Genomic DNA, 53,135 nt, shown 5'->3' on the forward strand with positions numbered 1-53,135 from the left:
TAAAAATGGTAGGCTGAGCAAGGGGAGATTCTAACATAAGTGTATGAAATTATAACAATCCAAATGAGAAAAATTCAATGTTTCATTATTTTTATTAAAATCAATCCAACCTCGAATAATGACACACAACAGACAGTGTGTTTATTTTGTAGGTTGAAATTGCAGGGAAATTGTTTTACATTATGAAGATTTTCAGGCTGATTTCAGCAGCGTATTCAGCTTTTGATGTCGGGGGGGGGGGGGCCATGGCAAATAGACATGTTTTTTTTACTCTGGACACTTGCCCTCCGTAAAATCAAAAAGGGGGGGGGGGGCTGGTACTCATCTTCCAAATGTGAGTGCTTTAAAACTGATCATTATTATGCATATACAATTAGTTATCTTGCGAGCGCGAGTGGAACACAGAATAATGTAGTGCCTCTGTGTCCCACAGGCCAAGTGGTATGTGGGACACAGGCGCACTACATTTTCCGTGATCCACGAGTACGAGCGTGGTAACGGATTTATCTTCACGCAAACTTGACGCACAGTAAAGTACATGCATGCTGTGTAACCTACGCGCAACTTTTGAATTCACAGTGAATTGTGCAGCACTAATCGCGTCACGTAGGCTTAGAATAGCGCAATACGCGGAGTGCGGTATGGACCGTGGCCGTGCGGTATGGTTATATGTAGCACGGCTTGTTGCCATGAATCGACCAATCAGGATCGAGGATTCAAGTTTGCTTGAAGATAATATATATTATAGCGCCATTTCAGCTAGATACGCCACTGGCTGATCTACAAGGCCCTTTGAGAAGAATAATTACAGAAATTTAAAAACAATCAACAGAAGTCAACTAGAAAGCTGTAGCCAAAGACTTTTGTTTTCGGAATGCCAAAACTGATACTGAAAAAAGTAAAAATTATGGGTCATGAACCTCTGATTCTCAAAGAAAAAGGTGAACATTTTAGTGGAAACTACTTGTGTTTCTGGACAAAAATGTGACTACATCACCAAAGATGTCTCAAAGACATTTTTCACATGTTCAGTAGTCAAATACTTTCGAAAGGGCAATAAAGTTTTTATATGCTACATAACAAAGTTTCACATTCTGCGATATATGGACATTTTACTGGTAAAAGAAGTTGACAGTTCCTGCTGATTTTATTCCAGAATACTTGTTTAACGGAAATGTAAAATGTACCCAGAAAGGTTCCGGTCACAACAAAAGCTCTTCATTACAACAGGTCAAATTGTCCTAATGGCATGGTCTGCATTGTCCAGAGTACAAGATTACATCGTCAACGGTCAGTCATGATGAACTCTAACGCCAGAAGCACATGAGAAGCATTTGAAGATATGTAGATATGCTGACGTTGCAGAGGTACAGGCATTTTTGTCGTACATTTACCTTGAGCTCTGTCAAGAAAACAGGGAAAGAACTTAATAAGGACACTGTTGTAAACATCGATAATCTGTAGGGGTTGGGGGACCCCCCTAAGGGGAGAGTGAGAGGTGGGAGGGGCATAAACTATGAACAGGAGAGAGATGAAGAAAAGGAAAGAGCACATGATGATTATTCAGTTAACGTGAAAAAGTAAAGTCTGTCCCGAGCCAATATGGCCCATCAGGCCGGCATTTATCTCCAGTTCCCTTGGCATGAAACGACTGAGAATATTTCTATTCCCCCTGGATGGGATGCCAGTCCATCGCAGGTTACTCCCAAGCTAATGCCGGTGTCATATGAAAATTGGACTCGTATGAAAATCGGACTCTTTTTCCCTTTTATTGGTTAAACCCTCTCACGTGACCGGTCCCTCTCCTAATTATCTATGCATGAGATTGCGCAATACCACCAATGAGTTCGTATTTCATAAAACCTAAATTCATGCTACACCGGTATCCATTTACACTTCTGGGTGGAGAGAGGCAAGTGGGGATGATGTGGCTTTCCCAAGGACACAACGTATGGCCAGCAGTTGGATTCGAACCCCTGACCCTCTGATCATGAGTCACGAACCCTAACCGATAGACCATACTTCCCCTTACATGAAAGCAAGTACATGTATTATTGGTTTTCACTTGCTATGTTGCAAAAGTTTCATAAGTGATTCTTAATTTTTCCCCACACAGCAGCATGTAGGAGAAATGCCAACAAAGTGAAGAACTGAAAGCATCAACCTTTAATTTTCTTGTTTGGCCATGTGCTAGCTGCCACAGCCTATACATCCCATACACAAATTTATACAATAGCACAAGCATCTGAGCGTTTAAGAAAAGCACAAGCATAAGAGCATTTAGGACTCGCATTTGCTATTGATAGGAATAAACCAAGTACATGAATGTTCAAAGATGACATTTCTAATGAATAATAATTTGCAGTTTTGCACACTCACTGAACAGTCTGGGCAGACCATTTCCTTGTCTTCGAGCAGGGCTGGGGTCACGACCTCTGGGGGAAGGCAGTTGACGTGGTACCAGGATTGACACCGGCCATCACACCCAATCCAATCCTCTCCACCATCATCTCCGAACCTTTCATCACAGACCGGGCAAAAGACGTCATCCTTGCCATGCTTGCTGGTCCTTTTGCCTCTAGGGGATTGCCTCTTGCTGGACCCTGTGGACCTCTTTGCTTTCCTTGTCCTTGGAGATGACTGAGAGTTACTGTGAAAGGCTTCCAAATAGAGTCTCTTCCACACAGAAAAGAGAGGCGTCTCCTCAAGGTCTAACCCACTCTTGATGCATGTTCTGTATGTCTCTCTGGTGGTTTTATCAAGCTTCCTGTCGAGCTTATGGAAGACAACTTCTGCAACATTGGGATCAGCATCAGCTGTGGGATAATCATTTGCATTGGTGTCAGAAGTGGGATGCACATTTTGAGAGGCATGCAGAGGTAGAGATTCCTCAAACTGTGGGGCATCCTTGTTTAAGAAATCCAGGTCTCCTTCAGGTAGGTGGTCGTCGTCGATCATCTCTCGGTCCAGGGGGTGAATTCCTGACTGGATGAAGCATGTGCGGATAGCTTCTGAGTTTTCGGCTTCATGCCATGCAGAGTTGATGACCTGGGCCACGTTATGAAAGTTGACAGGAACACTCCGGTTTTCCGTCACCCATTTCATGATCCAGGCAGACCTAAAGGGTCCCTCTCCTGCCTCTCCTCCAACATCTATGGGCTGCAGAAGAGAAGCAGCCTTCAGTGGGATCCTAAACAGATAGACATGATTTTGGCGAGCGGTAACATAAGTCTTATAGGATATCTCACTCTGGTGGCTACTCAGCAAAAGAACAACAGGGCGCTTCCTCCCAATATTCTTCAAGAAGTGATGCTCCATCCAGTGGCTGAATGCTTCTTGCTTCTCCCCGTCCTTCTCAAGGAAGAATGTTCCGGATCCTTTAGGAGCACCATCAAGAGGATCCCAATGCTGTGGCATCTTCTGGCCCCTGTATATGATGAACGGAGGAAGAATTCGCCCATCAGCACTGGCACACATACCAACAATCACACCCCTCTTAAGGCAGGTGGGCTTTGATTTTCCTCGGGCTGCTTGTGAGAACACAACAATGCGATCAGTGTTCTTGTTCATTTCAAATCCCGTTTCGGCATAGTTGTAAATTTGGCCAGGTTTCTCTGCAATGCCCAATTTCAAGAGAAAGGACGTTAGTTCTTGAAACCATTCACTTATGACTGCCTTAGTAGGATTTGAATCACATAACAAAGTTAGGTTTGAAGGTTTCAAGTGTTTGAGCTTGTCATTGCGCTGAAGGAAGCTGTAATACCAGCGATAGGACGGTCTGCCGTTGATGAAAGGGCTGTTGTCCCTCTTGAAGAAGCTCTGTACGGCATCCCTCACCAGAGCAGCAGATACTTGGAAACCTCTTTGGGACATGGTAAGGATCCAAGTAGCCAAGTCCTCCTCCTCTGCTCCAGTCAAGACTGGGGCTGGTCCATGCCTGGAATCACAAGGAATATCCCCTCTGTAGCGTCGGTACAGCTTCCCGGCATGGACCCTCCAGTAAGCAGCTGCTGCAGATACAGTCTTGTACTTGCCAGATGTTAAATCCTCAAGACCACGCTTGAGCCTTTCTAGTTCAGGGATGTCGGCTACTTCAGGTGCGGATGTAGGATTGTCCAGGCCTTTTCTTAGGTACTGGTTTGCCATCTTGATTTTCTCCTTCTTAAGCTGAGCTTGCCGAGATTGTCTTGTCCTTCTACCAACGTGTTTCTTGGCCTTTGGGGACGCAGTCCTTGTCTTTTCTCTCCTTGTTCTCTTTGTGATCCGGCCAGCTTTGATGTGCTTTTTCTTAGTCTTAGATTCCTTGTCCTTTTTTAGCCGATCTGATCTCAAGTTCTTGGTTGGCTGCTCTGGCTCGTGGTCTGTCTCTGCTGAACTGGAATGTGGACTTGAGTCAGATGTTGTTTCAATGTCTGGAAAAAATAATTCAATGTCATTCATAAAAATTATTCATAAATGTCACTTTGTGCAAAGTTTGAGCTCTCATACTGCACAGTGCTTCACAATTGGTTTTACTTTTTCACTGTTCAATGAGTTTTTGTTAAGTGAAGAAATATAATACTATATAATATTTAAATATTACTCCGACTCTTGCTGCAGAAAATAAAATGATGCCAGTTGTATTTTTAGCCCTGTATCTTCATAACTTTGTGGTTTGAATTTCTGTAGTTACCAAGTACGTGTATTCCATTTCTCATAATTTTTCTTAATTTATAATGAAATGTTTGTCAGATATAATAGACATGATAGATAGAATCACAGTCTCATTTTTATTTCTATTTTAATAATAAAAAACTAACATAAGATATTAAATGCTCATGATTTTGTTTGTTGAGTTTAATTTGCTTTAATCTCAAGAAAATTAAGTTTTATATAATGTACATGTACGTGTCGTGTGCCTTAGTTATCAGTACATTTTACCCCAAAAATATGACTGCAGTAAAAAGTGCAGTGGTCCTTACCCACAGTGTTGATGATATATCTTTCTGGTTCCCTGTCATGTTGCCCGTGCTTGGATGTAATGTCAACTCTGTCGCCATCTTCCTCAACATATTCGCTTGCTGAACTGACACCTTCCAGTTCCATGTTTTCATCTTCTTGTTCATTGCCATGCTCTTCCACCATGTCCACATGCTCAACTTGAACTTGTTCATGATGTTCAACGAATTCGAATTCAAGCACTTCGGAAATGACTTCTTCTTGCCCCTCGACTTGGAAAACAACCTCAGGCTCAGTAGATTCTGTCTCTTCAGACATGACTGCGGTGAGCGATTGTATAAATAACCTGACTGTGTGATGTTTGAAGTTAAAAACTCCGACGTAAACATGTAGACAGCCGATTTGGATTGCGTTTGTATTGCCTAGTATACGCGTAGCGTAGCTCCGTAGCTCCACACACCGGCGATTGATACCTTGTCTCAGCCGTTGTTTATTATTGTTGTGCAAGGCCTGAATACTGTATGTGTTGGTCAGGGAACCAGACCAAATACATCGTCTCCGTTTCTCACGAAGTGCGCCACCATTAGACGGAAAGTGTGTAATTTCCACAAGTTATAAAGAAGAGTGCCCTCTTAAGATGTTTATATATTAATGTCAGGCAAAACACAAACAATAAAGAGATTGTCTTCTTTGATTCGTAATTTCTAAAGCAATGTGATAAGAATACACATTAAGAAATCTTCTTTGCGGTAGCCTTTGTTCATCAGTTTAAAGTCACCTTTTTTTAACTGCACCGAGAGGTTTCGTTTATGCATTTACAGGCATGTTTTTCTGGCGTTATATGGGGAACAGGCTATGAATTTAGTTTGTGAGATCTATTCCAACACCACCCCCAATTAAACTTAATGCCTGTTAATCAAAGAGTTTTCAGAGAAGGCCAAAGATCATGCTAAAAGGAATGAATATACACTGTATTGATACTGAAATGGAAAGTACATGTATTGTTAATTTTTTTACTCCCTCATTCTTTCTCTTTTTATAGATATTTTTTAAAGCATTCATCAGCAGGGATAAAAAAAAAACCCAGGGAATCATACAAAAATCTAATGGAATTGACATCAGCAGTTCATTAAACCAACCAAATATTGTTTTTTTTACTAATAAAAAAAATGGTGTTTTATTTTCATAAACCCTCTTTACATTCCAAGTATTCACACAGGTAGTAGTTATTGGAAAGATTTCCATATAAGAAGTTCACTAATTTTCCTCTGTATTGACTAACAAGCCCCCAGATAGCAATTTCATGTCATCAAAGTCAATTTCAAGCAGAGAAAAAATACAAGCATTTTCTTAGAAAACACTTAGAATTTTTCAGTCCACTCTCATAGGGTTTGTACACAGGGTGTTGAGTGAACTTCTTATATGGAAATCTTTCCGTAGTTATTTCTTGAGGCAATGTACATACATGTATATGTTGAAAAAGTCAACTGAAGTCAAACGTCATCAATTGTGAGGCCATATCACAGGCCATATCTGAACACATTTTCATCTAATAATTTGAACAGTAAAAAACAGTTGTCTTCAGCTGATTCGAAACTCGTCCAATCATCTCATCTAATCATCTCATCGTTTTTTTAATTTGAAATTATATAATATAGTGTTGACTTTTTTTTTTTACTTCAACATTCACAACAGAAAGGTTTGTAAGTTCCAAGAAAACGCCCCATTTAGAAAAAATTATTCAAGCATGAATCAAGGGATGAGATCGTCAATTTAATTTTAAAAAGTCTGAAAATTGAAAGGTCTGAAGATGCATTTCTTTCTATACGAATGTCTTTCTCTCAGATTCAAAAGTCTGGTTTCAGACAAAAGTCTGAAAAATTTCATGCCTGATCAAGTTAATTTCTTACCCGCTCAAGCCCAGTGATACATCAAAGTTAATGAAATTGCTTTTAAAAACACATCTAGATTTTTACAATCAAATACAGAATACACTGAGCTTTTTAGGGGATTCTTGTATTATTTGCTCTCAATTTTATGAATGACTTAAAAGGGGCCATGAGATGAGTTTTTCTTAGACACACATTTTGTGCAACTTTTTACTTGTCTTAAATGTATGAAAAGTACTCGACATCCCTTTTTGGTTAATTTCATTAAAAAATGCATGTCTTTGAACATTTGAAATTTGCCATGTGGCAGTGGCAGTGATGTCATTTCAGGAAGACATTATTCAGTTAAGGGGTTTTCTGTTCAAATTGTGAACTTAAAATTTGCTCATTGAAAACATTTGTGAGAAAGAGTTGCTCATTGGCTTACTGCCACATACTGACAAAACAATCAATCACCATAGAAAAAAAAATTTTACGACGGCAAAATAACCAAAATTCTAGCAACTGTTTGTGCTGAAATAGCTGGAACATTGAGGTTTCTACCCGGAATGACATTCACAGTTTTGCTCATGAATATGGAAATTCATATTAGTTGTCTGAAGGGTTTTAAAGCTTTACGGTGTAAACTGCAACTTTTTCGAGCGTCATCTGCTGCGCGTGAAAATGCACATAAATGTGATACCTGATTTGGTTTCCCATGCACATGCACCCTGGTTTTCATTTTGAAAATTCTGCACAAATGGCATTCAAAACCTTTCTTTTTCATTGTTGAAAAAGTTACTCAGTAATTGTAAAGTTGGGTACGGGTACCCGATCCCATAATCTGGAACCAGTTCCTGACAAAGGCAGTCGGGTACTCGGGTACCAGTTCCGATTCACACCATCATTTTTTAAAGTACTGCAAATTTTAACAGTACGTGGAAATATTTTAACATTTTGGAACTAATGAAATTCTTGTAGGCCATCAGCCTGGGGGTTTGGTCAGTATCAAATCAGGGCATAAATGATTATAGTGCGCATGCGCAAGGTATACCGCCCCTAGAGTGGTAACAAGCATTTTGATGGACAATTTGAAAAAAAAGGGTGATAACACCCAAAAAGCTGCCACCGCTGCAATGCTATCACATATTTTCCAACCCTGGGGGTGTATACCTTGCCAAAAATTGCTATGACGATTATTCCCCTCATTTGATACCGGTGGCCAAAATTTTGGACCGAGGCTGATGGCCTATTGTCTAATATCATTCACTTTAAGAAAACTCTCTTCCCCAACTCCTCCAAACATGGGGTACATAAATCAAGACGAAGCTCTGAGTCTGCTTGGATGTGTAATAAAGGCGTAGAAATGTCACATTTTGATGTAAATAGAAGCACCTGTAGCCTTGACAACCATGAGAGACAGGCCTGCTGTGTGTAGCTGGAAATGGTCCACAGATGAAAGGAATGTAGGTGGCACTCACTGCTGAACCAATTCCTCTTGAGCCTTTCTTGATTTCTGTAGAAGAGTTTTTAAAAAAGTAACCAAATTTTAGGAGTACAATTTTCCCCAAATTTAAAAATGTAAATTGCTTTTGGAATGTGTTGGCCACAAAAGTCTCCACTTCTTTTGGAGATGGTCTCACTAAATGTATAACTTCAAAGTAAGAAACTCATGGATTTTCTTCTTGGACGTGTGAAAGTAGTTTTACTTGAACTTAAAAACGAAGAGAATAATGGTTCTCTGTTGAATGTGCACAGCGAAGTTTTGTTCAAACAACTGGATCAATGTGAGTAACCAAAACCTTCAATGACACTAAATTTGTGTACAACAAATCTTACGAGAAAATCCAATAAATCGTCCAATCACAACATGGATTGTTCAACTAAGCGTCTGACACGGCTGAATTTTAAAATGAAATGGCAAGGGGTTGGAGCACGCAGAGTGGCATTGGGATGACATGTTTGTTTCCCATTTCCGAAGTGGGCGGGGTTAACGACCCAATCTGGAACAGTCCACAAACTGCTCTATGGAAAATACTTAAAGGGAATGTACATCATTGGCTTTTGCTGTAATTTTCAGAAATGAACTATTTTGAGAGGTTAGTATAATAGATCAAATATTGTTACACTGACATTTTTTTAAGTTTTGTGTTCGAAAATGCTGGAAAAACCAAGAAAAACAAAACGTTTCAATAAGTCTGGTTCCCTGACTCCACAAAAGATAAAATGGATCAATTTATAGATGATGGAAAATTGTAAGGCAAGGGAACCAGTCTAGCTGGCCTGCACCCGTTCATGAACATGTAACCAATAGCAAACAAAATTTGAACTGAACAAATAGTAAACTTGGAGCAGTAGTTGAAAAATAGTTAGGTTTTTCCAACGCTGGTCGGCCGACCACCGTTGGAAATATTTACAAAAATACCATTTTCTTGAAAATGACTTCACACCAGGTGCCATAATTTTACAAGATGCTTGAGACTGTCATTTACCAACATCCTAGTAAGGTATTTCGTAAAAATTTGGTAGTTTTATTTTTCGATGTTTGCAAATGTTGTATATTCCCTTTAAGGACTTACACTACATTGAGGGCAGAACATCTCCTTATCTTCAAGCATGGCTGGTGTGACAAGCTCAGGGGGTAGACAGTGAACGTGATACCACATCTGGCAATCTCCATCACAGCCAATCCATTCCTCCTCATCGTCTCCATACTGCTCCTTGCAGACAGGGCAGACGGTGTGCTGACTGTCTTCTTGACCCAGACCTCTGACGAAGACAAAATCCTTAGATTCCTGCTTCTCGGTCGTGATCACGACGACTTCCTCCACTGATGTAAGAGGAACGTTAGGGTCATTCCTGAAGGCTTCTGTGTACAGCTTCTTCCAGATGGCAAAGAGAGGATCCTCTTGGAGATCCAGGCCGCTCTCGACACAAGTACGGTACGTCTCTTGCGTGGATTTTTCCAAGGTGTCATCCAGCTTTTGGAACAGCAGCAACGCAGCGATGGGTTGTTTGCTTTCGGGGATGCGTTCCTCGAAGAGTTCTTGGGTTAGCGAGTCAGTATGGTCAGCATCCTCATCCGTACCATCATCTCCATCGCTACCATCTACAGCTACCTCATCATCTGGCTGATTGACCGCATCAAGGATGCGGTAATCTCCTCTGGGAAGATGCTCATCATCGACCATCTCACGATCGAGCGGATACACACCTGACTGTATGAAGCATGTCCGGATGGCCTCAGGATTCTCTGCATAGAGCCATGCCTCGCTGATCACACCGCCCACATTCTTGAAGTTCACAGGGACATGCCTGTTGCTCTTCACCCACTTCATCAGCCAGCTAGACTTGAAAGCCCCCTCATCACCGATATTGAGCGGCAGGAGGAGCGCTGAGGCTTGAGGTGGGACACGGAACAAGTGTATGCCGTGCCTTGAGGCTGCAGTATAGGCACCATAACTGATCTCGCTCTCATTCAATTCAACTAACAAAACCACTGGCCGCTCTTCCCCCAAGTTAGGGACCAAATGGTTCTTGATCCAGTACCCGAAGCTGTCCTCAGCCCCCGAGTATCCCTCAAGTAGAAGCATCCCAGATCCTCTTGGAGCATCCTCAAGGAAACTGCTGTCTTTAGGTGCATGCTTTAGACCCTTACAAATGATGAATGGAGGTAGCAGGTTGCCCGCTGCATTGGCGCAGACACAAATATCGACCTCCCGCCTCTGGTCATAATCATCCAAGTCAATGGGAGATGTTGCCGCTCTCTCTCTCGGCCGGAAAAATGTCAAGACCATTCTCTGGGTCCTCTTGTTCATCTCAAACCCTGTCTGGCCAAAGCACCAGATCTGTGCAGGCTTGTCCGCAACTCCCAAGTCTGTAAGATACTGGTTGAGTTCTCTAAACCACTCATCTATCATAATTTTGGTATCTTCTGCCCTGCAAATGGCCGTCATTCGAGACATCTTGAGACCTTCTTGCAGCTTGGGATGTCGCCGTACAAACTTGTGATACCATGTATGGGATGGCCTATCGTTGATGAAAGGATTGCCCTCTTTCTTGAAAAACACCTTTACTGCATCACAGACCATGCTAGGTGCCACAGGGAAACCTTTCTTTCCCATCGTCACGACCCAGTCAACTAGAGCTTCTTCATCCTGCTCAGTCAAGGCACTCTTGGGCCCCCGTCTCGCAACCAGCGGCACTTCCCCACTGTGGCGACGGTAAAGCTTAGCAGCATGCACCTGCCAGTAGGCAGCAGCCTTGGAGACAAATCGGAACCTCCCAGAAGTTAAGTCATTCATTGCACCCTTTATCCTGTCATTTTCTGACATCTTGGCAATGGCTGGGGACGAGGTTGGATGGTCAAGACCAACCCGTTTGTAGTCCACGCTGCGGACCGCTTTACACTTCTTCTTCTTCTTTTTCTTCTGCTTAGCATCATCAAGAAAACTGTCTTTAGTTATCTTGATCTTTATATGTTGACTGGCCTCTCGTTTCATCCTCTTTATTTGCTCTGGAGCAAGCCTGGTAGATATCTTCTTTGTTGTGGTTTGTCGCTTCTTCACAACTCTCCCCCGTTGAGGTTGAGGCTTCTGATGTGTCCTAGTTCTTGATGCACTGCTGTGTGTACCATTTTGTGGTTTACACGCCTTCCTTGCCATCGTTGTCTGAAAAAAAACCCACAAAACGACAACTGTTGTGAATTAGAAAGAAAGGTGTTGCCTGGTGGCAGCGGGATCGACCGATGGTGCACATCGACTGAATGCGCCCAACATAAAACAAGAAGAAGTCAAGTACATCATTCACAGGCTAGGCCTATCCTCGAAACTCCATAAATCTGCATCTGCGCAAGGTAACGCTTGCTTTGCAACGGGCGTGTTGCCAATTGGCAATACAAATTAAAGGCGAGTGCGTAGAAATAGGATCGCGTAATTATGGGGTTTGACGATACACTACTTTATGTCATGTGATAATTTATGCAAGTCTTCACGTTCGTGTTCATCTAGCTGGAGTTACCCAGCCCTGAGTTTTATCATTGGGTTGTCATCTAGGGCTGGAGCGAGTTTTTCTCGTAACTTGTAGTATAGGCAAAAATGTTTGGAAAATGTTCAATTTTGTCCCCGTTACACACTAATTGCAACTGCAACTCACCCCAATCTTGCCTGGAATAACCATTACACAGGTCCTTGAAGTAAAAAACGATCCACGATGAAGATTCAGCCTACAATTGCAGTGAAAACAGGAGGAATAACCGCTAACCTGACAACCTTGCTGGCATGGCCAGGACCGCAATTGGTTTGTGCACAAAAAAAATTGTGTACAATGAATGGCGGTCGATTAACAGGCACAGAGAGCGATCGCTGTCAACTACTCGTTTTTGCCGGCTGCGCTGGCTGTTGGCGCATGACGTCACGCGGAAGCGTAACACCCGATGACTGTTTCATGCATAACTATAAGGTTTACCACTCGCATCACAGCTTTGGTACTGGAACCGCAACCAATTAGTGTGTAACGGGGACAAAATTGAACATTTTCCAAAAATTTTTGCCTATACTACAAGTTACGAGAAAAACTCGCTCCAGCCCTAGATGACAACCCAATGATAAAACCATGGAGCCATGATAAAACTCGGGGCTGGGTAACTCCAGCTAGTGTTCATCCACATTTAACTGGTGTCGTGAAAACGAATCACACACTGCTGAGTGCTGGCAACTGTGATGAAAATTACATTCTTAGTTAAACTAAGTAAACAATGTAATGACACGAAAGGGGACAACAAACCTCTCTTTAAGAGCACATACAATTTTCCAATTAAGCAGAAATGTTGCCGAAATTGTTAGACACGCAGCGAAAAACGATTGTTTTCCAACGATTGTAGCGATGAGGGGCGCCCTCTACCAGTAAGTTGTCAGCAGGGTGACCGTAAGGTCAGAGCCAAATTCTGCTAAATGCACATCAAAAATCTGTCAGAACATGGAGCTATAAAACACTCCATGGTCAGATTTATCCAAAATCTGCCAAAATTCCCAAGAACTACTCGAACTACACTATAAACACGTAAAATCACATGCAGATTGGTAGTATTGCCTTAATTAACATTCAAAATTACATAATAAACAATCTAGTCACATAAAGATGTTGTGAAAGTATTGGAAAATTTTGGGCAAAACGTGGATCCGGCCACGACGAAGTCCGTTTCCCAGTGAACCTCAGAACCTAGACCAGCCAACCTGTCCCATTATGCAAGGCTTTGTTTGAAAGGATTGAATTTTTTTAGATAAAGGTACACTTCTTTGTTCAAATTTGCTGTTTTTCTGTCAAATAACCATTTTTGCAGAATTCTGCCAGAAATCTGCCAAAAAAAATCCATTCTGTCAAATTTTCTGTCAAACTCGTTTTTTAACAAAAATTCTGTCAAAGTTAGCCGAAAATCGGCTAAAACGGTCACCGTGGTTGTCAGTCGATGATAGAGGGCGCCTCAGCGTACTAGACTGTGAATGTCGACATGATTAGATTTTCTGAAAAGTGAAATATCATTTTGTGAACATTTCGATTTTCGATCCATTTTTACTCAGTTTTGAAGACAAACTCCATAGAAATGCAAAAGATATGTTTGGGCGAAGAGGCTCTGTTTCTGTTTCTCATTTTCAGGCGGCTAACTTCGTTTTGTTGGGGGGGGGGGTATTTGGTCAAATACTAAAAAAAAATTAAAATGGACAATTGCGTTTCTCGAAAATTATGCGATCGATCTAAAGAAAAATTGTGAGCAAATGAAATGGAAAAGCAAAGCCATAAGGTCAAAAATTGAAAAGGTAGGAGAGCTAGTAGGCCTATGATGTAAAAACGAATTATAATTGTACTATCCAGTGAAACTAATTGTTTTAGACCCTAAAAAAATTATCATTGATCTACATTACGCCCCCCATGAAATGTTCCAGCCCCCCCCCCCCACACTGAAAAATTCCTGGCTACATCACTGCAGTGTATCCAGCTTTCAGGGGGTAACCGCACATCCGCGCCGATATCCGGGATATCGTTATGACCGAGCTCGTTATAACGGGAGTCGACTGTACACGTTTTTTTCTCCGGACACTTGCCCTCCGTAAAATAAAAAAAAACTGCGGGGGGGGGGGGGGGGGGGGGGTTGTTGTTACAACCCCCAAAGTTAATCAAATAACAGCGCCACCTATTGTGAGACAGTGTTGGAAATCGTCCCGTGAACAGCTCCCCCAATACTCGGATGGTATCCCTCCCCCGCCTTTTTTAATTAGCGGCCGCCCTTCCACTTGTGCAGAAAAATTACAGGAAAAAATGTTGCAACCCAGGCGCCACTTCAGCGGTTGTGTACAAAGTCTGTATGGAGAATCAAGAACATTTTCTAAGTATTTCCTAACAATATTGAAAATGTTTCGCAGTCCCAGATTTATGTCTTATCGTCTTTTTTTGCAATGAATGACCTTCATTGAGATGATATATGAAGAAAAAAATGGCGTAAGGTTGCAACATTTTTTTTCCAAATTACCCAGTTTGCTTTGCCCCCCCCCCCCCCCCCGGATAAAAAAACCCTGGATACGATGCTGGTAGGTCGGGTCTTTATGCACAAATCTCGGCATTGAGTTCCTGGGCGCCGAGAAATACAATCAATAAAATCATCATTATTATGGTTATCATTTTACAGAATTTGGAAAGGCAAATCTCACATACAGTTAGATTTTATTCCAGAATACGTGTTAAACAAATGTATTCCTTTATTTACAAGAATCATCTAAATTGAGATATTATTAATCAAAAGAGAGGTAGTTAAATATTAACAAGTGCAATGTAACAAGAAAGCTATTGCAAAGGTGTGAAAAGCCCCGACAATTATGCGATCGATCTTAAGAAAAATTGTGAGCAAATGAAATGGAAAAGCAAAACCAAAGGTCAAAAATTGAAAAGGTAGGTGAGCTAGTAAATTAATTCCTTTATTTACAAGAATCGTCTACAGTTGTATATTGAGAAATTATTAATCACAATTATTAATCATTAATTACAAAGGTGTGAAAGCCCCGACAACACGAGATTTATTTACAAATGAATTATGGCATGAATTTTAAATCAAAGTTACACGTGAAGTATTTACAGGAATCTTCCCCCAAAAGGCAAGTTATAAACATGATCACAGGTTTGTCTTCTAAACTTAAAGATATTATTTATGAAATGGCATGTATATAACCTCGTGTCTTCACGATCTGAATACTTAATCAAGAACATCACAGTCCAGTCCTAGCAACACGGCAATCAAGCTCAATCGAAACCCGTCACTCTTTAATCTTATTTTCCCAGATAGTAAATGAGTGTATTTTTTTTATGTAAACGATAGTTTTCTTGATCTGTACATTTCCTAGTCTTACCATAGTCTTCTAAAAATATAAAAAAGTATATTCTTTTCTTTTGGTACAACTGTAACTGTTTTTCAGAGACCTAATGTTATCACTTTGTCTGTTGAATTTCAGAACAATACATGTACAAGAGACAATAGCCTACATTAGTATAGAAAAATAACTAGTAAAAATAACCTTTAGAAAGAGCTGCAAATTTCTCTAGAAAAATAGCCGCATTTAATACATGTGTTCCTTTTTGCATGCATTTGTCAATATATCGGTTAGAATAAATTACTTTTTTTCAGTCCCATCATTCTGATACTGCCTTGGACCAAGTCTGAGTATGTGATCAGATAATAAAAAGGTTATACATGTACACAACAAGATGAACTTAGACACATATTTCTTCAACGGTTGTACTTTCAGTCATCCTAGCAGCTAGACTCTTAAACGATAAAGGCACAGACGGCAACGAAGATCATCACAGCAGCCAGACCTACCCGCAGCAAGGTGGTGTCAGCTGTGACCACGCCCCCTTGCTTTGGCTGCTTCATTGGTACCCGCGTCTTGGTGGCGTGGACGACGCTATCCCATGATTCCTCGATGACCTTTTTGGCGCCCTTCCAAGAGTGGGGACCGCGCAGGCGGTAGCTGGCCGGGTAGCATGGTCCAAAGAGTACCTAAGATATGAAGTAAAATAGGCAGGGGATGGTTGAATATATGAAAAGTCATAAATTTATCAGATGAGTGATAAGGCCCTTGTCTCACGCATACAACTGGGAAGTAACAAAAAAAAGCAAATTCCCAGCTTTACTAGACTTTTTTACGTTTTTTTTTTTACTTTTACTGGTATAAGTGTGAAGTGAAACACGAAGAAATCAGCTGATCCAAGGAAAAAAGGTTGCATACTGGTAATTTCATTCTATTCCTGAAATTACATCGTTTTAAAGAAATTGTCTGACCATAGATAAGGTACAAAAGATCCATTTCAATGTAGGATACCTGAATTCTAGTCCTTGTTTAATTCAGTCGGCAAAATAGCACCAAAAATGTTAGGCAAAAGCAGCTTCATGCACTACAATGTCATGGAAACGGTGACGTACCTGGAATGCAAGCCTGGGATTGGTCAGTAGAAGCTCAGTGAATCGTGGCTTTACGCCAATCATCTCTGCAACTTCTTCCTGATAGGGAACAGGTGGGAACTGAATGGGAGAAAAAAAAATATAATTATTTAAATAACTGCCCCCTAATTCACCAAATTAAGTTAGTTTTGTTTTCAATTCTGTTTGCAATCGGTTACACATCTGTGAACGGGTGCAAGCCAGCTAGTCTGGTTCCATGACCTGACATCTCCCCGACATCTGTAACTTGCTCCGTTTTGTTTAATAATAATAATAACGGCAATTTACAACGCGCCGGTATCCGCCATAAATGACGCTCATGGCGCAATACAAAAATTAGATCAAATCAGAAATATGAAGAAGGGTCATGGAACCAGACTACTGCGAACAACACTTTTTCCTTGGTTTTTCCAGCATCTATGAACACAAAATTTTACAGGGTCAGTGTAACAACATTTGCTATAAAATATTAACCCCAAATCCATCAACTTCTGAAAATTACAGCAAAAACAAATGTTGTATACTACCTTTAACAATTGTGAATGTTTTTTTCCCTTCAATTAACTGCTGTAAGTCCACTTGTAAGTTCGTTTTAAAAGCCTAGACTACAGGGTCTAATCTGAAAGCACTAAATGTTGTCATTTTACTTTCTCATTATATTTTCTCATTTTATGCTGTACTTACAAAGATTCTGTGTTTTCCAAAGGTTTGATAGAAGATATCGCGCCTGCGCTTGATGTCGGCCATCATGGTGTCCACATCGGGCAGGGGCACTAGCCCCTTGAAGACCCGGGCAGCCCATCGGGTCTGCAGCTCAAACACGGGGGGCTGCCCCCCTAGCGTCGTCACGCAGCCAATGACGGCCAAGGTATGATGCTTGAGTTTGGGTGGGAAAACGTGCATGTACAGGTCCAAGTCTGCGAAGCTGTCTGGAAAAGGATAGAACAAAAAGGTAAACTTTGTGTAAAAGGTTTTATAAATGTGAAGCAATCAAGATCGTAAAAATAATGTATATCCAAATAAGTGAACGATGTGCTCTGTTGATCAATCATTAAGTTCAAAAGCTAATCTCTTGCAAACTTTTAATTAGATTCATTTTTGTCAGGGTTTGAAGCATGATAACTGAGATGTTATCAAGTTATCACAAGCAATGGCATAGCAGTTGGGATGCAGTTGGAAGGCTTGAGATTGAAAAGCAAAATCGGGACGGAAAAATTGATTAACAGGACGAACGTTCTATTTTGCAACGGGCAAATGTTCACAACTTTCAAAGTCACAACTCTCATAGCTCACAGTCTAGTCCCCAGTCAAGTGACAAGCTTTTTGAGTAAATTATTCCTTTTTCATAGTACATCATCTGTTGCACGTGACCACACTTTTTGCAAATCTGGCACAGAGAGAATTCAGAAGAATGCAATTTTCAGGATTGAAATTCACGACCATGTACCTTGAATTATAGAGCGGTCAATGAAGTCGAACCCGAGCTCGTACCCAGTAGCAAACACGACGGCATCTAGGTTATCAATCTTATAACCATCGACGAACTCGACCCCAGTGCGGGTGAACCGTTTGACCCCTGGTCGGCACTGGACGGCACCGCACATGATGCGGTCGCCTATTTCATCATTTACCATGACCTGCGGAAAATACATTTAGTCTTCACTGTTTAAAGAAAAACAATTTGGGGTCATTTTTTTTATCAGAAAATTAAGATTGCCATATGAACAAAGTGTCCTGTTTGTACAGGGTGAGTGAAAAATCTAAGATATTAAAGCCCAATTAATGAGCTTTCTTTTAGTACAAGAATCATTCAAATCACTCATGTACTTTTCAAGCTACGGAATATTGAACACAAACACCGTTTTAAAGTTCTGTTCACGGATCACCAAAAAGGTAAGTGTTCTTTCAGCAAAACGAAAGCAATTTACATACATCCCTATGTGAAAGCAATTGGGCTTTCACATCTTTAATTTTGAAAGTGGTATATGCAGAATTTCGTTAAATAATTGGTCCTGCCATTCTGGGGTTTTTTTTTTTTAAGACTCACCTTGTATAATTACTAAGAATAACAGAAAAACAGACGTTACTTTTTGTTTACCAAGTTCACATGTATTTTACCTCGCTGTGCAGCAGGCCGGCCTCGGCGCGTAATCCAAGCTTGTCATGGTCGAAGTTGACGCTTGCTTTGGCATTTGCTATTCGCTCTGCAAAATTAAAAAAAAACTCCCGAAACTCAGATTGACATTAATCAACTCGGCTTTCTTTGTTAATTTTCTGGAATGGAACAAAATTAAAAGTAACTGAATGGAAAAAAGTAAACTGTATATGAGTTATCGTTGTAAAGTGTTTTAACAAAAATAGTGCGCTGAATTTTTAAAATTCACATTTTTAAATTCACTCACAGAAATGAACATCATACACTGTTCTAGAAGTAAAAAAAATAATTTTCTTCGCTTTTACATTTAAATTATTTTCACAATCGTAATGACATTTATTAACGTCCGGGTATTTCATGGAAAATTTTCAGGCATAAAAATATTAAAAAATCAGTTTTGTAAATATTTTCACATTTCAGTAAAATACTGCGTGTGATTTTCTTCGGACGTACCCACAATAGGCTTGGGAGCAAGTTGTATGATTCTACGGTTGACCATCATGTCTATGGGAGTACTGTCTTTGGCCATGCGTCTGACGACCCAGCAGCCGTGCCTCATGGTCAGGTGAACCACGCGGGCACGACGGCTCAAATCCGCGGCCGCGTCACCGGCAGAGTGGGAGGCTCCTGCAGGAAAAGACAATGGAGAGAAAATTTATGAGCTTAGATTTGGACACCTTCAAAGAACTGACACCAGGGGTGCGAGTGACCACTGATAAAAACAGCTGAAAAAAGGTGTAAAAAAGCTGAATTTTGGAGATCGCCTATACTTTTGTACACAGCAAGTGAGGGAAAAAGCTGAAAAAAAAGCTGAAATCAGCTTTAAAGCTGAGATTTCAGACCCCTGTGATACACTGCCAAAAAAAAAAAAAACCCGCGGTGAAAACTTTAAGTTTTCACCGCGGGTTTTTTTTTTTTTACACCAATTGTAAAAGAATACAGTGGCGTAAAAATCGTGAATTAAACAAAAGCAGGACCGATGTATCGCTTGCCTTTATAGGTGCACCCCTTGAAAAATTATATTGTTAGACTGTACCCCTGACACTCACCCATCACCAGCACTGTTTTTCCACCGAAAGAGTCAGCATTCCTGAACTCGTTTGTGTGCATCTTCTGCCCCTGGAACTCATCCAGCCCTGGGTATTGAGGGATGTGCGGCTGTTTGTACAAGCCCGAGCAGACGAACACCGCGTCGTAAACTCCCGCCTTTTCCTCGCAGCCCTCTGTGCGCGTGCGCACGCTCCACTGCCCCGTGGTCTCGAAATCAGCCGTCGGTTCAACCCGCAGGACCGAGGTCTTGTACTGAATGTGTTTCTCGAGATCGAAGTGGGCGGCGTAGTCTTGGACGTACTTGAGGACGTGTGGGTAGCGGGGGTAAGGGGGAATATCGTGGGGCATGGGGTAGTCACTGAACGCCATCATGACCTTACTGGAGTTGGTGGTCAGGGAATCGTAGATTGCTGACCCCTGACCTGGTCGGAGATTCTCATCGTACACCCACACGCCACCTATCATGAGAGAAAAAAAAAGGGTGGGGTTGAAGGATGTTCATCACAGAAGGATGAGCTGGGGTGTAACCAGACTGGGACCTTAAGTGTTCAAAACGATGCAAAAGAAGATCAGGCCAACTTTACTCACTCTTCAGCCGGCAAATTTCTCCAAAACTGTCATTGGGCAAGCAAAAGTTCTTCACTATTTCAATTTTTAAAGCAGACTTTTCTTCAATATTTGACAGTGGCTTGCACAAGAGAGGGAAGTCAAGTGATTTCAAAATGAGGCTAAAGACTAGACTTCTTCATGTCCATCCATGGTCCAACTGTTTGACAAGACTGACTTCTTCATTCATTGTCGTTAGTCTTGTGCCTGACTATGGAGAAATGTGTAGAAATAGTGACCTAGTACCGACATCCTAGACATTTCTTTTGGCACAGTCAGCTGACAGTTGATTTATGCAGTACTGAAGCGGTGTTGGACTGGTTGTTTCAGGTGCTAGTCTATTTTCTTGTATTGCATGTTTTCAATACCAATAAGTTTGGGACTCTCAGTCATACACAGTATTGAGAGTCCCAAATTTTCGGACTAGGGTGTAACCTACCCCAATTATAAAGGTACATGTCCAATTAGAAAAAATGTTCACTGGTTTCATGCCTCATAAAATTGAAGCCGAACTGAAAGAAAGGAGCATGGTAAAAGTAAAAGTTTCGATTATACTTACCGAGTTGGCCATATCTCTCGAAACAGTGAGGTTCGATTCCTTCCTCCAGGCAAGCCTTGATGGCCACAAGGCCGCTGATCCCTCCACCAATGATCGCTGCTTTCATCGTGATTCTGAAAAACAAATAATCGATTTGTAGAATAATCAATTTAATCGATTACAGTTGGTGTGGCACCCTGAAAAACAGGGTTTTCAAATTGAACTGATAATTTTCTAGCATCACCTTAGTTATGAGCTTTCCAATGAGACATCGAATGAAAAAAATCGGCCCATGATAAGTACCAAATTAATTAATTTCAACTTTGAAGCCAGCGGGACCTCGTGTATGAAGCCCGGGAAGGGACAGGGTAGAATTTTGGGGGGGGGGGGGGATTTGCTAATTCGTTCGCACGAATTGCTAATTCGTTCGCACGAATTGCTAATTCGTTCGCACGAATTACTAACGCGTTCCCGGATGTACGAGTTAGCAATTCGTTCTTACGAATTAGGAAATCGTGCGAACGAGATAGCAATTCGTGCGAACGAAATAGCAATTCGTGCGAACGTGTTAGCAATTCGTGCGAACGAATTACGAATTCGTGGGAACGAAAGAGGAATTCGTGCGAACGAAATAGGAATACGTGCGAACGAATTAGCAATTCGTGCGAACGAATTAGGAAATCGTGCGAACGAATTAGCAAATTCCCCCCAAAAAATTCCACCCTGTCCCTTCCCGGGCTTCATACTCTTGTGCGCATGTGCTTTTGCGAAAGTGCAGTCTATAAATAATAATCTTAAACCATGGGACCGCAAGTGGTCTTGCGATCCAGTGAGATAAGACGCATATACAGATTCTGATGGAACGTAGGTAGGTAGGTGTCGTGCAGCCAGGCTGGACGAACTGGCTGTACGTATAGGGTAGGCCTACTGTGATGGACGAACTTTAATCGGCCATCCGGGATTCAACACGCCTCTGGAACACAGACAACCGCCGTGTTGTTGGTGTGGTATGGTGGCACGCACGGCAGTCTAGTGCCCTTTCTACTGCGTTTCAGATCAGCGTGGGCCAAAACCGTGGTTTTTACACAGAAATATACGGCTGGGTTACATAATCAAATTCCAAGGAATATAGTGAATTGGGATTACAAAACACATCGTTCCACAAATACGTAATTAACAGGTGAAGGCGCAGTAAAATAATCAGGTGTATCACATCCTGGCGTCGCACGCGCACCAGCCGCGATCATCGCGTAGCTAGGATCGCGTCGGACCAGCTGGCGAATGCAAAATTAACATACATTCTGTACGAGCTGATACGTCACTAACTTATGAATAATCATAGTATTTCGATCAAAACTTTCTGAACCGGAGCGCGCTACTTAAAACCACTGTATCAGGCCTGCACATGCAAACAAGCAAATTTATTTGCTACAGGACATTATAATTCTTTAAATTTCGTTCGGAAAAAGAGAATCGAAATTTTGAAAAACACACACAATTAGCAACTTGAAATGAAATTTCGAAATGAATAAAACTGCTGCAAACTGCTAACTGGCTGGATATTGGCCACTGTGAGAAATATTGTTTAAAGACGGCTTGGATTATACACAAGTTGCACGGCAGCATCAGGAATGTCAGACAAGTCGACCGTTGAGACAACTCGACTCGGGACAAGTCGACCGTTGAGACAACTTGACTCGGGACAACTCGACCGTTGAGACAACTCGACTTAATGGAAATGTATACAGGTGGAGCGGAAACAGTTGCATAAATCTGTGGCAGGACCGGTCCCGGTTGCGGCGCGGGCACACTCGATGCACAGAGGGCGCTCCGATCCGGTGGCCGTCGCGTCGACCCGGCGCGCCGCCCCTGCGAGGACCGGGCCCGGCCCGCGCGGCACGCGGGCACACGTCGATGCTCAGTGAGCATTCGCTCCGGTGGCAGGCGTCGGGCCGCCCGGACCCAGCGCGGCGACGCGGCATACAGTCTACCGACGGGAGGGCTTCCGATGGTCCGCGGGGTCCTCAATGTACATCTACACATACTTGTTGTGTTACTAGTGCATTTATGATGGTCAGTAACGTCCAGGAAATGTATTCAATATAAGAACAATAAGGTAAGTAACATGATGTTAATTGATACGTTTTGATATCAGGCCAAACAAAAATAGTTCTGCTTTCGAGTACATGGCATTTGAAAATTTTCAATTGCAGAGAGAGAGATTAATATGAAAATCTTAACCTTGGAAAAACTCACTGTAGGCCTACCGTAATAATAGAATACCCATAAAACTGTTGTTGAGGATATTTTAATGTGTTTTTAAGGGGTTTTAAATATTCACAGACAAAAGCAAACTTTTTACGTTTCTCCCGACAGTTGTGACGTTCAACCCTGAAAACTGTATGCCTCAAAAACAGGTACGATAAAATCACAATTTAAGGATTTGTTTTTAGAATATTGTTCAGACAGCTAACTGAGTGCTGGATTGATCTAAAACGCATGTGTACAAATCTCTACACATTTCGAATGTTAAATTTTAAATTCTTATTAAATTCTTTACAAATAAACAAAATTTGAGGTATGATGTAACAAGGGCGGATCCAGAACACAATTTTGGGGGGGGCCAAAAAAAAATTTGGTCCCCCCAAAAAGTGGGTCAAACAAATTTCGGCGTGGGGTTCGGGGCCCGTAAGGGCCCCGAAAATTTTTTGGATTCTAGAGCTCTGTGGTGCGATCTGAGGCAATTTTTGACCACTCTAACCAATGTTTTTTGAGGAAAAGATGGTGGTGTACTCATTGCCTGCCTTTATTGCGATGTCACATAAAAAAAAAAAAAATTGGTTTCGTTTTTTTTGGGGGGGGGGCATGGCCCCCTTTGGCCCCCCCCTGGATCCGCCCTTGTGATGTAAAGGGATTTGTTTTAAGAAAACTGTTTAAGACTGCTAACTGAGTGCTTGATAGATCTGAAACACATGTGTACATATCTCTATGGCCCGGCACAAAGGATGTCACCGTGCACGGTACGGCCACGTTGACCGACCGGGGATGGGATAAGACAGTGGGCGCACAGGCCCGGCAAAAACGATGTCACCGTGCACGGTACGGCTACGCTGACCGGGGATAAGTGCGCACACAGGCCCGGCAAAAACGAACGATGTGCACGGACAATCACACTGCGCTATATCGACTCTGTTATATGCAACAAAAGGCAGATATCTAATGCCCTATGTACCTCTTAGTTCAAGGTATTTGAACCCCAGTTTTATGTACTTAGTTTGAATGGGATAGCACCATCATTTTCCTTAACTAAAGCAGCTAAACCTATCATCTCGCCCAGCGGCAACCCCAGCCGTGAATCAACCCGGCCCGAACAACAACAAAAAAAACTCATGTATCATAACTCCCAAACGGCGATCAGCCAAACGGCGATCAGCCACCGTCGAAATCCCCGGTACTACGGTCTCAACGGTCGACTTGTCTCAACGGTCGACTTGTCCCGAGTCGAGTTGTCTCAACGGTCGACTTGTCTGACCCCCAGCATGAGTATGCCCCTAGGTGCTAGCTCAGTGGGCCGGGAGACTTGATACTCAGGTGAACTACAGGTTATTCCACACCATTTACATTCAGTGCAAAAGTCTTACGTGTTTTGTGCACTGTGAAATAAGATATTCGATTTTGTACATGTACTACTCACCTTCAGAAGTCCGTTATTCTGGTTGAAACAAAAACTTGCACCTGGTTCTATCGTCAAACAGCTTCGCGTGTCTTCGTACCGATGAATGTGCCGAGCTGACGGCGGAACGGAGTTACTTATGTCCGCCGGAAATCTTATCGCAGACTTCAAGTGTCAATCACTTCACCAGGGGGCGGGGCCTCGCTGCCAGCCATGACGTAATGGTCTAAGATTGAGCAAGCCAAGGGACAATCTGGAGTTTATAATTAAAGACCGAGCGGTTGATTCTGAATAACGGAACAATGTCCACATTCCGTCTGTATGGAAGCTTATCAGACATCCGGCTTTATTGTATTGTGTCGAGTCGAGTCCGTTATCTAAAGTTAATAATGACACAAACACCTGTCAAGTTAAGTTCCGTGATTTACCCGGTGGTATGGGACGGCACGTGCACCACGTGCACGATTCGCCCTGCAGTGATTTGTGCTTCTGCTTTGAAGTTCTGCGCATGAGTTGTTAAATTTAAACTCTCTCTGTCTCTTTTTTAGCTAAGTTATGCCATCTTTGAGATTTCTTTTAGGGGGGGGGGGGGGGGATAGGGGATATGATCAAGATCCAAAATTGCCCGGCCTTGGAAATTCGAAGGGGGGGGGGGCTGGACACTGAGAGGTCAACCCTTCGGTGGACCCCAAAATAGGAATTATCCTGCTTCACATACAAGTTAATCGGTTTTAATATTCGCATTCCGTCTGTATGGAAGCTTATTTGAACAGGGATCCGGCTTTTTGTGTCGAGTCGAGTCCGTTATCTAAAGTTAATAGAGAGGTTTCGCATGCAAACGGATACGTTTAGTGCGACGGATACGTCATCAGTTATGACGTCATACGCCACTCACTATCCGCTAAACCGACGACATGCATATCTCGCTCGCTACACGTAAGGGGGGGGGGGGAGACTACTCAGAGGAGGGCGCTATACAAAGATGTATAGGAATGCTAAATAGAATCCGCGACTGTGTTCCCCAACGCCGCCTGCACTCTCTCTGTCTCTTTTTTTTTTTAGCTTATATAGAAATACATCTTTTATATTTTTTTAGGGGGGGGATGGAGGATGATCAAGATCCAAAATTGCCCGGCCATGGAAATTCGAAAAAAGGGGGGGGGGGGGGCTGGACACTGAGAGGGCAACCCTTCGGTGGACCCCAAAATGGGAATTATTCGGCTTCACATACAAATTAATCGGTTTTATAATGCATGAAATACAAAACTTTGCCTTGATTAAAATCATGGGCGTATATCCCCCACACTTTTTAAAGTGGGGGATATCATATCCGTGTCTGCCCACACACTTTATTCGTCGCCGAATTTAAATCTATAGCTCAGAAAGTAGCTGATTATACTCAAAACTCGAAAATGATGTTTCAATGAAAATCTTTTGCTACAACAAAAATTGGTTAAAGTGGTCAGAAATTGCCTCAGATTGCGCTACAGAGCGTCTAGAATCAATTTTTTTCCGGGCCCTTAAGCGAGCCCCGACTGAACCCCACGCCGTTAGGGCTTTTACACTTGGCGCTCGAGTTCTGATAAAGGTAGGCCTCCCCCTCCCCCACTTTTGAGAAGCGATTGACGCCCTTGATTAAAATACTTTTATATGCCATTTAAAAAAAAAAATTGACTTGCAAATGTTACACTAATGGTTTTATATGGCACCGTTATGTGTCAGGGATAGGGATTTGGCCTTAATTGTATTGCCTTAATTAAGATTGAAAATTACATAATAAACAATCTAGTCACATAAAGATGTTGTGAAAGTATTGGAAAATTTCAAATGGAAAATTGAAATGGAAATCAAATGGAAAAGCAAAGCCAAAGGTCAAAAATTGAAAAGGTAGGTGAGCTAGTAAATTAATTCCTTTATTTACAAGAATCGTCTACAGTTGTATATTGAGAAATTATTAATCAAAAGAGATGTAGTTAAATATTAACAAGTGCAAATGTAACAAGAATGCTATTACAAAGGTGTGAAAAGCCCCGACAACACGAGATTTATTTACAAATTAATTATGGCATGAATTTTAAATCAAAGTTTCACGTGAAGTATTTACAGGAATCTTCCTCCAAAAGGCAAGTTGTAAAAATGATCACAGGTTTGTCTTCTAAACTTAAAGATATTATTTATGAAATGGCAAGTATATAACTTCGTGTCTTCACGATCTGAACACTTAATTATTATTATTATTCATTATTATTTATTCGGCCAAATTACAAGGTACAACAAGCAATCCACAAAAGTAAACAAAACTGAACAAAAACAATCCAATCCAAGCTGGCCAGGATTGATTAAAGTATAATAAAACACTGTGACTCGAAAGCCTGTCAATTCTAACTTGAATGGTACATGTAACATACAAAAATATATTTAAAAAATAGGTACAAAATTCAATGAAAAATAAGACCGCCTTAAAAATAATACTGAAAAAGATAATTAGATGCAAAAGATTAACAGTTACAACCCTGACCACAGTTTTCTCAAAGGCGAGAATAGCTGGCGTAAAAACCTAACAACTGCAGATTATACAAGACTGGGGAAAAACAGACAAACAAACCAACCCCCCCCCCCCCCCCCAAAAAAACCCCAAACAAACAAACAAACAAACAAACACCCCAACACAACCCTAACAAACCAAGAAATAAAACAAGACAGGATAAGACTAAACAAAATGAAACTAGACAAGTCAAGACAAGACAAGAGACAAGACAAGAGACAAGAGACAAGACAAGACAAGACAAGAGACAAGACAAGACAAGAGACAAGACAAGACAAGACAAGAGACAAGACAAGACAAGACAAGACAAGACAAGACAAGACAAGAGACAAGACAAGACAAGACAAGAGACAAGACAAGACAAGACAAGACAAGACAAGACAAGACAAGACAAAAGACAAGACAAGACAAGACAAGACAAGACAAGACAAGACAAACAAGACAAGACAAGACAAGACAAGACGAAACAAAACAAAACAACAAAAAACAAACAAGACAAGACAAGACAAGACAACAACAACAACACAACAACATAAAAACACGGAACAAAAGATTGATACAGTAAACAAAATAATTTAAAATGAAATAACAATAAATAATAAGCAATACAAACCTGATAGAGAAAAGTAAAAAAAACTTAATCGCAGTCTAACCATAGTCTTCTAAAAATATAAAAAAGTATACTCGTTTCTTTTGGTACAACTGTAACTGTTTTTCAGAGACCTAATGTTATCACTTTGTCTGTTTAATTTCAGAACAATACATGTACAAGAGACAATAGCCTACATTAGTACGGCAAAATAACTAGTAAAAATAACCTTTAGAAAGAGCTGCAAATTTCTCTACCAAAAAAGCCGCATTTAATACATGTGTTCTGCATGCATTTGTCAATATATCGGTTAGAATAAATTACTATTTTTTCCCATCATTCTGATACTGCCTTGGACCAAGTCTGAGTATGTGATCAGATAATAAAAAGGTTATACACAACAAGATGAACTTAGACACATATTCCTTCAACGGTTGTACTTTCAGTCATCCTAGCAGCTAGACTCTTAAACGATAAAGGCACAGACGGCAACGAAGATCATCACAGCAGCCAGACCTACCCGCAGCAAGGTGGTGTCAGCCGTGACCACGCCCCCTTGCTTTGGCTGCTTCATTGGTACCCGCGTCTTGGTGGCGTGGACGACGCTATCCCATGATTCCTCGATGACCTTTTTGGCGCCCTTCCAGGAGTGGGGACCGCGCAGGCGGTAGCTGGCCGGTAGCATGGTCCAAAGAATACCTAAGATATGAAGAAAAATAGGCAGAATAATTAATATTAAGTAAGTCATAGACCATCAGATGAGTGATAAGGCCCTTGTCTCAAGCACGCAACTGGGTAAACCAAAAAAGGAGCAAATTCCCAGCTTTACTAGACTTTTTCTGTTTTGTTTTTTTTACTTTTACTGGTGTAAGTGTGAAGTGAAACGCGAAAAAATCAGCTGATCCAAGGGGGCTGGGGGGGGGGCTTTTTTGTCCAGCCCCCAAAATAAATTCCGTAAAAAAAAATATTGTATTAGCAAAAGAAGGATTGTGATGTACATGTGTACATGCGAATGGTCTCCCCCTAAAGAAATAGTCGTGACAAGGGTGCATTTGTAGTTAATATAGTGTGAATGATTTTAGGATTTTATTGGCGCTCCCCACCTATTGATTTTCGGAGGCCTAAGTGTCTGGAGAAAATAACAGGTCTACATTTCAGCACAGCTCCCTGAGAAAATTCTGTATCCACCCTGCTAGCCCTCCCCCCCCCAAAAAATATTGGTTCTAGAACCGCGCCTGGGCTCCATTGTTTCAAAGCAGCAACCCTATATTAGGAGATCCGGGTGGGAGGAGGGTCATTGACTGTATCAAGCGAAAACCAAACCGAAACTGAGCGGTCTTTGCGCCAGTGCTCTGGCATGCATTGCGCGCGCTCTGGCAACTTGAGCCATGAACTCATCATGACCGCCTGACAACCGATGCAGCCCAGACATCCACTAGCTGCCTCCCAGCGCGCGCTCAAGTTACTTCGCCCCTCTCGACACTCAATGTGTGACCGCGATGTGACCTTTCACAAAGGGGCCTGCGCTCGATTGAGAGCGCAAGCTGTGTTCCTGAAATTATATCGTTTTAAAGAAATTGTCTGACCATAGATAAGGTACAAAAAAATCCATATTAATGTAGGATACCTGAATTCTAGTCCTTGTTTAATTCAGTCGGCAAAATAGCACCAAAAATGTTAGGCAAAAGCAGCTTCATGCACTACAATGTCATGGAAACGGTGACGTACCTGGAATGCAAGCCTGGGATTGGTCAGTAGAAGCTCAGTGAATCGTGGCTTTACTCCAATCATCTCTGCAACTTCTTCCTGATAGGGAACAGGTGGGAACTGAATGGGGGGGGGGGAGAATATAATTATTTAAATAACTGCCCCCTTATTATATTCACCAAATTTAGTTAGTTCGCATTTTGTTTGCAATCGGTTACACATCTGTGAACGGGTGCAAGCCAGCTAGTCTGGTTCCATGACCTGACATTTCCCCGACATCTGTAACTTGCTCCGTTTTGTATAATAATAATAATAACGGCAATTATTAACGCGCCGGTATCTGCCATATATGACGCTCATGGCGCAATACAAAAAATATATCAAATCAGAAATATGAAGAAGGGTCATGGAACCAGACTACTGCGAACAACACTTTTTCCTTGGTTTTTCCAGCATCTATGAACACAAAAATTGTACAGGGTCAGTGTAACAACATTTGCTATAAAATATTAACCCCAAATCCATCAACTTCTGAAAATTACAGCAAAAGCAAACGTTGAATTCTACCTTTAACAATTGTGCATTTTTTTCTTCAATTAACTGCTGTACGTCCACTTGTTAGTTCGTTTTAAAAGCCTAAGACTACAGGGTCTAATCTGAAAGCATTCAATGTTGTCATTTTACTTTCTCATTATATTTTCTCATTTAATGCTATGTACTTACAAAGATTCTGTGTTTTCCAAAGGTTTGATAGAAGATATTGCGCCTGCGCTTGATATCGGCCATCATGGTGTCCACATCGGGCAGGGGCACTAGCCCCTTGAAGACCCGGGCAGCCCATCGGGTCTGCAGCTCAAACACGGGGGGCTGCCCCCCTAGCGTCGTCACGCAGCCAATGACGGCCAAGGTATGATGCTTGAGTTTGGGAGGGAAAACGTGCATGTACAGGTCCAAGTCTGCGAAGTTGTCTGGAAAAGGATAGAAGGTAAAGTTTGTGTAAAAGGTTTTATAAATGTGAAGCAATCAAGATCGTTTAAATAATATATGTTCAAATGAGTGAGTGATGTGCTCTGTTGATCAATCATTAAGTTCAAAAGCTAATCTCTTGCAATATTTTAAATAGGTTCATTTTTGTCAGGGTTTGAAGCATGATAACTGACATGTTATTAAGTTATGACAAGCAATGGCATAGCAGTTGGGGTGCAGTTGGAAGGCTAGAGATTTAAAAGCAAAATCGGGAGGCTGATTTATACAAGCAAACAAAATTGGGACGGAAAAATTGATTAACAGGACGAACATTCTATTTTGCAACGGGCAAATGTTCACAACTTTCAAAGTCACAACTCTCATAGCTCACAGTCTAGTCCCCAGTCATGTGACAAGCTTTTCGAGTAAATTATTCCCTTTTCATAGTACATCATCTGTTGCACGTGACCACACTTTTTGCAAATCTGGCACAGAGAGAATTCAGAAGAATGCAATTTTCAGGATTGAAATTCACGACCATGTACCTTGAATTATAGAGCGGTCAATGAAGTCGAACCCGAGCTCGTACCCAGTAGCAAACACGACGGCATCTAGGTTATCAATCTTATAACCATCGACGAACTCGACCCCAGTGCGGGTGAACCGTTTGACCCCTGGTCGGCATTGAACGGCACCGCACATTATGCGGTCGCCTATTTCATCATTTACCATGACCTGCGGAAAATACATTTAGTCTTCACTGTTTAAAGAAAAACAACTTGGGGTCATTTTTTTTATCAGAAAATTAAGATTGCCATATGAACAAGGTTTCCTGTTTGTACAGGGTGAGTTAAAAAAAAAAGGAAACCCAAATGTCTGGACCATTGTTTTAATGAAGTTCTGCATGTAGCACTTTCAAAATCTAAAATATATTAAAGCCCAAATAATAAGCTTTCTTTTAGTACAAGAATCATTCAAATCACTCATGTACTTTTCAAGCTACGGAATATTGAACACAAACACCGTTTTAAAGTTCTGTTCACGGATCACCAAAAAGGTAAGTGTTCTTTCAGCAAAACGAATACAATTTACATACATCCCTATGTAAAAACCATTGGGCTTTCACATCCTTAATTTTGAAACTGGTACATGCAGAATTTCATTAAATAATTGGTCCTCCCATTTTGGAGTGGTGTTTTTTTTTTACCTTGTATATAATTACTAAGAATAACAATAAACAGACATTACTTTTTGTTTACCGAGTATAAATGTATTTTACCTCGCTGTGTAGTAGGCCGGCCTCGGCGCGTAATCCTAGTTTGTCGTGACTGAAGTTGACGCTTGCATTGGCACTTGCTACTCGCTCTGCAAAATAAGAAAAAAAACTCCCGAAACTCAGATTGACATTTATCCACTCAGCTTTCTTTGTTAATTTTCTTGAATGAAGCAAAATTAAAAGTAACTGAATGGAAAAAAAATATGAATTGTAAAGTGTTTTAACAAAAATAGTGCGCTGAATTTTTAAAATTCACATTTTAAAATTCACTCACAGAAATGAACATCATACACTGTTCTAGAAGTAAACAAAATAATTTTCTTCGCTTTTACAATTAAATTATTTTCACAATCGTAATGACATTTATTAACGGCCGGGTATTTCATGGAAAATTTTCAGGCATAAAAATATTAAAAAAAAGTTTTGTAAATATTTTCACATTTCAGTAAAATACTGCGTGTGATTTTCTTCGGACGTACCCACAATAGGCTTGGGAGCAAGTTGTACGATTCTACGGTTGACCATCATGTCTATGGGAGTACTGTCTTTGGCCATGCGTCTGACGACCCAGCAGCCGTGCCTCATGGTCAGGTGAACCACGCGGGCACGACGGCTCAAATCCGCGGCCGCGTCACCGGCAGAGTTGGAGGCTCCTGCAGGAAAAGACAATGGAGAGAAAATATGAGCTTAGATTTGGGCACCTTCAAAGAACTGACACCAGGGGTGCGAGTGACCACTGATAAAAATAGCTGGAAAAAGGTGTAAAAAAGCTGAATTTTGGAGATCGCCTATACTTTTGTATAAAGCGAGTGAGGGAAAAAGCTGGAAAAAAAAGCTGAAATCGAAAACCAAAAAGCTGAAATCAGCTTTTAAAGCTGAGATTTCACACCGCTGTGATACACAGGGAAAAAAAAAAAAAAAAAAAAAAAAAAGCGGTGAAAACTTAACACCAATTGTAAAAGTAGATAGTGGCGTAAACTAACCCATCTATAATGATGAATTAAACAGAAGAAGGACCGATGTATCACTTGCCTTTTTAGGTGCACCCCTTGAAAAATTATATTGTAAGACTGTCTGGAACCCTGACACTCACCCATCACCAGCACTGTTTTTCCACCGAAAGAGTCAGCATTTCTGAACTCGTTAGTGTGCATCTTCTGCCCCTGGAACTCATCCAGCCCTGGGTATTGAGGGATGTGCGGCTGTTTGTACATGCCCGAGCAGACGAACACCGCGTCGTAAACTCCCGCCTTTTCCTCGCAGCCCTCTGTGCGCGTGCGCACGCTCCACTGCCCTGTGGTCTCGAAATCAGCTGTCGGTTCCACCCGTAGGACCGAGGTCTTGTACTGAATGTGTTTCTCCAGATCGAAGTGGGCGGCGTAGTCTTGGACGTACTTGAAGACGTGTGGGTAGCGGGGGTAAGGGGGAATATCGTGGGGCATGGGGTAGTCACTGAACGCCATCATGGCCTTACTGGAGTTGGTGGTCAGGGAATCGTAGATTGCTGACCCCTGACCTGGTCGGAGATTCTCATCGTACACCCACACGCCACCTATCATGAGAAAAAAAGAGGGTGGGGTTGAAGGATGTTCATCACAGAAGGATGAGCTGGGGTGAAACCAGACTGGGACCTTAAGTGCTCAAAACGATGCAAAAGAAGATTAGGCCAACTTTACTCACTCTTCAGCCAGCAAATTTCTCCAAAACTATCATTGGGCAAAGAAAAGTTCTTCACTATTTCACCAACCAAGTTTGAAGATTCAATTCAATTTGTAAAGGAGACTTTTCTTCAATATTTGGCAGTGGCTTGCACAAGAGAGGGAAGTCAAGTGAATTCAAAATGAGGCTAAAGACTAGACTTCTACATGTCCATCCATGGTCCAACTGTTTGACAAGACTGACTTCTTCATTCATTGTCGTTAGTCTGGTGCCTGACTATGGAGAAATGTGTAGAAATAGTGACCTAGTACCGACATCCTAGACATTTCTTTTGGCACAGTCAGCTGACAGTTGATTTATGCAGTACTGAAGCGGTGTTGGACTGGTTGTTTCAGGTGCTAGTCTATTTTCTTGTATTGCATGTTTTCAATACCAATAAGTTTGGGACTCTCAGTCATACACAGTATTGAGAGTCCCAAATTTTCGGACTAGGGTGTAACCTACCCCAATTATAAAGGTAAATGTCCAATTAGGAAAATGTTCACTGGTTTCATGCCTCATAAAATTGAAGCAGAACTGAAAGAAAGGAGCATGGTAAAAGTAAAAGTTTCGATTATACTTACCGAGTTGGCCATATCTCTCGAAACAGTGAGGTTCGATTCCTTCCTCCAGGCAAGCCTTGATGGCCACAAGGCCGCTGATCCCTCCACCAATGATCGCTGCTTTCATCGTGATTCTGAAAAACAAATAATCGATTTGTAGAATAATCAATTTAATCGATTAAAGTTGGTGTGGCACCCTGAAAAACAGGTTTTTCAAATTGAACTGATAATTTTCTAGCATCACATTAGTTATGAGCTTTCCAATGAGACATCGAACGAAAAAAATCGGCCCATGATAAGTATCAAATTAATCAATTTCAACTTTTGAAGCCAGCGGGACCTCGTGTATGAAGCCCGGGAAGGGACAGGGTAGAATTTTTTTTTGGGGGGGGGATTTGCTAATTCGTTCCCACGAATTACTTATTCGTTCGCAAGAATTACCTATTTGTTCGCACGAATTACCAATTCGTTCCCACGAATTACCAACTCGTTCCCACGAATTACCAACGCGTTCCCGGATGCACGAGTTAGCAATTCGTTCCCACGAATTAGGAAATCGTGCGAACGAGATAGCAATTCGTGCGAAGGAAATAGCAATTCGTGCGAACGTGTTAGCAATTCGTGCGACGTGACGAATTAGGAATTCGTGGGAACGAATTAGGAATTCGTGCGAACGAATTAGGAATTCGTGCGAACGAATTAGGAAATCGTGCGAACGAATTAGCAAATTCCCCGCGTCGGACCAGCTGGCGAATGCAAAATTAACATACATTCTGTACGAGCTGATACGTCACTAACTTATGAATAATCGTAGTATTTCGATCAAAACTTTCTGAACCGGAGCGCGCTACTTAAAACCACTGTATCAGGCCTGCACATGCAAACAAGCAAATTTATTTGCTACAGGACATTATAATTCTTTAAATTTCGTTCGGAAAAAGAGAATCGAAATTTTGAAAAACACACACAATTAGCAACTTGAAATGAAATTTCGAAATGAATAAAACTGCTGCAAACTGCTAACTGGCTGGATGTTGGCCACTGTGAGAAATATTGTTTAAAGACGGCTTGGATTATACACAAGTTGCACGGCAGCATCAGGAATGTCAGACAAGTCGACCGTTGAGACAACTCGACTCGGGACAAGTCGACCGTTGAGACAACTCGACTTAATGGAAATGTATACACGTGGAGCGGAAACAGTTGCATAAATCTGTGGCAGGACCGGTCCCGGGTGCGGCGCGGGCACACTCGATGCACAGAGGGCGCTCCGATCCGGTGGCCGTCGCGTCGGGCCGGCGCGCCGCGCCTGCGAGGACCGGGCCCGGCCCGCGCGGCACGCGGGCACACTTCGATGCTCAGTGAGCATTCGCTCCGGTGGCCGTCGCGTCGGGCCGCCCGGACCCAGCGCGGCGACGCGGCATACAGTCTACCGACGGGAGGGCTTCCGACGGTCCGCGGGGTCCTCAATGTACATCTACACAGACCTGTTGTGTTACTTACTAGTGCATTTATGATGGTCAGTAACTTCCAGGAAATGTATTCAATATAAGAAAAATAAGGTAAGTAACAGGATGTTAATTGATATATACGTTTTGATATCAGGCCAAAAAAATAAAAAATAGTTCTGCTTTCGAGTACATGGCATTCGAAAATGTTCAATTGCAGAGAGAGATTAATATGAATATTTACCTTGGAAAAACTCACTGTAGGCCTATACCGTAATAATAGAATACCCATAAAACTGTTGTTGAGGATATTTTAATGTGTTTTTAAGGGGTTTTAAATATTCACAGACAAAAGCAAACTTTTTACGTTTCTCCCGACAGTTGTGACGTTCAACCCTGAAAACTGTATGCCTCAAAAACAGGTACGATAAAATCACAATTTACATCATTACATTTTCTGAGTAATTTTGTTCTTCCATCTTCCAAGTGGAGATGCTAAATACGAGGTAAGGATTTGTTTTAAGAAAACTGTTTAAGACTGCTAACTGAGTGCTTGATTGATCTAAAACACAAGTGTACATATCTCTATGGCCCGGCACAAAGGATGTCACCGTGCACGGTACGGCCACGTTGACCGACCGGGATGGGATAAGACAGTGGGCGCACAGGCCCGGCAAAAACGATGTCACCGTGCACGGTACGGCTACGCTGACCGGGGATAAGTGCGCACACAGGCCCGGCAAAAACGAACGATGTGCACGGACAATCACACTGCGCTATATCGACTCTGTTATATGCAACAAAAGGCAGATATCTATTAATGCCCAATGTCCCTCTTAGTTCAAGGTATTTGAACCCCAGTTTTATGTACTTAGTTTGAATGGGATAGCACCATCATTTTCCTAAACTAAAGCAGCTAAACCTATCATCTCGCCCAGCGGCAACCCCAGCCGTGAATCAACCCGGCCCGAACAAAAAAAAACAACTCATGTATCATAACTCCCAAACGGTGATCAGCCACCGTCAAAATCCCCGGTACAACGGTCTCAACGGTCGACTTGTCTCAACGGTCGACTTGTCCCGAGTCGAGTTGTCTCAACAGTCGACTTGGCTGACCCCCAGCATGAGTATGACCCTAAGTGCTAGCTCAGCGGGCCGGGAGACTTGATACTCGGGTGAACTGCAGGTTATTCCACACCATTTACATTCAGTGCAAAAGTCTTACGTGTTTTGTGCACTGTAAAATAAGATATTCGATTTTGTACATGTACTACTCACCTTCAGAAGTCCGTTATTCTGGTTGAAACAAAAACTTGCACCTGGTTCTATCGTCAAACAGCTTCGTCTTCGTACCGATGAATGTGCCCAGCTGACGGCGGAACGGAGTTACTTATGTCCGCCGGAAATCGTATCGCAGACTTCAAGTGTCAATCATTTCACCAGGAGGCGGGGCCTCGCCCCCCTGGTGAAGTGATTAAGGGGCCTCGCTGCCAGCCATGACGTAATGGTCTAAGATTGAGCAAGTTAAGGGACAATCCGGAGTTTATAATTAAAGACCGAGCGGTTGATTCTGAATAACGGAACAATGTCCACATTCCGTCTGCATAGAAGCTTATCAGGCATCCGGCTTTATTGTATTGTGTCGAGTCGAGTCCGCTATCTAAAGTTAATAATGACACAAACACCTGTCAAGGCTAGTGGTTTAAGTTCCGTGATTTACCCGGTGGTATGGGACGGCACGTGCACCACGTGCACGATTCGCCCTGCGCTGCAGTGATTTGTGCTTCTGCTTTGAAGTTCTGCGCATGAGTTGTTAAATTTAAACTTTTAGGGGGGGGGATAGGGGATATGATCAAGATCCAAAATTGCCAGGCCTTGGAAATTCGAAAGGGGGGGGGGGGCTTGACACTGAGAGGTCAACCCTTCGGTGGACCCTAAAGTGGGAATTATCGGGCTTCACATACAAATTAATCGGTTTTAATATCCGCATTCCGTCTGTATGGAAGCTCATCAGGGATCCGGCTTTATCGTATTGTGTCGAGTCGAGTCCGTTATCTTAAGTGTTTCGCATGCAAACGGATACGTTTAGTGCGACGGGTACGTCATCAGTTAGGACGTCATACACCACTCACTATCCGCTAAACGTGCAGACGACACGCATATCTCGCTCGCTACACGTAAGTAAAAAGCGGATACGGATAGCTAAACGTAAGTGTAAGCGTATCCGTTCGCTTTCGAAACCTCCCTAATATAGTGAAACAAACACCTGTCAATCTTTTAAGTTCCGTGATTTACCCGGGGGTATGGGCGGCACGTGCACGATTCGCCCTGCAGTGATTTGTGCTTCTGCTTCGAAGTTCTGCGCATGAGTTGTGAAATTTAAACTCATGAGACCAGCGGTGGCGATTTCTTGGCTACATGGGGGGGGGGGGGGAGACTACTCAGAGGAGGGCGCTATACAAAATGAGAATTATCCGGCTTCACATACAAATTAATCGGTTTTATAATGCATGAAATACAATACTTTGCCTCGATTAAAATCATGGGCGTCAATCCCCCACACTTTTTAAAGTGGGGGATATCATATCCGTGTCTCCCCACACACTTTATTCGTCGCCGAATTTAAAATCGTAGCATAATATTCTATAGCTCAGAAAGTAGCTGATTATACTCAAAACTCGAAAATGATGTTTCAATGAAAATCTTTTGCGTCTAGAATCAATTTTTTTCCTGGCCCTTAAGCGGGCCCCGACTGAACCCCAGCCGTTAGGGCTTTTACGCTTGGCGCTCGCACTGGTTCTGAGCAAGGTAGGCCTCTCCCTCCCCCACTTTTCAGAAGCGATTGACGCCCTTGACTAAAATACTTTTATATGCCATTTAAAAAAATATTTACCTTGCAAATGTTACACTTAAGGTTTCATATGGCACCGTTATGTGTCAGGGATAGGGATTTGGCCTTAATTGTATTGCCTTAATTAAGATTCAAAATTACATAATAAACAATCTAGTCACATAAAGATGTGTTGTGAAAGTATTGGAAAATTTCAAATGGAAAATTGAAATGGAAATCAAATGGAAAAGCAAAGCCAAAGGTCAAACATTGAAAAGGTAGGTGAGCTAGTAAATTAATTCCTTTATTTATAAGAATCGTCTACAGTTGTATATTGAGAAATTATTAATCAAAAAAGATGTAGTTAAATGTTAACAAGTGCAGATATAACAAGAAAGCTATTGCAAAGGTGTGAAAAGCCCCGACAACACGAGATTTATTTACCAATTAATTATGGCATGAATTTAAATCAAAGTTACACGTGAAGTATTTACAGGAATCTTCCCCCAAAAGGCAAGTTATAAACATGATCACAGGTTTGTCCTCTAAACTTAAAGATATTATTTATGAAATGGCAAGTATATAACCTCGTGTCTTCACGATCTGAATACTTAAAGGGAATGTACATCGTTTGCTTTTGCTGTAATTTTCAGAAAGGAACTATTTGAGGGGTTAGTATAGTAGATCAAACATTGTTACACTGGCATGTTTGAAGTTTTGTGTTCAAGAATGCTGGAAAAACCAAGAAAAACAAAAGTGTTCAAGTAGTCTGGTTCCCTGACTCCACTAAAGACGAAATGTACCAATTTATAGATGCCGGAAAATTGTAAGTTAAGGACACCAGTCTAGCTGGCCTGCACCCGTTCATGAACATGTAACCAATAGCAAACAAAATTTAGACTGAAAACAAATGGTAAATTTGGATCAGTACATTGTAGTTGCAAAATAGTTAGGTTTTTCCAACGGTGGTCGGCCGACCATCTGTGGAAATGTATACAAAAATACCACTTTTTTGAAAATGACTTCACACCAGGTGCCATAATTTTACAGGATGCATTAGACTGTCATTTATCAACATCCTAGTAAGGTATTTCGTAAAAAATGTGGTAGTTTGTTTTTCGATGTTTGCAAATGTTGTATATTCCCTTTAATTATTATTATTATTATTTATTATTATTTATTCGGCCAAATTACAAGGTACAACAAGCAATCCACAAAAGTAAACAAAACTAAACAAAAACAATCCAATTCAAGCTGGCAAGGATTGACAAAAGTATAATAAAACACTGTGACTGGAGAGTCTGTCAATCCTAACTTGAATGGTACATGTGACATACAAAATATATATTAAAAAAAATAGGTATCAAATTCAATGAAAAATAAGACCGCCTTAAAAATAATACTTAGATTCAAAAGATTAACAGTTACAACCCTGACCACAGTGTTCTCAAAGGTAAGAATAGCTGGCGTAAAAACCTAATAACTGCAGATTAAACAAGACTGGGGAAAAACAGACAAACAAACCCCCAAAAAACCCTAAAAAACAAACAAACAAACACCCCAACACCCCAACAAAACCCTAACAAACCAAGAAACAAAACAAGACAGGATAAGACTAAACAAAATGAAACTAGACAAGACAAGACAAGACAAGACAAGACAAGACAAGACAAGACAAGACAAGACAAGACAAGACAAGACAAGACAAGACGAAACAAAACAAAAACAACAAAAAACAAACAAGACAAGACAAGACAAGACAACAACAACAACACAACATAAAAACACGGAACAAAAGATTGATACAGTAAACAAAATAATTTAAAATGAAATAACAATAAATAATAAGCAATACAAACCTGATAGAGAAAAGTAAAAAAAAACCTTAATCGCAGTCTTACCATATAGTCTTCTAAAAATATAAAAAAGTATATTCTGTAACTGTAACTGTTTTTCAGAGACCTAATGTTATCACTTTGTCTGTTGAATTTCAGAACAATACATGTACAAGAGACAATAGCCTACATTAGTACAGAAAAATAAATAGTTAAAATAACCTTTAGAAAGAGCTGCAAATTTCTCTACAAAAATAGCCGCATTTAATACATGTGTTCCTTTTTGCATGCATTTGTCAATATATCGGTTAGAATAAATTACTTTTTTTCCCCATCATTCTGATACTGCCTTGGACCAAGTCTGAGTATGTGATCAGATAATAAAAAGGTTATACACAACAAGATGATCTTAGACACATATTCCTTCAACGGTTGTACTTTCAGTCATCCTAGAAGCTAGACTCTTAAACGATAAAGGCACAGACGGCAACGAAGATCATCACAGCAGCCAGACCTACCCGCAGCAAGGTGGTGTCAGCCGTGACCACGCCCCCTTGCTTTGGCTGCTTCATTGGTACCCGCGTCTTGGTGGCGTGGACGACGCTATCCCATGATTCCTCGATGACCTTTTTGGCGCCCTTCCAGGAGTGGGGACCGCGCAGGCGGTAGCTGGCTGGGTAGCATGGTCCAAAGAATACCTAAATAAAATAGGCAGGGGATGGTTGAATATATGAAAAGTCATACATTTATCAGATGAGTGATAAGGCCCTTGTCTCACGTATACAGCTGGGAAGTAACAAAAAAGAGCAAACTCCCAGCTTTACTAGACTTTTTACGGTTTTTTTTTTTACTTTTACTGGTGTAAGTGTGAAGTGAAACACGAAGAAATCAGCTGATCCAAGGAAAAAAGTATCAAGCGAAAACCCAACCGAAACTGAGCGGTCTTTGTGCCAGTGCTCTGCCATTGTGCGCGCTCTGGCAACTTGAGCCATGAACTCATCATGACCGCCTTGCAACCGATGCAGCCCAGACATCCACTAGCTGCCTCCCAGCGCGCGCTCAAGTTACTTCGCCCATCTCGACACTCAATGTGTGACCGCGATGTGACTTTCACAAAGGGGCCTGCGCTCGATTGAGAGCGCAAGCCGTGTTCCTGAAATTACATCGTTTTAAAGAAATTGTCTGACCATAGATAAGGTACAAAAGATCCATTTAATGTAGGATACCTGAATTCTAGTCCTTGTTTAATTCAGTCGGCAAAATAGCAACAAAAATGTTAGGCAAAAGCAGTTTCATGCACTACAATGTCATGGAAACGGTGACGTACCTGGAATGCAAGCCTGGGATTGGTCAGTAGAAGCTCAGTGAATCGTGGCTTTACTCCAATCATCTCTGCAACTTCTTCCTGATAGGGAACAGGTGGGAACTGAATGGGGGAAAAAAAAATATAATTATTTAAATAACTGCCCCCTAATTCACCAAATTTAGTTAGTTCGCATTTTGTTTGCAATCGGTTACACATCTGTGAACGGGTGCAAGCCAGATAGTCTGGTTCCATGACCTGACATTTCCCCGACATCTGTAACCCTCTCCGTTTTGTATAATAATAATAATAATAATAATAACAATAATAACGGCAATTTCTAACGCGCCGGTATCCGCAATAAATGACGCTCATGGCCCAATACAAAAAATAGATCAAATCAGAAATATGAAGAAGGGTCATGGAACCAGACTACTGCGAACAACACTTTTTCCTTGGTTTTTCCAGCATCTATGAACACAAAATTTTACAGGGTCAGTGTATCAACATTTGCTATAAAATATTAACCCCAAATCCATCAACCTCTGAAAATTACAGCAAAAGCAAATGTTGTATACTACCTTTAACAATTGTGCATGGTTTTTTTCTTCAATTAACTGCTGTACGTCCACTTGTAAGTTCGTTAACTTTTAAAAGCCTAGACGACAGGGTCTAATCTGAAAGCACTAAATGTTGTCATTTTACTTTCTCATTATATTTTCTCATGTAATGCTGTACTTACAAAGATTCTGTGTTTTCCAAAGGTTTGATAGAAGATATTGCGCCTGCGCTTGATGTCGGCCATCATGGTGTCCACATCGGGCATTGGCACTAGCCCCTTGAAGACCCGGGCAGCCCATCGGGTCTGCAGCTCAAACACGGGGGGCTGCCCCCCTAGCGTCGCCACGCAGCCAATGACGGCCAAGGTATGATGCTTGAGTTTGGGAGGGAAAACGTGCATGTACAGGTCCAAGTCTGCGAAGCTGTCTGGAAAAGGATAGAAAAAAAGGTAAACTTTGTGTAAAAGGTTTTATAAATGTGAAGCAATCAAGACCGTAAAAAATAATGTATATCCAAATAAGTGAACAATGTGCTCTGTTGATCAATCATGAAGTTCAAAAGCTAATCTCTTGCAAACTTTTAATTAGATTCATTTTTGTCAGGGTTTGAAGCATGATAACTGAGATGTTATCAAGTTATCACAAGCAGTGGCAGAACAGTAGGGGTGCAGTTGGAAGGCTAGAGATTTTAAAGCAAAATCGGAGGATAATAGAAGCAAAATCGGGACGAACATTCTATTTTGCAACGGGCAAATGTTCACAAATTTCCAAGTCACAACTCTCACAGTCTAGTCCCAGTCACGTGACAAGCTTTTCAAGTAAATTATTCCTTTTTTCATAGTACATCATCTGTTACACGTGGCCACGCTTTTGCAAATCTGGCACAGAGAGATTCAGAAGAATGCAATTTTCAGGACTAAATTCACGACCATGTACCTTGAATTATAGAGCGGTCAATGAAGTCGAACCCGAGCTCGTACCCAGTAGCAAACACGACGGCATCTAGGTTATCAATCTTATAACCATCGACGAACTCGACCCCAGTGCGGGTGAACCGTTTGACCCCTGGTCGGCACTGGACGGCACCGCACATTATGCGGTCGCCTATTTCGTCGTTTACCATGACCTGCGGAAAATACATTTAGTCTTCACTGTTAAAAACAATTTGGGTCATTTTTTTTATCAGAAAATTAAGATTGCCATATGAACAAAATTTCCTGTTTGTACAGGGTGAGTGAAAAATCTAAGATATTAAAGCCCAATTAATGAGCTTTCTTTTAGTACAAGAATCATCCAAACCACTCATGTACTTTTCAAGCTACGGAATATTGAACACAACCACCATTTTAAAGTTCTGTTCAGGGATCACCAAAAAGGTAAGTGTTCTTTCAGCAAAACGAAAGCAATTTACATACATCCCAATGTGAAAGCAATTGGGCTTTCACATCTTTAATTTTGAAAGTGGTACATGCAGAATTTCATTAAATAATTGGTCCTCCCATTTTGGAGTGGTGTTTTTTTTTACCTTGTATATAATTACTAAGAATAACAATAAACAGACATTACTTTTTGTTTACCGAGTATAAATGTATTTTACCTCGCTGTGTAGTAGGCCGGTCTCGGCGCGTAATCCTAGTTTGTCGTGACTGAAGTTGACGCTTGCATTGGCACTTGCTACTCGCTCTGCAAAATAAGAAAAAAAACTCCCGAAACTCAGATTGACATTATCCACTCAGCTTTCTTTGTTAATTTTCTTGAATGAAGCAAAATTAAAAGTAACTGAATGGAAAAAAAATATGAATTGTAAAGTGTTTTAACAAAAATAGTGCGCTGAATTTTTAAAATTCACATTTTAAAATTCACTCACAGAAATGAACATCTTACATTGTTCTAGAAGTAAAATAAAAATAATTTTCTTCGCTTTTGCATTTAAATTATTTTCACAATCGCAATGACATTTATTAACGTTCGGGTATTTCATGGAAAATTTTCAGGCATACAAATAATAAAAAATCAGTTTTGTAAATATTTTCACATTTTAGTAAAATACTGCGTTGGATTTTCTTCGGACGTACCCACAATAGCCTTGGGAGCAAGTTGTACGATTCTACGGTTGACCATCATGTCTACTGGAGTACTGTCTTTGGCCATGCGTCTGACGACCCAGCAGCCGTGCCTCATGGTCAGGTGAACCACGCGGGCACGACGGCTCAAATCCGCGGCCGCGTCACCGGCAGAGTTGGAGGCTCCTGCAGGAAAAGACAATGGAGAGAAAATATATGAGCTTAGATTTGGGCACCTTCAAAGAACTGACACCAGGGGTGCGAGTGACCACTGATAAAAATAGCTAGAAAAAGGTGTAAAAAAGCCGCATTTTGGAGATCTCCTATACTTTTGTACACAGCAAGTGAGGGAAAAATCTGAAAAAAAAAGCTGAAATCCAAAACCAAAAAAGCTGAAATCATCTTTAAAGCCGAGATTTCACACCCCTGTGATACACTGCCAAAAAAAAAAAAAATTAAACAAAAGAAGGACCGATGTATCACTTGCCCTTATAGGTGCACCCCTTGAAAAAACTATATTGTAAGACTGTCTGGAGCCCTGACACTCACCCATCACCAGCACTGTTTTTCCACCGAAAGAGTCAGCATTCCTGAACTCGTTTGTGTGCATTTTCTGCCCCTGGAACTCATCCAGCCCTGGGTATTGAGGGATGTGCGGCTGTTTGTACAAGCCCGAGCAGACGAACACCGCGTCGTAAACTCCCGCCTTTTCCTCGCAGCCCTCTGTGCGCGTGCGCACGCTCCACTGCCCCGTGGTCTCGAAGTCAGCTGTCGGTTCAACCCGCAGGACCGAGGTCTTGTACTGAATGTGTTTCTCGAGATCGAAGTGGGCGGCGTAGTCTTGGACGTACTTGAGGACGTGTGGGTAGCGGGGGAAAGGGGGAATATCGTCGGGCATGGGGTAGTCACTGAACGCCATCATGACCTTACTGGAGTTGGTGGTCAGGGAATCGTAGATTGCTGACCCCTGACCAGGTCGGAGATTCTCATCGTACACCCACACACCACCTATCATGAGAAAAAAAAGAGGGTGGGGTTGAAGGATGCTCATCACAGAAGGATGAGCTGGGGTGTAACCAGACTGGGACCTTAAGTGCTCAAACCGATGAAAAAGAAGATCAGGCTTTACTTTACTCACTCTTCAGCCAGCAAATTTTTCCAAAACTGTCACTGGGCAAAGAAAAGTTCTTCAGTACTTCACCAACCAAGTTTGAAGATTCGATTCAATTTTTAAAGCAGACTTTTCTTCAATATTTGACAGTGGCTTGCACAAGAGAGGAAAGTCAAGTAATTTCAAAATGAGGCTAAAGACTAGACTTCTACATGTCCATCCATGGTCCAACTGTTTGAGAAGACTGATTTCTTCATTCATTGTCATTAGTCTGGTGCCTGATTATGGAGAAATGTGTAGAAATAGTGACCTGGTACCCGACATCCTAGACATGTCTTTTGGCACAGTCAGCTGACAGTAATTATGCAGTGTACTGAAGCGGTGTTGGACTGGTTGTTTCAGGTGCTAGTCTATTTTCTTGTATTGCTTGTTTTCAATACCAATAAGTTTGGGACTCTCAGTCATACACAGTATGGAGAGTCCCAAATTTTCGGACTATGGTGTAACCTACCCCAATTATAAAGGTGAATGTCCAATTAGGAAAATGTTCACTGGTTTCATGCCTCATAAAATTGAAGCCAAACTGAAAGAAAGGAGCATGGTAAAGTAAAAGTTTCGATTATACTTACCGAGTTGGCCATATCTCTCGAAACAGTGAGGTTCGATTCCTTCCTCCAGGCAAGCCTTGATGGCCACAAGGCCGCCGATCCCTCCACCAATGATCGCTGCTTTCATCGTGATTCTGAAAAACAAATAATCGATTTGTAGAATAATCAATTTAATCGATTAAAGTTGGTGTGGCACCCTGAAAAACAGGTTTTTCAAATTGAACTGATAATTTTCTAGCATCACATTAGTTATGAGCTTTCCAATGAGACATCGAAAGAAAAAAATCGGCCCATGATAAGTACCAAATTAATTAATTTCAACTTTTGAAGCCAGCGGGACCTCGTGTGCGCATGTGCTTTTGCGAAAGTGCAGTCTAAAAATAATATTAATAAATACCTTGGAGAGTTGATGGTTTCTGATTGGTCGAGACTCGATCACGGGGCCGGGCATTTACGGTGATAATGGACCGGCTTCAAAGATCAAGCGGGTGGCCCCTGAACCAGCATTGATCAAGCCCCGTTCAGCCCCATGCAAGCCAATGATTGGTCAAAATATAGTAACAGTCCTGCGGTAGCTTGTAACAATTATAGAGCACTGCACATGCGCTCAACCCCCATCGCGTGAGACTGACGTGCGCGTACGCAACACAGTTGCTAGGGATGCGTGCGTGCGCGCGCGTAAGGAAGTTTTGAAACGACATCGTACAGCAGTGCAGTATATACTGAGGATGTTTACGACGAAAGCGTAGATCTACGATTTATTTTCTTTGAACACTTCAGCCACCGACAAAATCAAGCATCTTTGTAATTCCGGACACAAGGAATGTAAAGATCTGAAAACATTGTTGTAGTTTGTTTCGCTACGGCAGCAGTTTCTGTTGAGTTTACGTCGTTATAGCTGTTAAGCTAAAAAATATGGCCCATGAACATGAACACAAAAAAGTCTGGAAATATCGCCGAAAAAAGTCACAAAATTGGAGCATTTTAACTGTTTATTTCGTAAAAAAAGGTATTTATTAATGGGAATAACAGTGTGAGGATCCGGTCTTCGTTTTAGATCAGCCTGGGCCAAAACCGTGGTTTTTATACAGAAATATACGGCTGGGTTACATAATCAAATTCCAAAGGATACAGTGAATTGGGATTACAAAACACATCGTTCCGCAAATACGTAATTAACAGGTGAAGGCGCAGTAGAATAATCAGGTGTATCACACCTGGCGTCGCACGCGCACCAGCCGCGATCATCGCGTAGCTAGGATCGCGTCGGACCAGCTGGCGAATGCAAAATTATCATACATTCTGTACGAGCTAATACGTCACTAACTTATGAGTATTTTGCTCAAAACTTTCTGAACCGGAGCGCGCTACTTAAAAACCACTGTATCAGGCCTGCACATGAAAACAAGCAAATTTATAATTCTTTAAATTTCGTTCGGAAAAAGAGAATCGAAATTTTGAAATACACACACAATTAGCAACTTGAAATGAAATTTTAAAATGAATAAAACTGCTGCAAACTGCTTACTGGCTGGATATTGGCCACTGTGAGAAATTGCTTAAAGACGGCTTAGATTATACACAAGTTGCACGGCAGCATCAGTATCCCCTTGGGTGCTAGTGTAACACAAGTTATTTGTTCATAGGAGGTTGTTGTGTACCAGTCCTAGAGTCTTGGTTACATGGAGGTATAGAATGATATGTCTCCTAGTAGCGCGTACACTGTAGCCGGAGCGGACAAAATCATTAAGTTGAACTTGAAGACGGAGAAGATACTTTCACTGAAGGAATAAAACTCGTGACAAGGATTATAGGGTTAGGTGTGTTTATTGAGAGCACCAACTTAAATCACTTGACAGAGACAGAGACAGTGAACGGAGAAAGTGGAAAGTACATGTATAAAGAAGTGAGGACTGAGGGGGAGAGGGGCTCATTAAATACAGGAATGGAACATAATGGATTGTGTGTAACTGTAAGTGAATTAAACCAAGGACGGTAAATACTAGGAATCTAGGATGTGGTTTTACAGGTCTACGACCGAGCCCAGTGTGACCACACTAATGGAGACAGGGTGTCTCTGTGGACCACAAAGTAATTTGAAATAATCTTAAAGATGTCAACGGGTAATAAGTAAGGCTACTGTAATTAAAGTTAATTGGGATACTAAATCTGGGCTTACACTAGCTCAGCGGGCCGGGAGACTTGATACTCGGGTGAACTGCAGGTTATTCCACACCATTTACATTCAGTGCAAAAGTCTTACGTGTTTTGTGCACTGTGAAATAAGATATTCGATTTTGTACATGTACTCACCTTCAGAAGTCCGTTCTGGTTGAAACAAAAACTTGCACTTGGTTCTATTGTCAAACAGCTTCGCGTGTCTTCGTACCGATGAATGTGCCGAGCTGACGGCGGAACGGAGTTTCTTTTGTCCGCCGGTAATGTTATTGGACTTCAAGTGTCAATCACTTACACTTTCAGGGGGCGGGGCCTCGCTGCCAGCCAAGACGTAATGGTCTAAGATTAGCGAGAGCCAAGGGACAATCCCGAGTTCAAGACCGAGCGGTTGATTCTGATTAACGGAACAATATCCGCATTGCGTCTGAATGGGAGATTATCGGGGATCCGGCTTTGTTGTATTGTGTTGAGTGGAGTCCATTATCTAAAGTTAATATTGACAAAAACATACGAAAGCCCGTTAGTGCCAACCTTTTTTATTTTTTGGAAAAATTTTTTTTCGGAATTTTTTTTTTGAATGTTTTTTTTTGGGGGGGGGGAATGTTGTTTTGGTTTTTTTTTTTTAATTTTTCTTCTTTTTTTTTTTGAATTTTTTTTTATCTACCTGCCGTCAGCGGCGCCCTTCCCTCGAGTAGTGTGGTTCCCAGACCAAAAGATTCTGATTATTCCTGATGAATCTATAAATAGGTAAATAGGCCTAAATCCGTCCGCCGAGCTCATGAATAAAAGTTATACCCTCAAAATATTCTATATTAGAGAGTTCTGAATAAATTGGGGAATTGAACAGTTATGGTAATGAACCTCTGGCCCGGACTTGGGGCTTCCAATTCTGAGCATTTTGGATGCTATTGGGCTCGAAAGTGACGCTATTTTGCCATGTTGTGGAGGCATCGTTTTTCAAGATGGCTACTTTTTCGCTTTGGCTAAAACAGGGGTCGTCTTCTTTGGGTGAGAATATCTCGAAAAGTCAATGGTCAACCCACCAAAAAATGAAAGAAAAGGAAAGATGACATGTTGATCATCATTTTTCTGTGCAGCTTGAATACCTGTGAGAGTTCCGAGTATTTTTAAAAGAATTTTGAAGTATGGGCATTAAGCAGTAGTGTCTATGGGAATTTACTTGCAGGGTTGCATCCCTAAGATTCTAACTACTCAGGGAAAGGGCGCCGCTACGGAAGCGTAGAAGGGCCAAAAGAAAATAAGAAAAGTTAGTTCCTATCTCGCCGCGGCGAATTACTATCTCGCCGCGGCAAATTATTATCTCGCCGTGGCAAATTACTATCTCGCCGCGGCGGGTTACTATCTCGCCGCGGCGAAATACTATCTTGCCGCGGCGAGTTACTATTTCGCCGCGGCGAGTCACTATTTCGCCGCGGCGAGTTACTATCTCGCTCAATGACTTACTATCTCAGAGCCGCGGTGACTTACTATTTTGCATCGGCGAGCGTCAGGGCACGACGAATAGCGATACTCCTTGGGTCCTATGGAACGCCGAAGAGGCATTTAATGTGATCAACGAATCGGCGATGCACTTTATCGATAGGCAGTGGGGTTTTGCAATCGATGATGGACTGTCACAATCGGTGATGGATTTTTGCGAATGGTGATGGATTTTTGCGATCTTTGATCAACATTGGCAAAACTAACACCCTAATCACCCATACAGGGCTGGATTCTATAATAACTCCCCTAGTACGTCCGATAAATGAAATAATCTATGTAACAATGCCCGCGTATCAAACCTTCGTTTCGTAAACGTGTTAAATAAAAAAAAATAAAACCTTTCCCAAAAAAATAAAAAACTTCCCCCCCAAAAAAACTTTCCAAAAAATAAAAAAAAGTCCCCCCCCAAAAAACACTTTGTAAAAAAAATAAATAAATGTTGGCACTGATGGGCTTTCGTACAAACACATGTCAAACACCTTATCTTTAAGTTCCGTGATTAAACCGGTGGTATGGGACGGCACGTGCACCGCGTGCACGATTCGCCCTGCAGTGATTTGTGCTTCTGCTTAGTTCTGCGCATGAGTTGTGAAATTCAAGTACACTCATGAGACACCAGCGGTGGCGATTTCTTGGCTACATTGGGGGGGGGGGGGGGGGGGGGGGGGGGAGGGGGGATACTATTCAGAGGAGGGCGCTATACAAAGATGTATAGGAATGCTAAACAGAATCCGCGACTGTGTTCCCCAACCAGTGGCGTCACCAGACTTTTCAGTCTGGGGGGGGGGGGGGGGGGGGGGGGCACAGGGGGGGGGCACCAGCATTTGATGGGGGGGGGGCACTTAGGTGGATACGGATCGCGTCCTGGGGGAGGGGTCTAAGGGGTGCCCCCCTCCCCTTTAGAAAATTTTCGCATACGGAGGATGGGCTAGATGTGCAAAATGGTGCCACATTTGATGCTACATTCGATCTGAAGATATCTCAAAAAATTGCTATTTTTGAGGTAATGATTTTAACAACGCGCAGAATTTTGCAGAGGATAGGGGGCACCAGCATTTGATGGGGGGGGGGCACTCGGGGGGGGGGCACTAGGTTTTCCAGGGGGGGCACGTGGCCCCCCCCCCCCCCCCCCCCCCCCCCCCCCCCCCCCCCCTTGGCGACGCCACTGTCCCCGACGCCGCCTGCACTCTCTCTGTCTCTTTTTTTTTAGCTTATATAGAAATATGCCATCTTTATATTTTTTTTAAGGGGGGGGGGGAATGGGGGATGATCAAGATCCAAAATTGCCCGGCCTTGGAAATTCGAAGGGGGGGGGGGGGGGGCTGGACACTGAGATGCAACCCTTCGGTGGCAACCCTTCCACCCCAAAATGGGAATTATCCGGCTTCACATACAAATCATCGGTTTTATAATGCATGAAATACAATACTTTGCCTTGATTAAATAATGGGCGTCAATCCCCCACACTTTTTAAAGTGCGGGATATCATATCGTGTCTCCCACACACTTTATTCGTCGCCGAATTAAAATCGTAGCATAATATTCTATAGCTCAGAAAGTAGCTGATTATACTCAAAACTCGAAAATGATGTTTCAATGAAAATCTTTTGCTAAAACAAAATTGGTTAAAGTGGTCAGAAATTGCCTCAGATTGCGCAACAGAGCGTCTAGAATCAATTGCCGGGCCCTTAAGCGGGACCCGACGGAACCCCACGCCGTTAGGGCTTTTACACTTGGCGCTCGAGTTCTGATAAAGGTAGGCCTCCCCCTCCCCCACTTTTGAGAAGCGATTGACGCGCTTGATTAAAATACTTTTATAATTATGCCATTTTTTTTTGCAAATGTTACACTAATGGTTTTATACGGCACCGTTATGTGTCAGGGATAGGGATTGGCCGGCAGAAAGATGTCGAGTTGTTAAAAAAATTAGAGAGCTTAGGCCCTACCACCATCGATAAACGTCACATGCTAAACCAGAAGGCTGACAAAAATTATTTGACAGACGGGTTCCCACGAACCACAGGTCAAGGTACTTGTTCTCAGCCATGGCGTAATGGTTCGACCAAAAAACGAGATATGTGGCCGATAATGTACCCGGATACCTGATACCGCAGAGTTTTTGACTGTTTGGATTGGCATGGAGGTAACAATGAATTGGGTAATGGGGTAGGTTAGGGAATTTCCCATCAACGGCCCGATTTTTTTTCTTAGCGCCGGTGTTGGCGTTTCTGGGCCGCCCCCTCATCAGCTGCCCAGTGACAATTCTTTGACATTTTTTTGCACATACAGGGGACATTCATTCTTAACCCACCTGCAAAGTTTGAAGCTATGTCCTTCGCAAGTTCACATGCACTATCGATAATGGCAAACTTAAACTTTGCGCTACCTTAATACGTTCGAAACTGTGACACTTTTCGAGAATGGCACTGGTGACTTTAAAAAAAAACAGTGTTTAAAACGAAACGATCAAGGCCCAGCGGGCGGTATTGATAAGATCACCAGTGCTGGATTCTGGCCTTTTTAAGTGTTAGACGGTAAGAGTTCAGCTCACTAACTTGAAAAGTCATTTCGAAAACTGGAAATTTCAAGACACTTCGATTCGAAACTCGAACGTCAACTAAAAACTCGAAAAGTCATTTCGAATAGTCAAGTTGGAACGACAAGTTAATAATTCAAAAAGACATGAAACTCAAAGAGACGAGATCCCCACTGATCCACATCGCTGTTAGAAAAGGACAAATTTGTTGGATTGACTCAGAATTAAAAACAACGTGTACTATTAGGAGAGGACCCTCAATATTTCACGCGCTGCCGATTTTAAATAAACTCCGCAAAAAACTTTTAACACAAATAAACAAACGTAAATAGGTAAATGTGAAGGGTGAACATATACCACATAACGGTTCTAGTCGGGAAACCCAGCTTCTATAGACATTTGACACTGTGATTTACCACATTGAGCGTGAGTTTCCAGTGCAGCATTTAATTGGGTTTTTTTTTCGTGGCAGTTTGCTTGGTGCGGACACGTCCAGGAATTCACACGGATTATGAAGACCGTGATTTGCAATGCAATTCTTGTTTTATCTTGAGCTATAGAAATTGCGAATCAGACACAAATCTCAATCGGAAACTTGTGTTTGCTACGCACATTAAATTTTTCGATTCTGTAGTTGGACATGTTTGTGCTCCGCGAAAATGATGAAAGAGTCTCCCGAAATGTGCCGGGGAAAAAATGGGTTAAAGGGGCAAGATCCCGGATGCTCTCAAGAAACAAAAAACAAACAGCCAAGCTGTTGCTGACGAGGTAAGGGACCCAAGAGGGAACGCGGGCAGAGAGCAGAGTGCCTACGTGGCACGCGTGAACATCGTGACAACTATCTTTTCACCGTCTTGGGATTAGCTTTATAATCTGCAAGGCTGGCGAACATGGGCGCTATTTATTGAGCAATGTTATACCTCGCAGTCTTCACGCTACGTTGACCCGTAACTTTCTTCACCTTGAAGAAAGACGACTTCCCTGTTTCAAGGAATTGGCAGGAGGGGGGGGGGGGGGATTATATAACTACAGTCGAGACACGCTGGGAGCAGGGGTGCTAGTGTTGGGGCAGCCCCATTCCCTGGATGGTATAGCGTGCAGGAATGTGGTCAACAGGGGGGACCAACAAATCAAGTTGCCAGGGAGGGGGTTTGGGAGAGAATGGAAGTACGTGGGGAACATCATGATGCTCTATGATGAGACAACCATATTCAGCCGTAGTCCGTGGAAGGGGGGGGGGGCAGGGCCCGATTCCGTAGGCTGTACTCCCGCCCGGCCATAGGCACCAGCACCTGTTTGTTTCATAGCGCTGGAGCATTTCATCCTGATGCTAAGCAAGCCAGGCTAAACTGGTGGCTCCATAAAAGCCTGTTGGGCCCGTGTGCTTCAGAACGAAATACTTTACATGTACATGCATGCAGCTATATGGGCGTCACATCCAAAATTCAGAGACTGAGATGCTAAAACTATAATCTGGGCCTGTCGGCGCTGATCGAGACTG

The 53,135-nt window shown here is 42.0% G+C and overlaps 5 protein-coding genes across 8 annotated transcripts; all 5 read right to left on the minus strand.

Moving 5' to 3' along the window:
- Positions 1 to 307: 307 nt before the first annotated feature.
- LOC119745666 lies at positions 308 to 5,541 on the minus strand (the record flags this gene model as incomplete). Its single annotated transcript, XM_038222191.1, has 3 exons — positions 308 to 1,402; positions 2,380 to 4,412; positions 4,962 to 5,541. Coding segments are annotated over 3 exons (2,625 nt in total), but the record flags the coding sequence as incomplete, so codon positions are not given.
- A 2,402-nt stretch (positions 5,542 to 7,943) lies between these two features.
- LOC119745937 lies at positions 7,944 to 12,728 on the minus strand. Of its 3 annotated transcripts, none has more exons than XM_038222641.1 (3): positions 12,587 to 12,728; positions 9,386 to 11,485; positions 7,944 to 8,322 (listed from the first exon to the last, which is right to left on the minus strand). In XM_038222641.1, the coding sequence occupies exons 2-3, from the start codon at positions 11,468 to 11,470 to the stop codon at positions 8,284 to 8,286; spliced, it is 2,124 nt and encodes a 707-aa protein (XP_038078569.1). In that variant the 5' UTR covers positions 11,471 to 11,485; positions 12,587 to 12,728; the 3' UTR covers positions 7,944 to 8,283. The 3 variants fall into 3 exon arrangements, with proteins under 3 accessions (XP_038078569.1, XP_038078571.1, XP_038078568.1); XM_038222643.1 differs by having other exon boundaries at positions 9,386 to 11,476; positions 12,611 to 12,726; XM_038222640.1 differs by having other exon boundaries at positions 7,945 to 8,322; positions 9,386 to 11,476; positions 12,591 to 12,728.
- Positions 12,729 to 14,520: 1,792 nt separating this feature from the next.
- LOC119746041 (flavin-containing monooxygenase 5-like) lies at positions 14,521 to 24,493 on the minus strand. The gene is made up of 9 exons (XM_038222799.1): positions 24,337 to 24,493; positions 20,664 to 20,776; positions 19,498 to 19,956; positions 18,902 to 19,075; positions 18,412 to 18,497; positions 17,741 to 17,930; positions 16,978 to 17,222; positions 16,276 to 16,374; positions 14,521 to 15,852 (listed from the first exon to the last, which is right to left on the minus strand). Exons 2-9 carry the CDS (start codon positions 20,767 to 20,769, stop codon positions 15,619 to 15,621), a joined length of 1,593 nt encoding a protein of 530 aa, XP_038078727.1. The 5' UTR covers positions 20,770 to 20,776; positions 24,337 to 24,493; the 3' UTR covers positions 14,521 to 15,618.
- A 2,957-nt stretch (positions 24,494 to 27,450) lies between these two features.
- On the minus strand, positions 27,451 to 36,548 carry LOC119746042 (flavin-containing monooxygenase 5-like). Its single transcript, XM_038222800.1, is given in 10 exon segments — positions 27,451 to 28,130; positions 28,133 to 28,148; positions 29,178 to 29,276; positions 29,880 to 30,124; positions 30,668 to 30,857; positions 31,402 to 31,487; positions 31,878 to 32,051; positions 32,492 to 32,950; positions 33,681 to 33,793; positions 36,386 to 36,548. Coding segments are annotated over 9 exon segments (1,590 nt in total). The 5' UTR covers positions 33,787 to 33,793; positions 36,386 to 36,548; the 3' UTR covers positions 27,451 to 27,915.
- A 3,357-nt stretch (positions 36,549 to 39,905) lies between these two features.
- On the minus strand, positions 39,906 to 48,071 carry LOC119746043 (flavin-containing monooxygenase 5-like). Of its 2 annotated transcripts, none has more exons than XM_038222801.1 (9): positions 47,731 to 48,071; positions 45,439 to 45,551; positions 44,248 to 44,706; positions 43,711 to 43,884; positions 43,233 to 43,318; positions 42,572 to 42,761; positions 41,818 to 42,062; positions 41,100 to 41,198; positions 39,906 to 40,470 (listed from the first exon to the last, which is right to left on the minus strand). In XM_038222801.1, the coding sequence occupies exons 2-9, from the start codon at positions 45,542 to 45,544 to the stop codon at positions 40,237 to 40,239; spliced, it is 1,593 nt and encodes a 530-aa protein (XP_038078729.1). In that variant the 5' UTR covers positions 45,545 to 45,551; positions 47,731 to 48,071; the 3' UTR covers positions 39,906 to 40,236. The 2 variants fall into 2 exon arrangements, with proteins under 2 accessions (XP_038078729.1, XP_038078730.1); XM_038222802.1 differs by lacking the exon at positions 47,731 to 48,071 and adding an exon at positions 46,946 to 47,256.
- Positions 48,072 to 53,135: the final 5,064 nt, after the last annotated feature.

The sequence above is a fragment of the Patiria miniata genome, unplaced genomic scaffold, assembly GCF_015706575.1.
Source record: "Patiria miniata isolate m_02_andy unplaced genomic scaffold, ASM1570657v1 HiC_scaffold_7, whole genome shotgun sequence".
Taxonomy (NCBI): domain Eukaryota; kingdom Metazoa; phylum Echinodermata; class Asteroidea; order Valvatida; family Asterinidae; genus Patiria; species Patiria miniata.

Bases quoted from the DNA above. Each gene is read 5' to 3' on its own strand.
- LOC119745937 (XM_038222641.1), bottom strand. From the start codon at position 11,470: ATGGCAAGGAAGGCGTGTAAACCACAAAATGGTACACACAGCAGTGCA. The intron at 8,323-9,385 runs GTAAGTCCTTAA...ACTCTTCTACAG, and splicing joins TGTTCTGCCCTCAATGTAGT to AAATCAAGAAAGGCTCAAGA.
- LOC119746041 (XM_038222799.1), bottom strand. From the start codon at position 20,769: ATGAAAGCAGCGATCATTGGTGGAGGGATCAGCGGCCTTGTGGCCATC. The intron at 17,223-17,740 runs GTACATGGTCGT...ATCCTTTTCCAG, and splicing joins TGACCGCTCTATAATTCAAG to ACAGCTTCGCAGACTTGGAC. The intron at 16,375-16,977 runs GTAAGTACAGCA...TCTCCCATTCAG, and splicing joins TTGGAAAACACAGAATCTTT to TTCCCACCTGTTCCCTATCA.
- LOC119746043 (XM_038222801.1), bottom strand. From the start codon at position 45,544: ATGAAAGCAGCGATCATTGGTGGAGGGATCGGCGGCCTTGTGGCCATC. The intron at 43,885-44,247 runs GTGAGTGTCAGG...CTTTTCCTGCAG, and splicing joins AAAAACAGTGCTGGTGATGG to GAGCCTCCAACTCTGCCGGT. The intron at 40,471-41,099 runs GTACGTCACCGT...TATTTTATTTAG, and splicing joins ATCCCAGGCTTGCATTCCAG to GTATTCTTTGGACCATGCTA.